General features: G+C 33.7%; 4 protein-coding genes and 1 pseudogene across 5 annotated transcripts; 2 read left to right on the forward strand and 3 right to left on the reverse strand.

The window, feature by feature from the left end:
• The first annotated feature begins 15,029 nt into the window (after positions 1-15,029).
• LOC120261084 (serine/threonine protein phosphatase 2A 55 kDa regulatory subunit B beta isoform-like) lies at positions 15,030-27,865 on the forward strand. Of its 2 annotated transcripts, none has more exons than XM_039268762.1 (14): positions 15,030-15,399; positions 18,517-18,620; positions 18,703-18,798; positions 18,889-19,008; positions 19,560-19,766; positions 20,322-20,413; positions 21,703-21,821; positions 23,990-24,113; positions 24,228-24,351; positions 26,443-26,511; positions 26,612-26,703; positions 26,812-26,889; positions 27,134-27,201; positions 27,276-27,865. In XM_039268762.1, exons 1-14 carry the CDS (start codon positions 15,276-15,278, stop codon positions 27,407-27,409), a joined length of 1,551 nt encoding a protein of 516 aa, XP_039124696.1. In that variant the 5' UTR covers positions 15,030-15,275; the 3' UTR covers positions 27,410-27,865. The 2 variants fall into 2 exon arrangements, with proteins under 2 accessions (XP_039124696.1, XP_039124697.1); XM_039268763.1 differs by having other exon boundaries at positions 19,560-19,763.
• A 26,777-nt stretch (positions 27,866-54,642) lies between these two features.
• On the forward strand, positions 54,643-57,274 carry LOC120260665 (peroxisomal membrane protein PMP22-like). The gene is given in 8 exon segments (XM_039268201.1): positions 54,643-54,786; positions 54,880-54,978; positions 55,848-55,883; positions 55,885-55,950; positions 56,309-56,384; positions 56,633-56,703; positions 56,782-56,867; positions 56,962-57,274. Coding segments are annotated over 8 exon segments (552 nt in total). The 5' UTR covers positions 54,643-54,714; the 3' UTR covers positions 57,008-57,274.
• Positions 57,275-60,328: 3,054 nt separating this feature from the next.
• LOC120260102 (probable F-box protein At4g22030) lies at positions 60,329-60,862 on the reverse strand. The gene has a single exon (XM_039267542.1). It carries the CDS (start codon positions 60,860-60,862, stop codon positions 60,329-60,331), a length of 534 nt encoding a protein of 177 aa, XP_039123476.1.
• A 6,007-nt stretch (positions 60,863-66,869) lies between these two features.
• Positions 66,870-67,505, reverse strand: LOC120262070 (abscisic acid receptor PYL2-like). The gene is given in 2 exon segments (XM_039270125.1): positions 66,870-67,168; positions 67,170-67,505. Coding segments are annotated over 2 exon segments (567 nt in total). The 5' UTR covers positions 67,485-67,505; the 3' UTR covers positions 66,870-66,916.
• A 667-nt stretch (positions 67,506-68,172) lies between these two features.
• On the reverse strand, positions 68,173-71,541 carry LOC120261906 (annotated as a pseudogene).
• Between the last annotated feature and the right edge of the window lie 548 nt (positions 71,542-72,089).

Below are 72,089 nucleotides of genomic sequence, written 5' to 3' on the forward strand. Positions count from 1 at the left end.
CTTCATCCTGTGATATTCATCTTTGACGTGCCAAGCAACACATGCATTAAAATTTTTGAGCAGATGGATGACATCGGGACAATCATAGTAAAGGCGAGCCGGGATCCCAACGATTTTCGGTGCAGAATTGAAAGACAAGATTGACAGCAGCGATTTCCGCCTCAAAGAGTGACCGAGCAGTGTCTCCCTTGGCACCAGCAAGTAAGATGCACTTCATATTAACAATGATGATGAATCTTACACCAGCAAGAACAGAATTTGAATCCCAAAAGGCATCAGTGTAAATTGTAATGAAATTGCTATAGTAACAACATTGAGATATAGAATTTCCAAACCATCAAAGGTATGGAAATTAAGCTAAAATTTACATCAAATTTCAAGGAACAACACTGGGCTTCTAGTTTGGCATGTACACATTAAAATTTGTGATGCCCAAGAGCAATACACCAAGTTCTACAAGCTCTCTAAAATACATTCCAAACATCTATATTAAAACCAATTCACCAACCACACACCAAGCTTGAATAAACCATTTGAAGCATCCAAAACTACCAAGCTATAGATCATTAGATTTAAACAACTAGAATAAAATATAGAGATGAAATGAAAGGAATTTGAGAGCTATATAAAACTCAACAATCAAGGAAAATGGAGGCATGAAGAACTCAAATAAATTTATAGGAATTTAAAGCAAAAAAAAAGTACTGAAGATTCACATACCTAAGCTTGGATGTAGAAGGGGAAAGAAGGATGAAGTGCTCATAGATCACACTCTTGGATGGGGGTGAAGAAAAGAGAAAAGAAAACAAATCAATAAATCAACAATAATCTCTATAGTAACCATGGGTGGCAATTATTCTTCAATAAAAGATAGGCTAAATTATGTCTATAGTAATTAGAGGTTTAAAAGGAATAGAAATACTAGGTATTACATTAGAAGACTCAATTCAACTTCCTTGCTTTCGATATCAAATTAGGGATCGCTTGCTCCATAATTTATATAGAAATGGAATTGTGATGCTTGGATCTTGGATAGAAACAAGTGATATTTTAGTAGGTAAATTAATGCCTCAAATAGCAACCTAAACATCGTATGCTCCAGATGATAGATTATCATTACAAGTCATACTCAGTATTTGGGTATCCACTGCAAAAGATGGAATTTACGAGCATTATGCAAAAGAGAAGGTACTTTTATAACAAAATCAAAAGGTGGGCTCATGTACATTTTTATGACAACATAGAGTAGAGATGGCAAATATTCCCAAACTTGACCTAACACGGTTCGCCTTGACTTGAATTTGACGAGGAAAGCCAACTTTGACTGGGAATCGAGTCAGGTTGAAGTAAAACTTGACTACTACAAAGTGGGGGTAAGGTGGGTATGGGGATCTTGATACCTAACTCCAACCCTACTCAAAAATGAAATTACAAACATGCCCTTATATATATATATACCCCATATAAATACCCATCATTTGAATTTTCTTTTAGTAGATTTGACATAGTTAACTTCATTTATGTACTTTTATAATAATGTTGTTTGTTAGGGTTGTAATTTTACAATGTTGTTATTTTGCTTTATTGGGAAAATATTATGTACTTGCTTTAAGTTATTTTTTTATAATAAATTATATTTTATATTTTTATTTGGGAGGCGGGTGCGGATCCCCATGGGTATCTGACTCTCTATGGTATAATACCCGAATTAGTCCCTCTACTTTTGAAAATGAGCCCACTTAGTCCCTCTACTCTTAGTCTCTTACCAACTAGCTCCTCTACTATTGAAAATACAAGGATTAGTTGGATCATTTTCAAGCGTAGAAGGACTAAGTGGGTCAATTTTCAAGCATAGAGGGACTAGTTTTCTGAGTAGAAGGACCAAAAGGGAAGAAAAGAGAAAAATAGATGGATCAATTCGGGTATTATACCGACTCCTTATTGGTTGGGTTCGGGTATGGGGTGGGAATTTTGAATACGTGGCAAGTATCAAGAGAAAGGGCGGGTGCAAGGTAGACAAAACCCACCCATGACTTGACCCAATGCCATCCCTAACATAGAGACACATAAGATACTTGAAAGCATCTTGTAACAAAGTAATGGTAATATAAGTTATCAAGTTTTTATAGAATTTTCAGCCCTATGTCTCATTATATAAAAATTTATAATACAATACCAATAATCTCTATACAAGGAAGTTACAGAAAAAAAAAACTTATGTTCCTCCATCTTCTACTCATAAACTTTTTTTTTTAATGTTGTAAAATTTAATTTAACAAATTTACTATAATTTAACAACTCCAATCCGAGGCCGGATTCATCATCTCCTAACACTACCCTCTCTTGTCATGGTCTCATTGACAAGTATCAAGGTGGTCTAGAGGCTTATTTGCTAGGGTTATGATTTCTAATTTCTATTTGGTCATTGATTTAGAGTTTGCTTATATATCATATAAATTGGTGGATCTGGTGACAATGCTATGAAAGTTGAGCTTGAAACAGGAATTGAGGAAAAGATTGAAGGATTGGTCCTTGAGGATGAAGGGCGTTGAAGAGAATAAAGATGAGTTACGTTGGTGCTTGGTGGTTAGATTGCTTATAGAGAAAATCATCAACTTTAATGCCATGCATAATACTCTTGCTGCATTATGGAGGCCATTGAATATGGTAAGTATCAAAGAGATTATTTCTCTATCCGGATCAAATATGCAATGCTATTTGCTCCAATTTTATCATGAAGTCAGCGTTCAAAGGATGCTTTATGGTGATCCTTGGATATTTGATAACAATCATCTTGTTCTAAAGAGGCTCCATGAGGAGGAATAACCTATTGAAGTTGACCTTAATACTAAATACTTTTGGTTACAAGTTTATAATTTCCTATGGGATATATGTTAGAAAATATTGCAAGGAAGATAGGGGGGTATGTGGGAGTGTTACAAGAAGCAAATACTAAGAACTTTAATGGTGAATGGTGAAAGTATATGAGAATTAAGGTGGGTATAGATATTAGGTTGCCTCTACAAAGCACCATGAAGATTAAAAACAAAGTTAGAGCCCGGTGGATGTGGAATTCAAGTATGAACGGGTGGGGAGTTTATGTTTCATTTGCGGTTTATTAGGCCATTCCGAATGGCCTTGTAATCAGCTCTTGCAACAATCTCCTTAAACCATAATTCGAAAGTATAATCATGAATTAAGAGCTCCAAACTGTAATTCACAACTTCCAATAGGAGAAAGATGGCTAGCTAAGAGATAACAAGAATGCGTCACTAGATGTGGAACATGGATGGCAAAGATCCAATTTTGATGATGTAGTGGGGACATGTAGAGCAAGTAACCTAAAGGCACATGAGTTAAAAGCCTTAAAAGGTAAATATGTGTCGGTGGAAGGCCAATAGATGGAAAATTTCACTTTGATTTTGAAGAATGATGTGGTACAAAGAGAAGGTATTGTTATTATATATCTTAAGTGAAGAAGAGTTGGGCTTGATGAGGAAGGACTTGGCTAATTCTGTGAAGAGAGGATCTTTGATGATATGGTTCAAGCTAAAAAATAGTTCAATGATGGGCTCTGGCTTCCAAGCATGTTGAGAATTATGAGTCTCTTATGTTGGAACTATTGCAAGCTTGGCAACCCACGCATTATATTGTTCAAGCCTTACAAGGGAATTGGTTAGATAAAATAGCCCAAATATGGTGATTCTTATTGAGACTTTGCCATGTAGGTCTCCACTAGAGTATGTAAAAAGACTACTGGGCTTTGACTATTGTTTGTTGTAGATTATAGGGGGCATAATGGGGGTCTCGCTTTTATGTGGCAAAAGAAAATGCAAAGGTAAACTTGTTGAGATATTCCTCTTATTTCATTGATGTTAGGATGAGCTCAAAGTGGAAGACTAATGATGGTTCACTAGCTACTATAGTAACTTAGACAAACACAGGGAATCTTGGGAGTGGATAAAGTATCTCTCTATAATATTGTCCTTGTTGTGGGTGTGCCGTGTGCATATATGGGGGCTTTAATGACATTTTGAATCACTGTAAGAAAATTGGTGGGGCAGTTTGGTTGAATTGGATGATCTGTGGTTTTAGGAAAAATTTTAAAGATGTGGGGTTGCTAGATTTTGGTTTTCTAGGGTATCAGTTTATATCGAAATGATGTAGAGACACCTCAGGTTGGATCCAATAAAATCTTGTTAGATCTTTTGTTTCACAGGAAGGCTACTAAAATACAGTCTTGCTACAACATGTAATGTTAAATGTTCTTACTCTGATTATATGCCATTATTGGTGGATGTGTACGACACTAGGATATGCGGGGGGAAAAAATCCCATTTAAAATTTGAAAAACTTATAAATTAGAGAAGCTGTAGTTGCTTCAAGTTGGAATAGGACTTATGTGAGAACTATTGGGGGCATAATCAAAAGTTGCAACAATATTTTGGCTGAGTGGGGAAAGTCGATCTAAAGCTTCAAATTTCCAACTCAAAATTCATGACAGTAAGAAGTTTATTGCCAAAATGAGAGCCATAAGGGATGCCATTGGTGTGTAAGAGTTTAAAGAAACAAAAATGAGTTGAATTTTGTGCTAGATCAACAAAGATGTTATTTCTAGCAAAAGGCAACACAATTCTGTTATAAAAAAGGGAATACTAATTCTTGTTTCTTCCATAAAGCAACTACTGTTAGGAAAAGGAAAAATGCCATTCAGAAGTTGAAGACAGAAAATGGTTCGTGGGTTAATTGGGAAAATAACATTATTGATCACATGCAAGAATATTTTTAGAACCTATTTACATCTTCAATGGTAGATGGTTCTCCTATTTACCACTTGGTTAAAAAAAAAGTTTCAGCTACTCAAAATAATTGCCTCATAGGGCTCCAAATTCTATAGATGAGGTTAAGGAAGTTGTTCTCAACATATATCTGGACAAAGCACCTGGTTTAGATAGTATGAGCCCTGCCTTTTAATCAATAATTCTGGACTATTGTTAAGAATGATGATGTTGTTGTTGCTTGTTCCCTATGCTTTGAAACATGTTCTTTCCTGGATTTTTATAAATGATACTACCATCACTCCTACTCCTAAAATTTAGGGCTCCCAGTTGATGTCAAACATGAGACCTATATCTTTTTGTAATGTTTTTTTTAACAAAATAGTTTCAAAATGCCTAGCTAATAGATTGAAGAGATTACTTCCCGATTTTCTAAGCATCAAAGTGCTTTTGTGCCCCATTGTTTCATCACTGACAACATCATGATTGCACTTGAATCCATACACTATCTGAAGAAAAAGAGTCAAGGTAAAGAGGGTTTTGCTGCTCTTAAGATTGACATGAGCAAAGCTTATGATTGTATTGTGTGAGATTTCTTAAAAAACATGTTGTTGGTTATGGGATTTTGTTCTAAATGGGTGGATCTAATTATGCTATGTGTGACAATGGTTCGTTATTTTATGCTTCATGACTCTAATGAGATTGGAACTATCAAGGGTTGAGACAATAAGACCCTTTGTCACCTTATTTGTTTATCATTTACGCTGAGGGATTAAGTTTGTTGCTCCAAGAAAAAGAAAAGACGGAATTGATTCATGGGTGTAGAGTGTGTCCTAGAGCACCCCAGTTTCACATTTATATTTTGTGGATGATTGTCTTATCTTTTTCAAGGTTTTGTTCATTGAAATCACTCATATTAAGGAGGCCTTGCATATCTATAAAAGAGCCTTGAGTAAGAGTATGAATTTCTTGAAATCGTCCATCTTTTTCAACCCTAATGTGCATCATGGTTGTCTAGAGTTGATCAAGCAGAATTTGGGTGTAGGAGATATGGATTGCAATAGGAAGTACTTGAGATTACCTTTCATAATAGGGAGAAACAAGAAGGATATTTTCTCTTCCATAAAGAATAAATTTGGAAGAGGATTTATGGGTGGAAGGGGCAAGATACATGCTCTTGATAGCGGGGCTAGAGGAAATGATTAAGACGGTCCTTCAAGCCTTACCAAATTACACTATGAATATTTTTCATATTCCTATCTCCTTGTGTAAAGAAATTGAAAATATGTTAAACGCATTTCGGTGGGGAAGTTGGGGAAGGAATGGATCTAGAGGAATTAACTGGAGGAGTTGGGATTATCTTTGTCTGCCTTTGTGGCATGGGGTTTAAAAGATTCATGACTTGAACTTAACCATGCTTAGTTGGCAAGGATGGAATATTTTGGAGAGACCAAATGCACTTGTCACTAGAGTTTTCAAGTCAGAATACTTTCCCAATTCAAGCTTTCTACAAACACATAGGAACAACTCGAGCTTTGTTTGAAGTTTTGAAGTAGTATCATGGCTGCCTAAGATATTATCCATTGTAGAACTCATTGGAGAATTGAAAAATGTGATAAGGTTCGGGTTTCAGAAGATCCTTGGTTGTTTTACAGTCTATATGGTAGAATCGAGACTACTCTCCCTGCCCACTTGCGAGATATTATGGTAGACTTCTAAATGAATATTGATGATCATGGCTGGGATGTGGATGTAATTGCTTATTTGTTCAACTTAGGACATCAGCAACTTATTCTAAGCATTCCAGCTTCTAATAAGGAGAGAGATGATGCATTAATATGGTAGCCATATTTTAAAGGTGTTTTCTCAATTAAAGTTGTTGTAGAAGTATGCAAACAGATCTTGAGTTGCAGAACATCTACTCTGAATTCCCTTGGAACTGAATCTGGAAGCTGAAAATTCCATGTAAATGTAAGGTGTTCCTTTGGAGGGCCTTTCAAATTCTTTTGCCCATTGTTGATAATCTCTGCATAAAAGGTGTTAAGGTTAGTGCTGTATGCTCGGTGTGTGGCAATGGTATAGAGTTTGTGTGGCACTTTTTAATATAGGTCAACTCTTAATACATATGGTTCTTTAATCATACATCTTACATTTATCTTATTCATCCGATGCTGAATAGAGTTGATATTTCCTTGTATGAGCTTTTTATAATGACATGTTGGAGCCTTTAGTGAACAAGAAATGTAGTGGTATGACATTCCAAAATTTTCAAATTCAAATAAGTGTTAAATAAAGTCAGTGGGATCTTATATCAATGGTAGAGGGTTCAACAGTGTTTGAACTTGAATGTGAGGGCTAAAGTGGTAGGAGTAGTTGCTACGTGGAATTATCCAAATACAGGCATTCTGAAGATTAATGTGGATGCAACACTATTTAATGACAAACAATGCACATGCATAGACTATAGTTGTTGTGATAAGAAATTCGAAAGGTAGATGTGTTGGTAAGGTGCCTACTCTTTTTCATTGTTTGATACAAGTGTGAGATGCTGAGCATTGAGTATTAAAGAGGCTTTATTGTGGCTAAAATCCAAAGGATGGCAAAAAGCAATTGTTTTTTAAAAAAGGAGCTCAAGAGCTATTTTATTAAAAATAAAGGAAAGAGTACAGACTCAAAAAACAACAAACTTACATCCAAAACACAAGAAAACAAAAGCAACAACAACTAGACAAAAGACCATCTTCACCAAACAAATCCAGAGAGGATAAATTCTTTCATGATCCATTTAGGAAGCTCGAAAACCTTGAAAGAATAGAGTGAGGAGATGGAGGTTGACAGCATGAAAGGTAAGCTTGAAGGCAGGAGATGCCCAGGTCTTTGGAATAACATGCATGCTAGGATGACCCAAACTGAAAATCAATTGAGAAATGCAAGTGTTCCAAGTATTCAAACGATTGCGACCAGCAGAATGCCCCAACATAATGAGTCTATATGATGCTGAATTATTGATGAAGATATGCTGAATCATAATCCCAACATCAAAAGCCTCTTAAAGAGCAATGTTGATAGCCATGAGTTCATATTTAGTCTCGCTATCAGCTTGAATTGGACAAGAATATGCCAATAAAAGCTTGTAATTAGAAGTAGCACAATAGAAACCAGCACCACCTACCTACGTAGCAGCATTCCAGAAACTGGAAACAAACAGGTAAGGGCCATCTGCAGAAGAAAAGTTGTTAAGAAGTAATCTTTTGCCAAACAGGTCTACATTAGCACAAGAGAAATCAAAAACATGAACATAGGCTCGACTGGCAATAACCTGGCAAGAAACAGCTAAATCTCGGAAAATTTTATCACACCTATTCTTCCAAATAAACCACGCATTGGCAGCAATAACATATTTACAATGAGAAGATAGAGCAGCATTAACAATCCAATCCCCATTACAAAAGCCATTAAGAGAAGACAAATCGAAACCCGTCTTTAATCTAATTTGATTCCAAATTGCATGAGCTTTACAACATGAATATAAAAGATGTTCAATAGTTTCCACTTCAAGATTACACATTGGACATAAAGAACGAGGATCCAAATCAATAGAGTAAAGGTAGTCAATAGTACTAATTCTCCCTTTGAAAGTAAGCCAAAATAAATACATGACTTTGGGGCAACTTTATGATCCCAAATTTTATTCCAACCAATCCAATTATCATTCCAGCAAGGGTGTTGATTTAGATGCTGATAAACCTTAGCAGAAAAGCTACAATTAAGAGACATGGAGGACCAGATCCAATGATTAACCTCTGACGTATCAATAACCCCCAACTTGGGAGTGAAGTGGTCCACATAATCTCCAAACAACATGCCCAATTTATGAAAGTCCCCAATTGCAATTGTTAATGAAATATGTAATGTTGATCCTATCCAGATCCATGTTAATATTAATGAAAGTAGGCTTGTGAGATAAAGGAATTTCAGAGCACCATGGATGAAATAAGAAGGAAGTTTGGTTCGGGGTTTAAAACATTAAGTCTCAAATTTGGGATTAAGTTTAGAAGCAGTGTAGCAAAGACCCCTGAAAAACCAGGAGCATCCAGCTGGAATAAAATCCCTCCACATGTTAATCAGACCATATTTGCTATGAAGAATATCAACCCAAAGGAAGTCCTCATTGTTAATATATTTGAAAATGTTCTTGCCCATAAGAGAATGCTTAGCAAGAAGGATGTTTCTGATAGCAAGACCCCCCTTAGATTTTTGGAATAGTAAGATCATTCTAGGAAACAACGTCGATGCCCTTTCCATTGCCACTTTTACTCCAAAAGAACCTCCTAACAATTCTATTGATTTCCTGGAGGACAGAATCATAAACAGGATAAACAGACAGATAATAAGTAGGGATAGACAACAACAAAAGAAGAATCAATGAGAACGAGCTTTCGCAGCAGGAGATAGCTTAGAGTGCACCCATCTGGAGCATCGAAATCTAATATTATCAATGATGGGATTGAAGGCAACTTTGGCTAATCTTTTAGGACAAATAAAAACTCCAAGATATTTAATGGGAAAGGAGGCAACTGACGGTATTAAGAATGGAACAGATGCTCTTAGCAATTCTCTTGTTAATCCAAGTAGGAAAATAAGTAGCAGATTTAGAAACATTAGGAATTTGCCCAGAAATTTTACCATATAAATCAAGGCAAAGACTAATGAATCTAGCAGCTTTCTTAGAGGCATGAGAAATGAGCACTAGATCATCAACAAACATGAAATGATTAAAATTATGTCTGAGCTGAGGATTAAATCCAGGGATCATGTTGTGTCTAAGAGCAAAAATTAAACATGGAAGTTAAATTTTGAGAAACCAGAATAAAGAGATAAGAGGAAATAGGATCGTCTTGATGAACTCCTCTAGCAGGTTTGATCCAGGAAGTGGGACGTCCATTGATAAAAAAAGAAAAAAAGGTAGAACAAAGACACGTCCTAATCCAAGAAATCCAAATAGAATGGAAATTCATTTTGGTGAGAGTGGCAAAAATTGCATTCCAGCTTATAGTGTCATACACTTTCTCGATATCGATCTTAATAAGCATCCTAGGGGGGTCTTTGCTATCATTTTCTAAAGAGTGGATAACCTCTTGAAGAGCAATAATATTATCGAACAGACAACGACCAGGAACAAAACCAACCTGTTCCCTCCCAATGAGTTTAGGAAAAACAATTTTAAGTCTATTAGCTAGAATTTTAGATATGATTTTAAAGCACACGTTACATAAAGAAATAGGCCTAAAATCAAAAATAAGTCTAGGATTATCTTTCTTAGGGATGAGGGTAATAAAAGTTTTGCCCCAGGATTCAGGAATAACAGAGTTAACAAAGAAATGGTTGATAGCTTCATAAAGACGATCACCAATATCATTCCAAAAAAACCTATAGAACTCAGTGTTAAAACCATCAGGACCAGGACTTTTACCCAAAGGGAGTTCAAAACAGAAAGCAGAACTTCCTCACGAGTAATGTTTCTGACCAGAAAATCACAATCAACAGAAGAGAGTTGAGGAAGATCATTAGGAAGAGTGTTTAAAAGATCAGCAAAAGACTCATCAGACGGGTTAGACCAAAGTTGAGAGTAAAAATTTAAAAAAGCATTCTTTATACCATCACGATCAGAAAATGAATTATTGTTTAAATCGCTGACCTAAGAGATGGAATTAAAATGCCTACGAATCCGGGTGATGTTGTGAAAGAGCTTGGAATTTCTGTCACCATCGTAGACCCATTGTATATGTGCACGATGAGCCCACTTGCTAGAATTTTGCCTATGAAGAGCAGCAAATTTAGCATACAATTCCTCTAGACGAGGCTGGGTATCTGCATCAAAGGTGTCAAAAATTTCCAAGGAAGCAATATTCTTTTTAGTATTAATAATGTCCAAATCAAGAGGGTTAAGACCATATCTACACCAGTTCCTAATACTATTACGAGTTTTAGAAATGAGATGAGTAAAAGCATGTATAGGATTACCATTAGGAGAGCTATCAAAGATTTTACGAACAACATTATGACATACAATATAGTCTAACAAAAAATTATTAAAATGAAAAAGATTGACTCTACGATTATAATTAAAAGAAATAACAAGATGAAGAGGCGCATGATTAGAAAAGATTCTGGATAAATGCTTAAGAGTATAGGAAGTACACTTAGAAGACCAATCCAAATTCACTAAGCACCTATCAAGTCGGGCCCATCGTCTAGCCGTGCCCACTTGATTGTTGCACCAAGTGAACCTAGGTCCAGAGAAATGCAAATCAAGAAGATTATTGTCTTCAATGAAACGTAAAAAATGATGAGCCTTACGAGCGTGATAAGAGAAAGAACCACCTTTATGTTCATCACGCGTAATGATAGAGTTAAAATCACCAATAATAAGCCAAGGAATATTAAAAGAAGAGATTCTAGAGAGCTCATGCCACAAAGAACATTGAGAATAAAAACGAGTAGAGTTATAAATAACACAAACAACCCAATTAATGTTAGAACCTGTAGAAACGACCATATGGAGAGCACGCCGAGAAATAGCTAAAGGAGAAACATGACCAATAGATTTTTGCCATGCGACCAATATCCCTCCCGAAAAACCATATGCAAGAATCACAGCCAAGCTCCAAGAGGTTGGTAGCCTGTTACAAAATCTATTGACATGGTCTTCATTAGCTCTAGTCTCAGTAAGATAAATCATTGTTAGATTATATTTACGAATAAATCTAAGAGCCTGAGAAGAGGTATCCCTCGCAGAGATGCCCCTACAATTCCAGCAAACAATGTTAAGACCAGTCATGAAGGCATTCATAAATGGAAATGAAAAATAAAAACACACAAGAGATAGAAGACAAAAGGCGAGAGCCAAGGAGAACCAAGCCTCAGAATTCCTTATCTCCATTATCAACTCTGCCCTTCTTGAGCGAAGCCAGAACATCGTGTGCTCATTTTCGAGTCAGAGTTTCTTACGAACTTCCGATTGAAACTGCACTAAAGTCATCACATCATCTGGTTCATCATCTTCATACATCTCTTCTTCATTGCCTTCAGGGGACACCTCGTCATCATCCAGAGTATAGTCAAGAGGGTCCCCATGTAAGGGCCTTGCCAATGCCATCGACGAGCATCAAGTGAGAGGAGTTTGGAATAACAGTCTCCTGGCTAGATTTCAAAGACAAGGAGGTATGGATAATGAGGAGGCGAAGAAGAACGGGTGAGATTGACCTGGTTGCCTCGAGAAGCCTAAAAAATTGTCAAATTAGTGTGGGGGAATAGTAACGGGCTGCTAATCAGAGCGTCTGTCAGAAGACAAATCTCGAGAAGCAGCAGAGATGGAGTCTAGAGAAATCTCTGGCAGGCAACTTTCAGCTAAAGTATTATCTTGCAGTGGAATGTCAGTAGGTGAAGTCAAATCAACTTTAATATTTTCTGAGCGTTAGGCAGGATGAGCGAGGAAGCCACCACGACCTCTCACTCGATACCCTCCACGTGTACCTTTACCAACAGTGTCATGGGGAGGTGGAACGTTGGGATTCCCATTGACTGCCTCATCCGAAGTCACGTGATTAGTACGAGCATAGCCACCTCGACCACGGGCTCGACTACGCCGGTGGGCAACCAACATCCATGGCCCGAAATCCAACTCCGATGAGGAATCTGAAGGCTCCATCGAGATATCAATATTAGAAGAATTAGGGCTAAGAATTGACCAATTCCGATGTCCGAGCAGCAGTAGCTGTACTAGAATCGGGTCCTACCGCCGGCCTCCGATGGGCTCAGAAGGGTGGCTGAACCCCATTGTTTCTAGTTTCCGCCACTCGAGGACACGAGTTTGTACCATGCCCGACCATTCCGCATGAATAGCAAAACGTAGGAAGCCTTTCATATAAAACTCGAACAAAGATACGATGCAAAGCATCTCCAATCCAGAAGCCATGACATAAAGGTTTAGATAAATCAACCTCTAAACAAACTCTTGCAAACTTAGAACGAGTCAAAGAAATAGTAAGATCATCCACTTTGAGCAAAGGACCAAGATGGGAGGTAATCGATTCAAGGGAATCACCATCCCAGAAATCCACCGGTAGATTGTGTAGCTGCACCCAAATGGCAGCTGTATTAAATTTGGCGAACGTTGGCTCGAAGAACGGCTTCCATGGGGATAATTGAAGAATAATTCCGTTGATGGACCACGACCCATCCTGAAGAAGTTTCTGCATAATCTCCTGAGATCCACATTGAATCAAAAGCAAACCATTAGGTAGATCGGAAATTAGAATCTCACCGAAGTTGGCCCATTTAAACAAAAGGAATTGCTTCACTTGCTCAAAAGACGGAGGTTTCCGAAAAAAATTTGCCATAAAGAGAGTGTTGGAACTTCATACGAGCTCTAGAAAGGGCTTCATCGTTAATCTTGATAAACTCCGATGAAAACTCCTTAATTTTGTGCAAGAGTTCAGGGTTGTGGAGAGGAGAGCTAGCAATGGTTCGGGTGGCCTGAGAAGCGTCTTGAGCCCGAGACTTGGGAGGAGGTTGCTGCAAAGAAGGGTTTTTTTGTCCCCCGCGTGCCATGGCAAGAGGGGGAAGATGGGAGAAAAATGGAGAAGAAAGTGAACAGTATAGAGTTTGGGGGATTGAAGGGTCTTCCTCCATCAGTGTTGAACAATAATGTTTGGTTTGTCACTTTCCCTTCATTTGATAATATGATTGTTGGATCTGCTCGATGTGTTTCTAGTTTATAATGTAGTAATATTGTTGTTGGTAAAAAGCAATTGTTGAATCTAATTGTACCTAGGTTGTTGAAGCCTTTAAAGGAAAACCATCCTGCAACCTCTTGTTTCCTTTGTTTAGTTGATGATTGTAATAAGATTTCTCAAGATCTAAAAAAATGTTTATATTTTCTTTGTTTATCGGTCCGTAAATAAGGTTGCACGTAGCCATGCTAGAACAACTTATTTTATGTTAGGTTGATAGGAATGGGATTCTGTTATAAAATGTAGGACCGAATATAGCATTACTGCAGCAAAATAAATGAAAAGAAATGCTGAAAAATAAAGAACACAAAGATGTTACGTGGAAAACCCCTAAATAATTAGGGGTAAAAACCACGAGCGAGGATAGAAGAATTTACTAAGTAGAAAAAAATTCAGGGAGTTACAAACTCTTACTAATAACGAGGAGAAAAAGCAGATTTCTCTCTCTTATACTAAGAGATTGGACTAACTCTCAAAATATTTTTTTTTCCACACTTTCCTTTTCTCTCTAATTTCCTCTCACTCTCACTTGTTGGTTGTGTGTAAGAATGAGAATAAGCTCACATATATATAGGCCAACTAAAACCACCATTTTCCTTAAACACATGGGTACTAATCCATGGATTAAGTTCATGGTTTAGGTTAATGGTTTAAGCCAGCCATTGTTTGGGTGATCCATGGATTAAGAGGAGTTGGATTTGGGCTAATGGATTATAATCCATTGGTTTGTTCCATTGGTTTTGGGCCAATGGGTTTATGCCAATAGATTCTACTCTTCAATTCCTTATTGATGAATTCTCATTAGACTCAAAGTTAATATCACTCTAGTTTTACAAAAAAAAAAAAAAACATAAATTATCCCATATAATACTCTGTTGAAGTTCAATGTTGAATCATTACTTTTGAGTGGATAACTTAAAAAAAATAAAATAATTGTCTTAGTTGTGTTGATCTCTTTGTATTCCATTAGTAAAGAATGGTTTTGGAGCTGAATAATAAATTAGATCTATCAAATGTGTATTTTTCTTTTGAAGAAGTGTTGTATTACATGGAAGAATAAAAAAGTTCCAAGATAAGCTGTTTTTGGGATAAAATTAATATTCAAGGTTTTACAAATTACAATTGTTCATAATGCAATATAAAAACAATTGATGACATCACAGATAAATGAAAACATCTTTATATACAAAGCAAAACCATCTACACAAAACATATGCAAAGTCCACCACATTAAAAAATTTATTTTTTTTTTAGCCAAAAAAAAAATACTATGCTCCAAGCCAAGAATTCCAATAATTGAATTATATTTAGATTAATATCACCTAAAATTACAAGAATATACTGATAAAATCCATCATTTTAACATGATGCTGGAGGGTACTTTCGTCTTTTCATAACAACATCCCTCCACAGTTTACTGTCGTTAAATATACACCCAAAAAAGTAACCCGGAATGAAGACACAGAGACATCCCTCCCCTTCGCTCGCTCTCGCTCGCTAGGGCGGTGGCTGAGATCGAAAAAGGCAGCATTTTTTCCTCGATTTCTCCGATCGATTGCCACCAAACCCTAGTTCTCTGATGCCTCAATCCATGGCAGACGGGCTTTGAATCATTCTGATTATGCTCGCTGTTAATCTCGCTGAGATCGAGGTACGGAATCGTTGATGCAGAGTTAGATTGGCGGCGATCCATAGCTGGAGGATGAACGGGAAGGAAGCGGAGGATGCCATGTCGTCGACGGCTCTATCCCCGCCGCCGCCACCGCTTGAGTGGAAGTTTTCTCAAGTGTTCGGCGAGCGGACGGCCGGAGAGGAAGTGCAAGAAGGTATGGATTCTTAAACTCATCGAGATCCCAGAGATTTAGCTCTTTTATACTTGGTTTTATACTTAGATCGTGCGTTATGAACGTTTGGTTTCTGATTGTGTGGTGGATTTCGTTGTTATAGTTGGGATTGTTGCATTGTTCTTCTGTTTGGTGGATTTCTGTAAAAATTTACTACTTTCTTAGATTCATCATGTTTAAGCTTGTTTTTCATCTCAAGAAAAGAACGGAACTTGGTTGGAGTTGGAGTGTGGCAGGATTCCTTAAAGAAGAAAGCGTGATTAATGCATAATCTATTTACATATAGGGAAGTTTAGAGGTTTATTCCAAATATTGTCGACTTTTAACTACATTTCTGGTTAACTTGTTTGTTGCATAGTTTCACCAATAAGTCCTATAGCTTGAGCAGAGTGGGCCTCGGATACTGATTTGAGAGCAAATTCTGGAGAGTTGGATGTGGTTGACAACTAATACCACTTGACTGTCAGTGAACTTCTTGCTGTCCATTTAGATCTCTTGCTGGCATGACATGCACCATATGCCCTGATTTTCAAAATAGTGACACATTCCTACCTTGAAAGGAGAATAGCTTTTGTCAAAGTCTGAAAATAAGGAGCAGCTTACTTGTTATTGGGATGACCTGTTCAATAATCCTCAATACATCTGGCTAGATAATGTAGACTCAAGAAAATTAGCACAATGGGACTTCCATTATTAAGTTCATGATTTGCATTTTCCTTTTGCTTGCTATTACAAAGGCTTTTTGGGATTGGCAACATTTGGTATTTATAGGGTTCTGCATAGTGATCCCAAGGGTTTGCAATTCAAATATAAGAATAGAAAGTGCCATTGAGGGCTTTCTAAGTATTCAATTGTCTCATGGATTGCCAAATTCACCATTTGGTTATGGCGTGCTCCACAGGCTTTCAAGATTAATTAGAATGGATGGATTACCTTTTTTGGGTTTTCACAAACTATTGCATTTTGTCTGGCAATTTTAAGGTTTTTCTTTATCTCTCTTGCTAGTCGACAAAGTGCTTAAAGCTGGAATATGAATATCTTCTATTTCAGTTCATGTTGAGTTGGTTTGTAGCACTTGTTTCTGTTCATTATTTTAGCACTTTCTTATGACCTTGTGATGTTTTATTTGTCGTAGTTGACATTATCTCAGCAATAGAGTTTGATAGTGGTCGACAAAGTGCTTAAAGCTGGAAGATATATCTTCTATTTCAGTTTATGCTGAGTTGGTTGGTGGCACTTGTTTCTATTCATTATTTTAGCACGACCTTGTGACATTTTATTTGTCGTAGTTGACATTATCTCAGCAACAGAGTATGATAGTGGTCGACAAAGTGCTTAAAATTGGAATATGAATATCTTCTATTTCGAGTTCATGCTTTGAGTTGGTTGGTGGCACTTGTTTTACGTTCATTATTTCAAAGACTTTCTAACGACCTTGTGATGTTTTTATTTGTCGTAGTTGACATTATCTCGAGCAATAGAGTTTGATAGTGGTCGACAAAGTGCTTAAAGCTGGAATATGAATATCTTCTATTTCAATTCATGTTGAGTTGGTTTGTGGGACTTGTTTCTGTTTATTATTTCAACACTTTCTGATGACCTTGTGATGTTTTATTTGTCGTAGTTGACATTATCTCAACAATAGAGTTTGATAGTGGTCGACAAAGTGCTTAAAGCTGGAAGATATATCTTCTATTTCAGTTTATGCTGAGTTGGTTGGTGGCACTTGTTTCTGTTCATTATTTTAGCACTTTTTGACGACCTTGTGACGTTTTATTTGTCGTAGTTGACATTATCTCAGCAACAGAGTATGATAGTGGTCGACAAAGTGCTTAAAATTGGAATATGAATATCTTCTATTTCAGTTCATGCTGAGTTGGTTGGTGGCACTTGTTTCTGTTCATTATTTCAGCACTTTCTAACGACCTTGTGATGTTTTATTTGTTGTAGTTGACATTATCTCAGCAATAGAGTTTGATAGTGGTCGACAAAGTGCTTAAAGCTGGAATATGAATATCTTCTATTTCAATTCATGTTGAGTTGGTTTGTGGGACTTGTTTCTGTTAATTATTTCAGCACTTTCTGATGACCTTGTGATGTTTCATTTGTCGTAGTTGACATTATCTCAGCAATAGAGTTTGATAGTTGTTGACAAAGTGCTTAAAGATGGAATATGAATATCTTCTATTTCAGTTCATGTTGAGTTGGTTTGTGGCACTTGTTTCTGTTCATTATTTTAGCACTTTTTGACGACCTTGTGACGTTTTATTTGTCGTAGTTGACATTATCTCAGCAAGCAGAGTATGATAGTGGTCGACAAAGTGCTTAAAATTGGAATATGAATATCTTCTATTTCAGTTCATGCTGAGTTGGTTGGTGGCACTTGTTTCTGTTCATTATTTCAGCACTTTCTAACGACCTTGTGATGTTTTATTTGTCGTAGTTGACATTATCTCAGCAATAGAGTTTGATAGTTGTCGACAAAGTGCTTAAAGCTGGAATATGAATATTTTCTATTTCAGTTCATGTTGAGTTGGTTTGTGGCACTTGTTTCTGTTCATTATTTCAGCACTTTCTGATAATCTTGTGACGTTTTATTTGTCGTAGTTGACATTATCTCAGCAATAGAGTATGATAGTTGTCGACAAAATGCTTAAAGCTGGAATATGAATATCTTCTATTTCAGTTCATGTTGAGTTGGTTTGTGGCACTTGTTTCTGTTCATTATTTCATCACTTTCTGATGACCTTGTGACGTTTTATTTGTCGTAGTTGACATTATCTCAGCAATAGAGTTTGATAGTAGTCGACAAAGTGCTTAAAGCTAGAATATGAATGTCTTCTATTTCAGTTCATGCTGAGTTAGTTTGTGGCACTTGTTTCTGTTTATTATTTCAGTACTTTCTGATGACCTTGTGACGTTTTATTTGTCGTAGTTGACATTATCTCAGCAATAGAGTTTGATAGTGGTCGACAAAGTGCTTAAAGCGTTAATATGAATATCTTCTATTTCAGTTCATGTTGAGTTGGTTGGTGGCACTTGTTTCTGTTCATTATTTCAGCATTTTCTGACGACCTTGTGATGTTTTATTTGTCGTAGTTGACATTATCTCAGCAATAGAGTTTGATAAATCTGGGGACCATCTGGCCACTGGTGATAGAGGAGGGCGTGTTGTTTTGTTCGAAAGGACAGACGTGAGAGATGTATGTGTTTTCCATAGTTTGCCATGACCATGTTTGTTCCGTTTCTGTAGTTGTCAGCATTTTTTTTTTTTTTGATGAGTAGCATGCACGACGAAGAGAGTTGGAGATGTTAGATAATCCAATCAGCAGGCATCCTGAGTTCCGTTACAAAACAGAATTTCAAAGCCATGAACCAGAGGTGATTTTGGAAAACTATTACATTTGATTGGTAAATTGGCATCTGCTTGTTCTGTCATATACATTACCAGCTTTGCCGTTTTCTTTTCAGTTTGACTATCTGAAAAGTTTGGAGATAGAGGAGAAGATTAACAAGATCCGTTGGTGCCAAACCACAAATGGTGGCCTTTTTCTCCTTTCTACTAATGATAAAACAATCAAATATTGGAGGGTAAGCCCATTTACTATCAAATTTCTTAAGTTCTACTATAGTTGTTGTTTGACTTCAGGATGATGCGGTTTGGATTTCATAAACCATTTTATGTTTCGGCTTGAACCATATAATAAAATGTGCTATTGAAGGTGTATCTCCACTTCAAAGATGAATCATTTACAATTTTTTTTTCACTTGCTTCTTTTGCAATTTTTTTGGCTTCAATTTATGCATCATTTACCTCTGTTTTTCTTTCACAAGCATTGCATAAGAGTTTATTTATTTTTGAAATTTTTATTTTGTAGTTATTGTGGATAATTGTCTATGATAAAATATATTGGATAAGTTCTTGTGGTTGTCTTACTTTATGATTGTTCTTTACAGATTTTATTTCATATCTTATATTACTTATAACTACATTCGTCACATGACTTGGAATGCTTATATGATAAAGCATAGAATTTGTGTTCTTGTTGACTCTCTGTCATGCCTCCATTTGTAGCTGCAATATTTTGTGATGTTGGATCTCAAGAGTTCTCTAGTGCTTGTCACAATTTATAATTGTACAGGTACAAGAAAAGAAGGTGAAAAGAATTTCTGAAATGAATTTGAGTTCCGCACAAGACGCAGGTGATGGTAGCTTTGCTAGCTCAAGTGCATCAAATCCAGCGGCTTATCTTCCAAATGGTGGATGCTCAGGAGGGGCTTATTCTTCTTTTAGCAATGATTTCACATTTCCTCCTGGAGGGTTCCCATCGCTGCGATTGCCCAAGGTAGTTGTACTCAAACTAGAACCTACTCCCTTTGTTTTGAATTAGGTGCCATTTAAAGGAAATTCCAAAATAGTTGTTGCTTTAGAGTTCCAAGATAAAGATTTATTTATTTTTTCCAACTTTACCCTTATTCAATTTAATAAGTTATATATATGAAGAAAGTAATAGTTATAGTCCCAAGAAAAAGATATGGTTCCAAGAGAGGAATAGTTTAGTAATTTGGTTGATTTTTATGTTAAATTTTAGAAAGTTTAATGCTATTTTTAATTCTTGTGCAACATCCATAAATGACATGTATTTTGGAATGGAGGGAGTAAATATTGAGTATTACTGTTCAAGCAACAATCATTACTTCCAATCAATATTTGAATAGAATATACTGTATACTGACATTCTACTCAGGAACCCACTGCAATGTATAGAGTAAGGATTGTTTTCTTTTTGATTGTCTTGTAACATCCTCTATGCAATTCCTTTATCCAAATCAGTTCAATGTGCTTATTAAGATTATTGTTAAATGCCCTAATAGTTTTTCCTTGTGTCTATGAAAATGTATAGGTTACAAGCCAGGAGACTAGCATTGTTGCAAGATGTCGGAGGATATTTGCTCATGCTCATGATTATCACATCAATTCTATTTCAACTAACAGGTTTATGTCTTCACCTCTACTTTTATCTAGTAATGCAATTCTTCACTTTTGATGTAGCAAAATAAGATAATTCAATCAGTAAAGTAAAATGACAGGTAAAAACATATTACTCTTAAGGACAGTATAAAAAAATTAAAAAAATAAAATAAAATAAAAGTGAGAAAAGAAGCCCTTAAGATGTCTTTTATCAGTAACCAATGGAGAATCATAATCTTGGGCAAGGTAATGAAAATCTGCTAAATGATAAGAAGGAATAGAAAAGAGGTTATTTGTAAAGAAGGAAGATTAAAAAATATTTTCAGGTGATAGATTTAAGCAAAAATAAGGAGAAAGAGTGGAGAGGTATTGAGAGTATTAAAACATGAATTCTACATGAAAATTTGCATGTCAAGTTTTGGGATATTGACATAGGCCAATCTATAGGCATTTGACATTGAATTTCTTGCATTGATAAATCTGTTTCGTCTAGGAAGAGATGTGGACTGTTGGATGGATAAACTCTCTTGAAATGAAAAAAAAACAACAGACCTGACAGTCGCTGGCCTCCCTAGTTAACCTTATTAGCTAACTTAAATACCTTCTCTTTCTAAGGCTTTGAAAATATATGACGTTTGCTTCTGGTTCCACTTATATTAACTTAGTTAACAACTTGCGTTTATTAATGTGCTAAACAGGCTTTTATGCGGATGGCATATTGTGTGTGTGGTTGTTTTCCCTTGAGTCAAGTGACTTACACAGGAATGTGGCAGTTCATTTGGCAAGTGGTGTAAAAATCTAGAAATTTCTTCTGATTGTATGTGACCAATTCTGCTCCATGTTTGACCTGATTTTACATGGAAAAGGTTTAGGGTGACTTGCATCAACCTGTTATTGATATGGATCTGTTAAGTCATCATTTGGTGTGATTCCTCAACAGATGAAACATTATCTCCAACCAAACTTTCGAATTTCTTTCCTGTTCCACAAGTGTTCTTTCTGGAGAAGTGCTTGTTTAATACTTTTGTAGGATGCAAGTTGTCATGCTTTTGTTTATATGGTACATGATAATTTATTTTCTATTCTTCCAATTATCCTGCAATTTAGTTGATTGTTTCTATTATGCTCTATGTTGAATTAGGGACTTATATACATATTTGATGGCTATATTAAACTACTATATTTATTTGAGGGACTCTTGGGAGCTTTTATTTAGGTGCCTTTATTGTGTTGATGTTTTGGGCAGGTTGACCTTTGCTAATTTCTCTTTCCGATCATGATTTGCAAATAACATTTCGGCATTTCCATTGCAGTGATGGTGAGACTTTCATCTCAGCTGATGATTTACGTATAAATCTTTGGAATTTGGATATTAGCAACCAAAGTTTTAACATTGTTGATGTCAAGCCTGCAAATATGGAGGATCTAACTGGTAAATAATCTCTCTGATGAACCTGAAGGTTGAAAGTTAAATTCAAGGTTCTATGTCCTTATCTTTATACCAGTCAAACTTCCTAATGCCCAAATATTTCTATGAGTGCTTATCTTTTTGTTGCTAGTCATAATAGAATTTTGTTGCTAAATAATAGAATTGAAGGTTGAAAGTTAAATTCAAGGTTCTATGTCCTTATCTTTTTACTATGAGTGCTTGATTAATTTTGGTGCATCATAAAATAAAGACATTTTGTTATTTGTTGTGGTTTTGCTATTTCTCTGAGAGTTGGTTGGGAAACTTGAGATTTAGTTCATAGCTTATAGTTGATACTTGATACTTGATACTTGATACTTGATGAAGTCTTTCATTGCAAGCAGGAAAGTTTTGTTGATTTATCTTTTCTGTTTCCTTGCACGCCATAATTAAAATAATTTAAATAAAACCATTCAGCAAAGGCTGTAACCTGTAAGCCCAGGGGGCCTATGCGTGATTTGACTAGTTTCTTTACTCGAACTAAGCTCCTCTATTTTATCTCTGAGATGAAAGTGAATTGAAATAGTTAGAAAATGAACTGGGATTTAAAAGAAAACAGGTTTAAATATATTTCTTTTTTCATTTCATTATGGTTTATTAGAAATTGTGGGGGCCATATGCATGATACTGAAATGTGGGAGTGGAATTTCAATTAAGCATTAGTCTAAATTTGTTCAATTAGAAATTAATGTAGAACGGTTAAAGTGAAGTAGCAATCTGAAAATGAGATGACTTTATTTGAACTTAATATATACCTTGGCATTTGGTGATGGTTCCAGGCTTTCAGTATAGTGAGTTTATCTAACTTAGTTGTTGCTTTGTTTTTAAATTTTAAATTCAATCCATGCCGTACATATTGTTTGGTTTGAAATATTCAAACAAGTTGAATTAACAATGTAGAATCTGATTCATTTTTTTTTTCAGGCTTAATATAATTTCGCATCGGTAGATAGAGATAGTGTGATTGGAATAATTTTGCAATAGTTCTATACCTGTGAAACAATGATTTGTTTGTTGATTGCCTGTGGTTTTATCACAAGGTTTTGTGTGGATACTCTTGTAATGACCAATGTGCTATGTCATTAAAGAAGAAAGTCAAACAGAAACAAATCTCTAGTTCAAGAAAAAGGCCCAAATTTACGTTCGTGTGGGTTTACGTGCAAGTGTGGTGCATATGCAACTACTCGCCGTTGAAGGAACACAATTATGTCTTGTGTAAATATGTATGAAGTATGCAGTTTGCATGAGTCTAGTGTAGTGGATGACAATCAACATGAGCTGGTAAACTGTGGACCTTCTTGTCTTTGAAAATATAATAAATGCATAATCTTTTGTTGGAAAGGACAACTTTCTAGCAATTCTTTAGGGGAACCTAGCGTGGCATATTTCTTGTTTGATTGTTTCCCTTAAGAAAAGTTATTAGAAGTTGCAAATCCTGAATATGGGCTGCTGGAAAGTACCTGTATTTCACACTGTTGGATCATTACCTTTGGAGCCATTCTTTATTCTTGTTAATGGCTTTTTTCTTCTTAGTATGGACATCTGGTATATAATCCTTTTATATGCTATCAGATCGAGTAAAATCAGGGCTTCTAAAATGGAACTTGTCTGTTAGGATAGCCTTAAACCTTTTCATGATGGACAGCAATTTGTGAGATAAATTTTGGCTTGTACATTAGGTTCTTGTTGTCATTTTGCCTTATCTTTGTAGGCAATTAATGTTTTTGAAGATTGCTTTTTGTCTCATTTAAGTTTCTTTAAATAAAAATGGTGGTTTACCAAATATTACTTACAGGATTTATTTAGCGTGTTTTTATCTGCTGTTTTCCATCTAGGTTCTAGTATTTTCTATTTTGTTGAGATGCATAGTGTCATCACATCTTGTACACAAGACATATGTTTTTTTATACAGGGGCACTTCGTTAGAGGGACAGTTGGTGAACTGTTCTGAGTACTTTGTAATTGGGATCCATTTTTTTTAAATACTTTCATTGTTTATGCTCATGTAAGCTTCCCTTCTGATATTTGCTTGGAGTTGAGCTGTCTGTTGGACTTCAGCTGGAAATTTTACAGTCAACTCTATGAATTATGTTTTCTGATTCATACGTACATTTGTGATTTTGTGCCTGCAGAGGTCATAACATCTGCTGAGTTCCACCCTGTGCATTGCAACACATTAGCATATAGTAGCTCAAGGGGATCCATTCGACTTATTGATCTGCGTCAGTCAGCTCTATGTGACAACCATTCACAATTGTGCGTTATTTTTCTAAATCTTATGGAATTTTATTTTCCTAGGCTCAAGCAGGATACCAAATAGGAAAATCTTGATGATGGAAATGCTCATAACTGACACATCTCCGCTTACAGGTTTCATGAACCTGAAACACCTGGCTCAAAATCCTTCTTCACAGAGATTATAGCCTCAATTTCTGATATCAAGTTTGCGAAGGATGGCAGGCACATCCTCAGCCGTGATTACATGACTCTTAAGGTTACATTATTTTTATCTTGATCTTTTAGCTTTTATTTATTTTGGTTAGTGACAAAGAGATATTTTTTGCATGACTCATATTGTGAGAAATTAATTGAATCTTTAATGGAATATCCGAATATCACTATAATATTGTTTGAGAAATTTGATTTCTGAACTACTTCAAAATATCGCTGCTTGCTAGATTAGAAAAATACATTCTTTTAAGGGCTTTGCTCTCTTTTTAATGTGTACATCTTTTTGTTGCCCCAAGTGGTACTGGTTTCTGTGTAACTTGAAATGTGAAGATGATGGTCTCATGAGTTTAGACTTCAGACGATACCAGTGGTGAGAATGTGACATTATGAATAAAATACATCTCTTATTTTTTCTTTTTCATAACTTGCATGATCGAGTACATAGAATTAGTTGGAGTGGATGGACAGGATCAGAAATAGTCAAAGAGAACTGAAGGCAGTATCCTAGTGGGAGTTGACAACAATAGTAGTTGCACATCTTCTTTTAGGCTATGTTTTACATCATTGATGTCAGACAACATATATGTAGATGGTGGGTGACTAGGAAAGTGGCATGTGAAAAACTATGCGCTCAAAAGTTTGAAAACTTAAGGATTTTAGTAGAACAATCTGATCATTAGTCCACTAAAAGACAGGGTTATTCGCTCGCTTAAGTGCCCAATCGGGGTGAGACGAGGCGCCATCAAAGAAGAGCTACCTAAGCGAGTGCTTCAGCTCAGGCGCAAGGCAAAAAAGCAAGAAAAGCATTGCCTTTGTTAGTTTCTAGTTTTTTACATTTTTAAAATGCTTTTTAGGGAACTATAATAAGTGCTTTTTAGGAAATATAAACAATATACCTGGAAAGTGTAACAATTAAGAAGATTGGTTTTTTATTTTTTCAAAACAAATTAATACAACTTTTGGGAATATGGAGACTTTTTAGGAGAGAATAAAACAAAGAAAGAAATAAAAAAAAAAGAGATGAAAAATACAAGAAACTTCATAAGAAAGCTAAAGGAAAAATTGAGATATTTTATGTGAAAGATAAGGAATTTTAGTTGGGAAGGAGTTTTAGAAGAATATTGAAGCAACATATTATGTTTATGTTTTTATTTTGGATCTTCAAATATTTTTAATTGATGATTATTATATTAATTTAAGTTCAATCTTATGCTTTCATTGTTGTTGTTGTTGTTGTTTTTTTTTCCTTTTAAATAGCGGTTCATGTCACTCAGGCGAGTGCCTAGGGTGGTGTTTAGCGCATCAGGCGATTTACATTCTCATCGCCTCAAGGGCGTCTAGCGCTTCTAATTACATTGCTAAAAAGTTTGATGATTATTACATAATTTGCCAACAAGATCTATTCAACCCATTATTATGGCCAAGCATTATATAATCAGATGGGTATAAATGAAAATTCTGAAATTCAGATGGTTGAGGTTCATTTATTCTTAATTATTATTTTTTATAATCAAATAAGAGTAAAGCATTGCCTTGTGTTGTTTCAGTTTGTACACCGCCTATTTTTTGTATGTATTAGTATAAAAAAGAAATGCAAGTTTATTGTACGGTCGAACCTGATAAATTTTTAGTCTAATCCAATCACCAAATGTCAGGGTCTCATTGCACAATTTGGCCAATTTTCATAATTAAAAAACAGTTTTGGTTGACTGGGCACTTTGGGCCTATTTAAAGTAAAGCTGTACCTAACCCACCATTGTGACCATTTGAGATTAAAACATGAACAGATTGAGTCAGGCAATGCCAAATAAGGGCCTAGTTGGGTACCTCCCCAAACTTCAGAAAAATATTTCCTCCAGGTATCTACCATGATAGTTCATGCCATAGGATGGCATGTTCTTATTGTTCCTGTTATCCTTGCTTGGTAGTCTTTATTTCTAGCTCAGCAATGTAATGTATAATTGGCAATAGTGAAACTTGTATACTCTTGCGACATGTAGGATGTCGTACTTGTCTTGTATTTGAGCTTAGAAGTTCAACTTGTTTTTGTGAAGAAAAATTTTATATCTTTTGAGCTGTATGCCATGTTTTACTTGCTCTTTAAAGCTTGCTTGTTCTATCCTCCGTGTATCAGTTATGGGATGTAAGCATGAACTCTGGTCCAGTTGCGACGTTTCAAGTCCATGAATATCTAAGGCCTAAGGTAAGTTCATCTTTGCTTTACAATAATTCATTCAAAATTAGCTTGGTACACTTTGTTTTGTCAGGGCTAGAATTTGTTTATGTCAGTTTCTTCTTTGCAGCTGTGTGATTTATACGAAAATGATTCAATCTTTGATAAATTTGAATGTTGTTTGAGTGGGGATGGATCCCGGGTAGCAACTGGTTCTTACAGGTATAACTTTTGGCATAGCCAATTATGTCTTACGAACTTGTTCAATCCTGAATTTACTTTTACACAAAGTTTATCTTATTAATTTTATGTTTGGTTGTGCAATTGCAGCAATCTTTTTCGTGTATTTGGCTGTGTTCCTGGAATCACTGAGGCAACAACTTTAGAGGCTAGTAAAAATCCAACGAGGTATGTCTATAGCAGTGACCATAATTTATTCACACCCTTTGTTCCAGTAAATGTAGAACATTACCTGATTATGAACTTTTATTCATGAAAATTACTATCCTCGGTTCATTGTTCTAGTGCATTTGACATTGTTGTGAGCCATTGGTCAGTTACGGAAAGTAAAAAGTTGGGTGACTTGTTAATACGAATGCTAAGCTTAACACCATTGGGAAATTATTGAAAATTGCTTTGTGTCATTGTGTAGGAGGCAAGTACAAAACCCAGCAAGGCCGGCAAGATCTTTGGGTGGTTTAACCCGTGTTGTGAGAAGAGGTATGTGGTTAGTTTTTCGGACTGTTCATTCTTATGGCTTGCATCTCACACCCTTGTGTGTGTGTCTCTCTCAGGAGCTGAAAATGCAGGCCTTGATGCTGCGAACAACTTCGATTTCACAACAAAGTTGCTACATTTGGCATGGCATCCTACTGAGAACTCAATCGCCTGTGCTGCTGCAAACAGCTTGTATATGTACTATGCTTAAGGAACAACCAGGAAGGCAAAAATTTCATGCTTTGAAAACCCACGTCATGGTTGTTCTTGCCCGTGCTGCTCTGCTGCTCTGAGTACCTGGCAGAATTCAGTGCAGTGGAGTCACTTTTGATCATCACAAAGAACCAGATTAAGCTGTCAAAATCCATGAGGAAGTTCTAAATGTCTTTAGTTCCCGGGTTTGGCAGCTCAATTTTGGTTTGATTACAAGAAGTTCGGCAGCTTTCTTGCAATGTTTCTCTTGTTTCGGTCCCGAAATGTGATTGATTGTTAACATTCATACAACAAGATCAGAAGATTGCTTGAAGGGTTTGTTGTCTGAGATAACAAAAATGGGATGATGTGCTGTATCTTCAACTTCAGGTGTCATCAGGGTTTCTTGTATCATCTGACTTGTAGAGTTTGTGTTGATGTTATTGCTATTGTTTTTATTATTTTTCTTCTTCAACCCCTTAATTCTCTATTATGTTGGTTGATTCCCTTTTTAATTATTTTAGTGTTTGAAAAATAGAACGAATTAGTGTTTGGCAAACATATTATACATTATTTAGGGTTGTGATTGTAGATTGAGGTCAATGGGGGAAAATAAAATAAAAGAAGATGAAAACTTGCTCTGCTATGTTACAGTAAAGTGTTTAGGTTTTCATATGTATGTCTCGCTTAGCTGTAATGCTATTTCTTTGATTTGGTGATTGCCCATGCTCATTAATATAATTCTGGGGGTGTTTTAGACCTTTTGGTTATCCCATCAATTTTTTTTGCACAAGATGCCAACGACCTTCGGGTCTATTGGTACACGGGTTACCGATAGAGCTCTCATTGAGTGGTGAAAGTTCGATTCTTGACTGAAGGCATATTTCTGGGAGTTATGAATAGTAGTTGTGTACGGGTGGTTTCTGCGCCCACGTGAGAGTGGTCCCATCCCCACTTGTTCCACCGAGGTTTATGTACGTCTCTTGGATCTCTAATGGGTTCGCCCCGCTCCTCTTACCCAATTCTTTTGCACAAGATTTAATTATTTAAATGAATATATATATACTATATATTAATTTTATCCCCTTAAAATCTTCCCATCCAAATTTTTCTTTAAGGACCATTTGCTCATTTCCGGTTGGTTGAGTAATTTTTCCCCTAATTTTTTTACATATATACCCTAAGCAAATGTTATTATTTGCATAAATGCTATCAAACTTTTTAAAATTGATTTATAGTAATTAATAGTCATTATTTTTGAAGTTAGTACTATATAATATTAATAATAAATATTAAGATTGTATAAATAAGTAATTATTCTATAATTTTTGTTAATATATCATATTAGGATAAATATAGGGTTACAATTGTTGAATCTGCTTAAATCACCTCTCATGTATATAATTTATTGCAAAGATTTGATGTGATCCTGCGAGTACACATCATGTGAATTTGCTTACATCTTGCATTTAGTGATTTTTTTTTGACTTTTTATGTACTTATATATGAAACAAAATAAAAAATTATTAATCTTATCCCCTAAAAAATTTTCCATGCAAGCTTTTCTTTAGAGGAACATTTGCCCATTTCCTATTGGTTGGGTAGCTTTTTTTCCTAATTTTTTTTACATATATACCCCAAGCATATCTTATTATTTGCATACATGCCATCAACCTTTTTAAAATTGGTTTATAGTAATTAATAGTCATTATTTTTTGAAGTTAGTACTATATAATATTAATAATAAATATTAAGATTGTATAAATAAGTAATTATTCTATAATTTTTGTTAATATATCATATTGGGATAAATATGGGCCACAATTGTTGAATTTATTGAAATCGCCACAATTATTGACTCTGTTGATTTGCTGACATCTTGACATTAAGTGATTTTTTTTTACTTTTTTATGTACTTATATAGGAAAAAAAATAAAATAAAAATAAAATAAAATAAAAAATTATTAATCTTATCCCCTAAAAAAAATCTTCCCATCCAAGCTTCTCTTTAGAGGAACATTTGGCCATTGCCTAATGGTTGGGTAATTTTTTCCCCAATTTTTTTACATATATACCCCAAGCATATCTTATTATTTGCATACATGCCATCAAACTTTTTAAAATTGGTTTATAATCATTAATAGTCATTATTTTTTTGAACTTAGCACTATATAATATTAATAATAAATATTAAGATTGTATAAATAAGTAATTATTCTATAATTTTTTGTTAATATGTCATATTGTGATAAATATGTGCTACAATTGTTGAATCTTTGTTGTATATAATTTGTTGCAAAGATTTGATGTGATCCTGCGAATCTGCACCTAGATCTGGGGATACCTTTCAACTTACTTAGGGTTCTTTTGGGATGAGGGATGGAAGCTTTAAGGCCCTATGTGAAGTAAAGGTTATGAGGTCGGAAGCTTAGGTTGAAGAGAGAGTAGAGAGAGATTTATGTGTAAGAACAAGGGAGAGAGCTTTTAGACTAAAAAGGACTTCTTTATTTCATGTGATGGGGAGTGGGGGTGTGTGTCGTGCCTCCATCTTACAAACCAAGGGGCCTTATGTAGGCTCCAAAGACTCTAAGTAACTTAACCTATGGTTAAGTAACTTGACCCATGGTCTACCATGGTTAAACACTATTTACAACAGTGACTTGACAAACCACTAACAAAACCATGAGCAAGCCCAATGTTTTACAATAGTAAAAGTACTGTCCACAGTACTGCTATAGTCACAAACCTATTTTACACACTAAAAAAAAAACTTCGACTCCTTTACATACTAAAAAAAACAAATACTGCTTCAGTCCTCCAAAGTAAATGTTGAAATTTGTGACAGTTAGGATCTTCTTAGCCTTCCATCATATTGGCTAGATTTTGTTCGGTAATTTCATCTAAGCCTTCTGAAGATCCTTCTATACTTGGTAGCATTAAGATATTAACAGGAATGCTTAACCTGGAATAATCTCCAAACGATATCCTCTTGTCCATGCATAGATCTTCTTCATGTGGAGTTCGGTAGCTGGCATTTGTGAAATTAGATTTGGGAATGAGCAGTATATGGGGAACATGTATTGGTCAACATATACCTTTAGGACTTTTGTTTCCAGCACCATTTGGCATCTCTGGTTATCAGTAATGGCGGGGCAAGTTCTTTTCCAATCAGTGGAGATTGCACATGCTCACCATAACTTCATTTGTCTTTTGATATCTCATGGAATGATCATGTCTTCTAGTCTGATAGGATTTATCCTTTCTTGTTTAGGCTTATGATGGCGTAGAAGAGTTATCTTGATATGATACCTTGCTTCATCAGGATAGCCTTCATCATAACAAGGAGGGATATCATTTAATTCTAAATTCACGTACCCATCTATATGAGGTCCAAGAGCTTTGAAGAATTTGTGGAGTAGATGAATCAGCTGCCAATAATCGTTCAAGAAATTTGCCTTCTCCGGACTTGCTAGCATAATTCGGGATAGGTATCCATATTTGAAAAGATTAATGGCTTTCATCTGGATGCCGTTAATTTCTTAATCTCTCCATTGGGACATGTCTAGTGAACATTTTAAGACATTGAATCCTTCTCCTGCATCTTTGTATGCTAACTCTCTGAACATATTTCTTGCTATTGCAAATCCTGCAGAAAAGATTTCTTCCTTTGCTAGTTGTCTTAACACTTCTTGCTCAGAGATGAATTGATCATATTGTGTTGCCATCACTTTCTTGAATATAATCTGTTTTACTTCTTCAATTGGTTCATGAAATAGTTCAAATTTCTCCATTCTTTGCTTTCTTTCTTGTATCATAATTTGCTTCATGTCTTCTGCTTATTTTGTAATTTCTTGGAGTTGATCTTGAATCTGGGTTTTTCTGATAATGGTAAATGTTGTGGATTTTGGGCTTTTTCATTTGTTTGGTGGAAGAATTTGGCTAGGGAATGAAATAGTGGGATGAGATTTTTTGGGTCATGTCTGTTGGCCCAAAGATTATCAATAATGACATGTTGTGAAAGGTTTAGATTTGCTTGGGTTCTGAATCTTAAAGTTGCGGTTAGAGGAAATATCGGAAGATTTAGTTGGGGTTCAAGAGAAGATTGTTGGTTATAGAAACTTTTACCTGTCATTTTTGCAAAAATAAACTTGTTAGTTTTTAATAAATATACTTACCTTTCATATATTGGGGTTTTTTTTGAAGATAGGCAGGTTTTCATCATAACAAGAGACACGTATGGACTTACTGGTTTTTGTAGCCACAACTCTTATTATTCAGATGAACAAACCTTTGTTTACTATTATACTACAAGGGACTTGGTTATATAGTTCCCACAATTAAAGAAAACGCGAATGAACCTGTTGGCTTTGTAGTCACAGTTTTCTCTAATGCGAATGGATGAACTATGGGGTAAGGCTCAAATTACATGTTTCCCAAAGAGATAAGAACACTGGGGATTCTGTTGGTTGTGAAGTTACAATTCCTAGATTTAAAGAAGGAGATGAATAAACCGGGTTAATTTTTTAGTTAGTCACCCAACTATGACTAATTATCACTTCGGTCACCCAACTTCAAAACGTATCAAAGTGGTCACCCAGCTAATAATGCCTTTCACTGGTCAGTCACCAGAGGAATTCCAGCAAATAAAATCATGCATGGCAGCTGGAATAGCTGAGTCATCAGCATTTAACCATGTCAGCAGCCTAACTTGGCTTGTCCACGTCAGAGAAGCATGCTGACTCGGCTTAAGACCCTTCACATCATCATCTTTCTTCTTCGTCTTCTTCCTCAATTCAGAAGGAGCAAGGTGACGATGTCTTGTGCGGATAGGGTAATAGGCCCTAAATAAACCTAATGTTGCCGATATTTAAGAAACATAAGGCGTAATTTCAGTTGCCCTAATCTTGTTGAAGCTTTAACAACCAACGCAAGAGATCTGCCCCAATTGAACAACCAAATCTTTTTCATTTTTTTTCCAACTTCGATTGTTAGTTGTTTGTAATATTTAAACCTTTTAAATGTTGAGTGAATGTTGAGTGTTGAATATTTGTTAGCGTTGCAGATCATCAAGCCAATTTTAGGTTGTTGATAATTGAAATAGTTTATCTCACTAATTTGATTAGGATTGTGTAAACATTATCTGCAAGAAAATGGCTTGTATTGATCATGGTTAATTGGAGATAGCTAGGAAAAAAAAACTTACACATATCGAATCTGCAAAAAAATGGCTGCTATTTTGATCAGTCACATAGATATCACAGAACAATTGACATTGATATAAAACAAAACTGTACTTATTGTATTTGGGTTGTAACATCATACAAAATAACTGGAAATAATATTGAGATCAACCATACCTAAAGAACTGCACTTTATTTACCCATATAATTGTAAATGTTTAAATCTTTGGATTTGTAAGATGTATGATGACTGTATTTACAATAAAGCATACACAAAATATTTCTGCAAATTGTTTCCAAAATAGCAGAATAAACCACAAAACAATTTCTCCAAAACTCATTCCAAAACAGCAGAACTACAGCAGAATGAACTACAAAGTATTGCATGACTATAATTCTAATCCATCAGAAACTTTTCAGATCCTTACTCTACTTGAAGTCCCTGGGGGAATCCAATTCTTTCTCCTTTCCCGAGCATCTGATTATTTAATTTTTTCCTCAATCTCCTTATGTCTTTTGGCAGTAACTAGAGCAGAATGTTTGCTTGATGCCTCCTTTGCAGGTTGGTCTATTGAAGGTTGCTTCAGCTGAGTAGCAGACTGGGTAGGTTTAGATGAGTAGCAGACCTGAGCAGGTTTTGTAGATTGTGCAACATTGCATTTGCCTCCTCTTATGTTCAATTTTCTTTTCACTGGCCCATCATTTAGTACAACCTATGATAAAATAAGTAAACAACCATTTAAAATACTACTAAAAAAAAACCTGGTTTGCCATTTAAAACTAACATGTGATAGTGGTTCCCCAGCATTCTGTGCTTGTAATATATTCCTTTCTTGTTGAATGCCTCCAGTTAAAGTGTCAACCTATTGTGCCACATAACACAAAAAAAATAAATATAAGTGTGACAGAATCCCTTTATATGTTAATATAATTGAAACTCACTAACCATTTCAAAGTGTTCCTGAAAAACATGGGGAGTCAATTGCATCCATTGGATCACATTCTGTTGCTTCATCTTGTACCTGATGTTGTTACTCAGTTGTATTTCCATCATTAACCTAGGAAGCATAGGTGGCATTTAATTGCAAGCACAACCAAATCAAGAACATGAGTTACAAATATATAAATGAGATTTATCTGGTTGCTTTTATGAAATCTTTTGTTGTGTCCTTTAGCACCACACACACTGCACTTCATTGACACTCCTTTCTTGGTCACCCTTCCATTTGTGAACCCCCTGATCTCCTCACCTACTTCCCTCCTTCTGAGTAAAGTTTTCCTTCCTCTCTTCTTATTCACTGGTTCAGGAGGTATCATTGGACCTTGGTCACTCTTTGGCCAACATTTCCTGTCTTGTGTGGGGTTCAATGTGTGTCTATATGTCTCTAGGAATGTTCTAACTTTGTAGCAATCATCTATATAATTTTCAGGGTTGTCTTTATTATAATAGATGACTGAAATGCCATGGGAGCATGGAATGCCTGTTAGTTGCCACTTCCTACATGTGCAACTACCCCCATCCTTGTCAACAATAAACTGGCCATCAGGCCCTAAAACTTGATACTGGTTCCCCCAGACCAAATAGTATTATACAACCAGCTCCTCTGCTTGCATTTTATCCAGCTTTATAGGGACTCTAGGACAGTGAATGGTTGTGCATTTTTTTTTCATATCATCCCTTTTTTTTTATCCTAACCATTAATATGGTCCTAATAATCTCATTCATTGTAACAATGCCTTTGACCCTAGCATCAAGAATCTGATTGTTGAAACATTCACAGAAGTTGTTGAGTAACATGTCACACTTGTATTTTGTTTGGAAATGAGCCCTACTTCAGTGATGGGGGTCTATTTTCTTCATATACTCACAAGCTCCTACTGACATATCATTCAATTGTTCCATGGCTTTGTCATATGCAGGTAGGTGGGCTACTTTGGCACAATTCCATAACTGGTCTTTCAAGGTTTTTCCTCTATAGTTTTTCTTGAAATTAGTGTTGATATGTCTGACACAATATCTGTGTTCACTGTGGGGAAACAACTCCTCTATTGCATGTATTAAACCCTAATTTTTTTTTAATTCATACACATAACCACCACCACAGGCAGAGGGCAAAATGCCATAAGGAAAACATAACACAAGACAATAAACTAAGTTAGTGGATAGTTCAAGTATATGTAAGGCATGGTGAGTAAGAACACTCTAATAGAACACTCTAATTGCCTGACTCCATTGCCATTTAATTTGAGATACACAAAACAACCAGAACATGCAAATAAATAACTAATTGAATGTCATTTGAATGCCCTACTGTCTTTTTCAAATAAAAACAGAACACCTGACTAGAATTACAAGTATATTGGCATTTAATATAAACTACAACACTGTAATATAAAATACATTGCCATTTAATTTAGAATAGAACTCTCTAATTGCAAGCACATGACAAGAACACACTGCCATTTGATATAAAATAGAACACTCTAATTGCCTAATCTCCATAAATATTTAATTTGAGATACACAAAACAACCAGAACATGCAAATAAATAACTAATTGAATGTCATTTGAATGGCCTACTGTCTTTTTCAAATAAAACAGAACACCTGACTAGAATTACAAGCACATTTGCATTTATTATAAACTACAACACTGTAATATAAAATACATTTCCATTTAATTTAGAACAGAACACTCTAATTGCAAGCACATGACAAGAACACACTGCTATTTGATATAAAATAGAACACTCTAATTTCCTGATCTCCATAAATATTTAATTTGAGATACACAAAACAAACAAACAGAACACTATAAATACACTGTATTGAAACAGAACTACTGTCTTTTTCAAATATAAAACAGAACACTATAAAACAGCACATGTATTGAACTACTGCATTTGAAAAAAATGTATAACAAGACAAAAATTAAAATGGTTACCTTTTGTCTATCACTTATAAAAACCCAATGATTGCTATTTATAATCCTCAAATCTTCTGCTAAGAGCTCTAAAAACCATTTCCAGTTGTCGTTATTCTCCTTACCAACTGTGGCCCAAGCAATATGATAGATGCAATCATTGGCATCTATCCCTACTGCTGTGAGTAGTTGTCCTCCATAAAGCCCCTTCAAGAAGCATCCATCTACTTACACAAGTTGCCTGCACCCTGCCAGAAAACCCTCCCTCAAAGGAGCTAAGCATACATACATGCATTGAAAGATACCTTGATCACATCTGAATTTAATTGTTGACCTAGGATGTGTCCTCATAAGTTCCAATCTATATTCATACAAGCTCTTCATTTGAGTTTCCTCATCACCATCTATCAACCTAGTTCACATAAATGAGAAATTAATAAAGATGCATTGCATATGAGAACTAAATTAAAATATTTCAACTACTGATGTATTAAACACCTAAGTGCTATAGCTTTGGCTCTATATGCCTTTAATCTATTAATCTCAACCTCTTCATTAGTCTTCACAGCTTGCACTATACCACATATCCTCCATGCAGGGTCAGCTCTAAATTGTTCCAAATAATTTCTTGCTATCCAGTCTGCGTTTACATGCTTATTATGGTGGTCCTTTGCACATGCATGCTCCAGTTTCCCTGATTTTATTTGGATTGTGCTCCCATCTTTTACCATTGGTGAGGCCCATAGGTAAAATGGGCATCTCCTCTTACATATAGCTTTACATCTTTTCTATGAATTTGGCTTGAAAGTCATTACATACCTATTCTTTATTCCATAGTTCTTGTCTACCTCTTTAAATTGTTTGAAGCTTCTAAACTTCATACCTATCTTGAATTGAGGATTCTTCATATCACAATCTTCATTAAATTCTGAGTATCTAGCCTTGTTTGATACCAATTCATCTTCATCTGTTGATGAACAGGAATTTAGCTCGTCAGACTCTGCATAATCTGACTCAATATGAGAACCATCTGCATTTTTTGGAGGTTCTGTATCAACACCATCCTGATGTTTAGCTATTTCAATGTCCTCTATCGGTTCTTCTTCTGATTCATCACTAAGATTATAATCAGAATCTTCTAATTCACTATCTTCTTCATTCCTTTTCCTTTTATGACCACCATTAATCAATGTGCCTTCCAAATCAAACTCTGTTTCTTCTACATCCTCTTCTTCTTCCTCTTCCTCTTCCTCTTCCTCTTTCATTGACTACAGGCTCTTCACTAGGCTGCCTTGTTACATTGTCCCCAACTTTGGAATAACTAGTCCTAACAGCTTCTTGTTCAGCACCATTATCAACCTTAAAGCATACATGCACTTCTTTACTAGGGCCTGCTGACATAGCCATTGATAGTGCATCTAAGTCATTTTGAATTTCTCTCAACTCCTCATTTCCATTGTTTACATCTAGCCACCATATTGTACAATCCTATACATCAAACTTGAGACTTCTAGCCATTGACAGCAACTCAATTTTGAAAATCTGGTCTCCACAACAGTAACCACATGGCTAATTAACTTCTCTATACCACCTGCATATACTGCATCTTAATTGTAAATAACTCAGCAGCAGGTACTGAAACATAAACCAAAGTTTATAGTTACTGCTCTGTCATGTCAAGTGTTTAAAATTTATGTAACAATCAAATAGAACACTTCTTTCTCTTACACAATCACATTGTTAACAATCTCAAGAAAACAAAGATTGTTGTAATTAAATATTCCACAACTATACAAATCCTAGGACAATAAACAAACCTGATTTAAAAATACCAACAACTTATAAACATTGGGTGAAGTGATGGAGAAATTCCATTTAACAGTTACAATAAAGAAAACTGTTGATTCAAGTAGAAAAATATGTAAACCACAACAAACTCTACCCATATGAATAAAATTGGCACATAGACAAACTCCTCAAATGAATATGAAGTCATGAAACACTAAATGTCATAAATTAGTCACATATAACAAACTCCTCTATAAATATGTAGTACAATTAAATCTTCTTACTTCTAACTCAATCATTACTATAAACATCAACTAATCAGCCATACAAAATTTTAAGCACAAGTTAAACTAACAATGAATGGAAACAACAAATGGTTTATGTAATAAATTAGATAACAATTTGAACACAAAAAATGGACACAATAAATTAGATAAAAAAGATTTATTCCACCTGGGACCACAACAACTGGAAAAAACCCCTTTATCAGCACATGCTCAAAATGGGACCAAGCTAAAAAAACCACGGCAAAACTATGGGAAGGTGAACATATTATATATATAAGTGGTGGTCCAACAACGATAATACTTTCAGGTACATGACATTCCATCAAAACCCTATCTTGTACTACCGCACAATGTGACATCCCTTCCATCAAACTATGAACCCTAAGTTCCAATTGAAAGTGCAATACAATGTGAGAAAACTAAGAAGGTAAGAGACATAATGGGGGTGCATTGTTAGGGTTAGGGTTAGGGTTAGGGTTTGCTCACAATAGTCCAGAGGCTTCTGTCCTATTTGTTGTATCTCCCAATTGATGGACATCGTTGGCTGCTATACTGTGCTTGATTCCTCTCGAGTCTCGCCCACAAAATCAAAACTTTTCTTCTACCGATCACCCATTCAGATTCACAATGGCTTGAAGAATTGGGAAAGATGGAGCTCTCTATTTATCTCTTGATCTCTGGAAATAAGAACGAAGAAGAAAGATGATGATGTGGAGGGTCTTAAGCCGAGTCAGCAAGCTTCTCTGACGTGGACAAGCCAAGTTAGACTACTGACATGGTTAAATGCTATTGACTCAGCTATTCCGGTTGCCACGCATGATTTTATTTGCTGGAATTCCTCTGGTGACTGACCAGTGAAAGACATATTAGCTGGGTGACCACTTTGATACATTTTGAAGTTGGGTGACCGAAGTGATAATTAGTCATAGTTGGGTGACTAACTGAAAAATTAACCCAAAGGTTATTGATTCTTGTTGTTTTAAATAGTTATCAATTTCTAATTGTTTTATGATATCTTGGATTCTTTTTATTTCTTTTCCATTTTTGTAATCTTCTTTAACATTGTTAATTTCTTCTCTTTAATTTCATTAATCTCTCCATTAAGTCTTATTTTTCTTTTTGTAATGAGATCTATAGTGTTTTGTAGAGAATTTACGATTTTGCTCCTAGAATGAGATATTGGATACTTTAGTATTATTTTATCTTTAAACTCTTTTAATTATTTAATCATTGTTTCTAATTCAATAGGATTCACTTTATTTATTTTTCTAATTCTTTTTCTAGCCATTAGTTTTAGGCTTCTAGGGATGATGATTTAGGGTATTTTCTTCTTCTTCTTCTTCTTCTTCTTCTTCTTCTTCTTCTTGTATTATGATAATTTTCTGTTTATCCTTTTGATGGGTAGTTATTATTAAGTTATTGCTATCATTTTGTTCTTGAATTATTAGGCTTTTTCTTTTATCTTTTGTTTATTTTTAAATTTAGTGATTTTTTTAACTTTTTACGTACTTATACAGGAAACAAAATAAAAAAAAATATCAATCTTATCCCCTAAAAAATCTTCCCATCCAAAGGAACATTTGCCCATTTCCTATTGGTTGGGTATTTTTTCCCCCCCAATTTTAATATATATATAAATACCCCAAGCATATCTTACTATTTGCATGCATGCCAACAAACTTTGAAAAATTGGTTTATGGTAATTAATAGGCATTATTTTTTCGAACTTAGTACTATATAATATCAATAATAAATATTAAGATTGTATAAATAAGTAATTATTCTATAATTTTTGTTAATATGTCATATTGGGATAAATATGTGCTGTATTGTTGAAGCTGAAATTGCCACAATTATTGACGTTGCTGTATATAATTTGTTGCAAAGATTTGATATGATCATGCTAATCTCCTGGCATCTTGACATTCAGTGATTTTTTTTCTTCTACTTTTTATGTACTTATAGCAACAAAATAAAAATTATCCTTTATTGCTTATAAAAGTATGTGATCCATACACATTTTACACCAAAATTAAGATTGTCTTAAGCTTGACAGATTGACGCTATCCGAAATCAGGTAAATTTTATACTTACGATCTTTTTATTTGATAATATTAATAAATAAAATTTTTTATATTCATTTCATTATGTTTGTAAAAAAACAGTGATGATCAACTAAAATTAGCAATAATAACTAAATAGGATCATATTAACAGCCTATAATGTTTACTTTCACCAATAATATGAAATTTATTTATTAAGACTTGGGCATGCTTTAACACCAAAAATTGTTGAAGAAATGTAAATGCAAAGGAGAACATTGGTACATATAAACCTCGGTGGTTTATTATTATTATTATTATTATTATTATAATAATAATTATTATTATTATTATTATTATTATTATTATGGGAACATGTATAATTTTATAGTTGAAAATAACAAAAAGTGATTTCGCCATGCATAATCAAATAATAATATTTAACTGCCAAAGATACAAATTAACATAATAATATCATTTGCAAATTGTTTTTATATTAATTGTTAAAATATGAGCTCAAAAATAAAATAAAATAAAATAACAAAAAAAACCCTCCCTGCTAACCATAATTATGTCTATTGGGTCTAATTATTGTTTGAGCTAAAAGGTTTAATTGATAAAATCTTCAATGTGAAAAATGTCTATATTCAAGTATGGCTTAAGAGATTGCAATATTTATAGTTTTTAAATTGAAATTCTTATTACATAAAACATATAAAATATAAATGATAATCATGAGAAACATGATCAGTGTGATTCATATTCAGTAAATAAATTAATGCTTGAACTGCAAGGACATTTTCGCAATAGAAAATTAATAAGTTTCAACTTTCAAGGACAATAATTTCTTAAAATTAACTTTCACTAGCACTTTGCATAAAGTCATCTTAATAATTACATTGGAAGAAGTTGTGAAAACTTCATAGATAATTCTCTAATTAATACTCCCTACATTGAGTCTAAAATACAAGGATTTAAACAAGATATATTTTACTTCGATGTTTAATTGGGAAAAATTTAGTTTGTTTTCAAATTTAAATTATGTATTTTTTTAATAGAAATTTTCATATCTCTTTCATAGGTAATAACCAGTTGATATAATTTTTGAAAAATATATATATACATACTCTTAAAGTTATCCCTTAAAAATCTTCCCTTCCAAGTTGATTTCTAAGAGGACATTTGGACATCCCGTATTGGTTGAGTGTTTTATCTTTTTAATGAGTTTGATAAAACCAAAACATCACAACCCCCTCTATCATTAATACCTCCCCTGACCCACTTTAACATCCTTCCTGATTCCCCATTGGTAGTCAACAGGCCAATGAGAAGCCGACAATGATATTATATTAGGAACACCTGCGAGGAAGCATACCCGGGCATTACTTCGCATTAATTTGTCCTACCGGATCATTTTAGGTTTTGCAATGAAAGTAACACCAAACCATAACAATCATCTGTTCAATCACAGCCATCCACTTTGCGATTCCATGATTGGCCTGCTAAAGTGTCACTGCACTTGTTTCTCTACTACTGCGGATTAGTGTCCCATCAATTCGAGAGCCCTTTATCAGTGTTTTTTTTGTAACCCTAACCCTAGCCCTCAATGCCGCCTCCGCCTCCGCCCCCTACGCTCTCAAGCGTGCCGCCGATCCCGCCGCTTACCACTGAGCCGTTGTCCTTTGTCCCCCTCTTTTTTTTGTTTTATAAATCCTAACCCTAGCTCTCAATGTTTGTAGTCCAGATGATGGTTTTCTCCGATGATGTTTGGAGCCCTCGACCTTCCACGCCGTCCAGTCCTTTTGATCAGCGCCGGAGTTGGAGGACTAGGACTTATCGGTTGGTCCAACACCAATCTTGGCTCTAACTCTCCTCTGCTTCACTTTGGTGACCTCGGCGGCCATTTTCTCTTCTTTGGTACCAATCTTCTTCTCCTTCTCATCAGCGTTGCGCTTCTTGCTTTTCTTCTACTCATCAGCGTAGGCCTTCTTGCCTTTGCTGGAGTAGAATCTCAGGTTTTGGGATGGTTCCAAGTGACGGTGAGGAGGCTGATCATATACACTCCTCTCTGTCCTCTATCTCTCGATTTGTGTGCGTCGTGTTCCTATCTTTGTTTTATGTTCTTCTATGAAGCTCTCTATAGAGATCCTGAATTGATTGATGATTCTATGTTTTACCATTAGCTTCTCAAAGAATTCTTGGAATCATGTGATCCTACATCTTCATTCATCCCATGAAATCTCGGCAAATTTTTTTAATAGTTCTCTCAATATGCATACTCAGAGTTGAGGTGAGCCACTCATTTTTTGCACTTTTGCTCCATCTTGAAATTATATTCTTTCCAACCTTTTATTCCTATAATCAGATTGCCATGAAGTGCAATATCTTCATCAAGATTTGTCAATGCAGGATGATAACAGAGCATTCGATAGGCTTACCAAATCAAAAGAAGCAGCATTACTCGAATCAGAAAGAACTGCGCAAATAGCACTGACAAAGGCTTCTATGTTAGATGATCTACAAAATAAGAACCAAGAATTAATGAAGCAGATTGAAATTTGCCAGGTAAAAAAACAGAACTTGGTTATGGACCATTCCAGCTTCTTAGGATGTTTATTTTTCCCCCATGTTAAAGGTATTGTGTTTTTAAATGATGCACACTGTTAGGAAATAGGCTTAGTTACTTCATACCAGTTCATCAACCACTTCCAAATAAGGTTTTTCCCCTCTTTTTTATGGATTTATAGATTGTGATATTCTATAGAAGACTAGGTGAGCCTGAATAGCAAGAAAACTGTTTGTATTTTGTGTATATTAAAATCATTATGCTTTGTTGAAGATAAGAATGAATTAGTTGTCAAGATGAATGTCTTTGTATGTTGTATATGTTAAAGTGCTTATGAGGTTTTATATTGTGTTTGGATGGGCTTTTTAAATAAGCTCAAGCTGTGAAATAAGCCCAAATACAACTATTATTTTATAAGCTGTCAAAGACCAGCTTGTGGAAATAAGTTATTTTTGATAAGCTATTTGGTTAACTGCATTTACTTAAATGCCCTCAGTCAATCCAAAAAATTACATGCTTTTGTATTATCCTAACTTCCTATCATCCCCATCTCAAAACAACCGATCCATCGCTATCTTCACTCTGATCTGCCAATCCTCGCCATCTCATCTCCTCTGTCGATCCTCGCCATCTCATCTCCTCTGTCGCTGTCTTATCAATTTGGAATGAATCATGTTTCTTTGGAAATGTATGGTATTGAACTTTCTTTGTAGGTCTAGGGTTTTGAGATTTCTTGAAGGATTAGGTTTTAATCCATTATGCTCTTTGATCGGTTTTGCTTTCTGTGCATTCTCTCTCTCTCTCTCTCTCTCTCTCTCTCTCTCTCATGTTTCTTGGAATGAATCAGTTCTGTGGTTTGGCTTCTTTTATGGTTTTGAAGCCAAACTCTTCCTATAACTAATTACCTTGGTTTCCTTCTCTTCACTACCTACTCTTCATGCAAAAATTATTTAATAGTATGATGAGATCTGAAGTTTTATAATGGATCATGGGAAAATACAAGTGAAGAAAGGAAATCAAAAGGAACTCACATTATATTATGTTTTGATTATCATATTTGATGTAAAAAAGATGTTTTGTTGTTATATTTATATATTTAGAGTTGCAGAATACAAGCATTCATCTTTTTACCTTGTTTTACTGAAACTTTCAGGATACGACCAAGTGGCCATTGATTGATCCCCTTCCATCTTATGGAAGAGGCCGGGAGTTACCAGGCTGAAGATATAAGAGTTTCATTCATGGCAATGGACTTCATGATGTTATTATAATAGGTGTGTTTTCATGTAGTTTGCTATATTGTCAAATTGTGAGTATAATATACAACACCAAAATGGCATGCAGATTTGTACATCTGATTTGTGCATTCCTAGAGGAAATCTGAAATGTTAAACTATATATCATTTTGATTCCTTTGCACATGGTGAGGTTGCATATTTTATTTCTATAGCTCTGGATATATTATTCTGCTAATTCCTTACAATATCAAGCACATGGAATAGAATTCTTGTTCAATTATATTTTCATTAGCACAAAAGACTGTAATCAAGGTCTTCTCTTTCCTGTTATTTTGCATGTGGCATGTGCAGCATCTTGTTCAAATTTCTTAGCCATATTGCAGCATGATTTATCACATAAGATATATCTGCATTGCATTACTTCTTGTCTTCCAAGGAAGCACGATCAACTGTTAGTCTTACAAAACATGATTTCTGCTTGAATGAGGTTGTCTGTTTACCGGAGAAAGTTGATATTTTTGATAGCTTAGGAGTAAGCTTCTTAGAATGAATAAATGAAATTGAAAGAATGCACTACCTTTTATTAAAAGCTGATTGGTTGTGTATTGGTGAATGATGTTTGGTGGTCTTTCATTCATGCTGTCTGTGTTTTGCAGGAGAGAATGGAACCATTGATGGTCAAGGTGATGTTTGGTAAAATATGTGGAGGCAAAGAATATTTATTATCATAATGTAATAAAAATAAAAATAGTTCAATATGTTCCTCCATTGTTCCTCCATTGTACTAGAAATTAACAATATTGTTCCTCCATTGTAGAAAATATTAGTTCAATATTTATTATCATAATGTAATAAAAATAATAATAACGTCAACAATAGCAACAATAATAAGAATAAGAAGAAGAACAACAACAAAAACAACAACAACAACAACAATAATAATAACACATTTAATTATAATAATAACAATAGTGACAAATATTATTTATTTATTAAGTAAGACATGTGAGTAATGTATAATTATTGAGTTATTATCATGATTCAGTAAAAGGGCATTTCAGTAATTTATTGCTGTAAAAGTACTTTTCAAATAAACATCCAAATATTTTCACAACTACAAAAATGCTTCTAAAACTAATGCATCCAAACAAAAAAAAATATACATAAGCACTTAATTTATTCTAAAAGTACTTTTTCCAAAAGTGCTTCTACAAAATTAAAAAAAGCACTTTTTTTAAAAGCCAATCCAAACAACACGTGTACAGATATGATGATAAACTCAGTAGACTCCCAATGGACTCTATACCGTGTTGTGATATGGAGGTCAGTAATCATATATATATATATATATATATATATATATATATATTTTTTGTTTAGTTTGCTTCCCGTAATCTCCTGTGTTTTCACTTATGAATATATATCACCCTCACTTAGGTTTGTTTCTTTTTCTTTTAATTTATTTCTTTTTGTAAAGTATGAAGCTGAATTACACGAACCGGATAGAATCAACATGTTAGCAAGGTAGAACTCTTTTGATAAAAAATCGTATCTTTGTAAATCCAAATCTTTGTTTAGATTTGGCTTGGATTTGGCTTTTGATTTTCCAAATATATGTATATATATATATACATATATAGTATAACCAAAGTATATCTAATGGGACCATTACATGCACTTATGCACAGGGGGATGACCTCATTTGGAGTTATGAAGCTGAATGACACGAACTGGATAGAATCGACACGTTAGTAGGGTAGTACTCTTTTGATAAGAATCAGTTATCTTTGAAAGTAAAGTCCTTTTTGATTTATTGAATTGAATTGATATTAAGTTCATTTCTCATGTGAATTTATTTTACAGAGCCCCACTTTTGGATTAAATCGCCTCAATTGTTGACATGTGTATAATTTGTTGCAAATGTGATCATGGAAATCTTCTGATATTCTAACATTTCATTGAAACTGTTTTGACTTTTTGTGTACGTATACAGGAAGTAAAATAAAAACAACTATCATCCATTGCTTATAAAAGTATGTCACTGTATTGTAATAAAGTGAACTTTTACATTTGATCCATACACATTTTACACTAAGGGCCCGTTTGGTAAGATGTAAAGTTGTTACTTCCCTGCAAAGTAAGAGGGGTGAATCTATTTCAAGCGTTTGGATCTTAAAAATAATATGGTCTCCTTGTAATCACTTTCCACTTGACTAGGGAAAGTGATTCACAGGGGGGGGGGTGGTGTGAAAGTGTTTACACCGTTGGATGAGAAAGTTTGATAATTACCAAACTACCTTTTATTACATAAAACTCTTTCTCGTTTGTTTTGTCTTTGAAAAAACCCTAACGCTATCATATTTCCAATTCGACGGAGAGTTGTCGCTTCTTCGAATAGGAGAAATCCTGGTAATATTTTTCTCAAGTTTGTTAGATTATTTTGTGTTAAATTTTTGTTAAATTTTTTTCTTTGGTGTAAAAATTCATATTTTTAAAATGGATCAAAGATAAATAAATTTCATATTTGTTTGGATAAAAATTTTTTTATTGGAGAATTTTTTTGTTTTGATTAAATCAAATCTATGTTGAAATAATAATCCAACATGATAAGATAAGAACTTGAGACATATATATTTTACTTGTCCACGATTGTTTTTTTTTAATTCCCACGAAAAATTGTTCTGTATTTGTAGTGAATCAAAGTTTTTAAAATATATGAGATATATAAATAAATATTAAGTAGAAGCATTCAAATCAAAATATTAATTCCTTAGTTTAACAATATTATTTCTTGTCTCTTTTATCATGTTTTGCATAACAATATTTTTATTTTTATTTTTATTCAAATCAAAATATTTTTATTTTTATTTCTTGTCTCTTTTATGGGTTTGTGATTTGGACATATTTTATGTTTTGGATAATTAAAACAATATGTCTAGACTTTGTCGTTTGTTTGAGTTTGGATTATGAATTTATGGTAATACTTTGAGCTATTTATTAATGTGTGATTGTTCATATGGAATGTGTCATGAATATTTGTTGGATAATATCAATCAAGGCAATAGATGTAAGAATTGAAACAAATAAAATTGTATGATGGACAATTAGGAACACATGGTGGTTTAAATCTATATTTTTTTTAGTGTACTAAAAAAACATAAAAACCCCATTTGATTTTTTTTTTAATTTATGAAAAATAGGTTAATTATTATTTGGAATAAGTTAATAATATTATTAGAGTTGAATAAAAACCCAAATTTAGTAACTATAACAACTAAGGGCAAAAATGAGAATAAACCTAATTTTACATTGAAAACAAGTTCATACCAAACGTGGGAATTAAGTTTGCATGCAAAGTAATTACAATTTTGATTGGGATAACCAAACGTTAGATAAGAGTTTTTAGGTAGAGATTGCATGCAAAGTCTTTTCCTGCAAAGACTTTACATGCAATTACTTTCCCTGCAAAATGGCAAACGGGCCCTAAGATTGTTTGAAGCTTGACGGATTAGGCTATCCAAAATTAGGTAAATATTATAGTTATGATCTTTTTTATTTGATAATGTTAATAACTAACATCCTTGATATTCATTTTATGATAATTTAAAAAAAAAAAAAAACCAGTTGACTATTTAGGATCATATTAACATGTTTAATTTCACCTCACGTTTTAACCAAAAAAGAAGAATTTGTTTGTTGAATCATCCCCGGTTTATTATTATTATTATTATTATTATTATTATTATTATTATTATTATTATTATTATTATTATTATTATTATTATTATACAACCAGTTGAGATTTATTTTTTTCAATGAATATATTTTTTTAAGAGAACTATTATAAATTTTTTTTAATAGAAGCTAATATAATGTAATATAATATAATGGTTATAGAGACTTGATGATAAAAAAAACCCAAAAAAAAAATTGTTTGTTGAAGCAACCTTGGTGGATTATTATTATTATTATTATTATTATTATTATTATACAACTGGTTGAGATATATTTTTTTTTTCAAAAAATATATTTTTTTAAGATAATGTAATATAATATAATGGTTATAGAGATATAATGATAAAAAAACCTTTTGTATAGAAGTTAAGATAATGTTATTTGTTGCTCATCATAATTCATAATTCAAATTCATGAAAATAACCATTTTACTTCTTGCAAAATTTAGCATTCTTTTGTTGAATTGTTTGTACATGTGTTAGACTTAAAAGTTTTGTGTTTTTGTTAATCTTCTTGTTAATTCATGAACCAAATTCAAAAAATGAATTTGTTAAGCAAAAATTACATCCTCCAAAAATAAGAATAATATTGAGTTTCCCATTACATATGAAAATAAATAATTTGCAATCCATTATTATCAAAATAAATGCAAAAGATATTTATACACCTTTCATATATATCAGATAAATTGTGAAAATAATTAATACATGTTTTAATATATTTTGTCATAATATTTATGCTTTACATAAAACAAGTAAAAAGATATTTATACCCATTTTGAATAGATCAGATAAATTGTGAAAATGATTAATACATGTTTTAATATATATATAAAGTAGGCTATATATATATAAACTTTGACAAAGTAGATTTTACTCCTATAAAAGTAATTGGGATGATATGGAGTTAGCCCATAAAAGGCTATTTTATCCACTAAATAACTCATAAAACTTAGCCTATTTAAAAATTATATATTCCCTCTGTGTTTTTAAGGTCAATTTATTAATTGAAACTTTTATTTGTTTTTAATAAGTCATTAAAGGTGGAAAAAATGGAAGATGTTGAGCCTTGTTGATGTACAATTTAAGGTAATACTTAAATAGCTTTTGGAAAAATTAATATTACCACCTGCAATTTATGAATGCGGAAAACATGAACCAAATCATAAACCATGATTTGTATGTAAAATCACATTTGAAGATACTTCTGGATTTCATGAACAAGCTTGGATCAAAAGGATCTACCAAAAAAACAGTTGAAAATAATGCTGCCTTACCTGCTATAAAGCACCTTAAAAAGTATTTAAAATAATATTATTAAATATGTGAATGAGAGAACTGTTTGAGGTTAAAGATGAATTACAAGAATTAAATGATGCTAACGAAATATTATCAGAAAGTGATGCACTGCTTTTTAATGAGGTGGAAGAGCTACAGGCCAGGATTAGATTGAATGAAGCAGACCAATATGAATGTAATCAAAATTTATTTATGACTTGACAGAAAAGAAGACTTGCTTCAATATATGGTTGCTTTCTTGGTTGTTGGAAAAAGGAAACAATTGGCTTAGTTATTAAAATTATGTGATGTGTTTAATGTTTAATATTGTTGTACTTATGACGTGGTTGCTGAACAATATTAAAAGTGTGTATTTCTCAGTAAGTACTTCATCATTATACATATCCTTAGTTTTGTTCCATGCCATGAATTTAGGATATTCTAATAATGCTTGGCACAATCACATATATGCAAGTGCGCATAGATACACACACGCTTGGCTTCCATGATAAACTCGCATTCCACCAACGCTATTCTACTTAATATATATAATTAATTTGTGAAAGAGAGATTTGATAATGTTTATTTATCAATGAATTACATAGAGGTCCTATTTTATACATTGGTAAAATGATCTATATATATATATATATTAATCCTAATTTACAAAAATTTTAAATATTTACCATAATATAAAATATACAATAACATAATTAGAGCAACTAATCTAAGAAATAAAATATTTAAGAATAATTTGAGCATCATTCTAACCTAATATATCCATTAAAATACTTATTTTATTTATTTTTAAAAAAGGGGACAAGCCACTAATTGAACCGTTTATCTCCAATTAAGGAGTAAAATTAAATACCAACTTTTTATAATAAAGTGGTTCTAAAGTATTTATTATAGATTATAAACTTCTACTTTTCCAACCCATTCAAATTGATTGATCCATTTCTTATTTAAGCTTTGAATTCAAATCATTGTAGTAAGTTATTTAAAGTATTTTATGGTGTACTATCATAATTGTCATAACCCATAGCTGCAGTTTGATAGTCTCTGAAGAAAAAAAAAGAAGGAATTAAAGTTGTGTTAAGGACCATAAATGGGCAAGCTAAGATTTTCTCCCTATCTTTTTCATATAATATAACTGGTTATAGAGATATGATAATATAATTTGTATTTGATACAATTTTTTAAAAATATATCTATTTTTTAATATAATTTTTATAAGTTTTTAATAGAAGTTAAGATAATGTAATATAATAAAGATAATATAATATAACCCTTTATAGAAAGATGATAATCTAATATTGGAGATATATAACGGTTATAGAGGATGATGAAAAAAAATAATTTTTTTTAGAGGTTTAGATAATGTTATTTGTAGCTTATTATAATTCAAATTCATAAAAATATTATAAAACACAAATTTATATCCGTTTAACCACTTTTATCAATATATATATATATATATATATAAGAATGGAATTACAGAGATTGACCGGTTGGCGACTAGACCGTCGGTGGACTGGTGGCCGGTCGTCGGAGACTGGCCGGACCGCTAGCGTGTTACCAGAGGCCAGCCGAACCACCGGTGGCCGGTCATCGGAGGCCGGCCAGACCACCAATGGATCACCGGCGTGTCACCAGAGGCCAGTGGACCAGTGACCGTCATCGGAGGCCTGCCGGAACACCGGTGGATCATTGGCGTGTCACCAGAGACCGGTGGATCGGTGGCCAGACTGGTGGCCAGTGGATCGGTGGTCAGACCGCCGGCAGGACCGGTGGCTGGGTGGCTGGATCAAAAAAGAAAGAGACTTTTTACAATGAAAAAATATTCCACTAAGAGTGGAATATTTTGTTATGCCATAATTTTATACTCTAAAATAAGCACTCAAACAACTATTATGGCATAATTCTCAGAAAATATTAAATTATGACATATTGTACAGATTATACGATAATTCTATCCTATCCAAACAGGGCCAAGCATAATCATCTTCATCTAATCTAAAAGAGCATTCTTTAGCTACATTATGCCCATCTTTGAAAAATCCATCTAAATAAATAAAACTACTGCATATTGATAGGAATGGGGGTGGGGCGGGGAAATCCCGTTCCCAGGGGCCCCGCCTCACGGGCGGGATTCCTCGAAACATCCCCTGCGAGGGGAGGCGGGGAAAAAATTCCTCCCCGCCTAGCGGAGCGGGGGCGGGAATGGTCTCCCCGCCCCACGGGGATCCCCACCCCGCTCTCCGCGGGAATTCCCCAAAAGAATATATTATATATTTTTAATATATTTATTAAAGATTATTTCAACATTAACATAATATTATATATATATATAATCAATAAATATTTATTTGTTAATATTTTTAGTTATTATTATGGAACTCACAATTATTTCATACAACTTATTAACTATTTAAATTTATATATTTCATTAAAACATTTTTATTTAATAAAATCTTAAATTATTTTAATAAAATTATTATATAATATATCTACAAAATTAAAATTCAAACTTCTAATTTTCAAATTTCTAATATTCATAAAAACTAATTATTTATTTAATTTAAATGAATTGGATAATTAGGTAATTGTAATTTGTCTAGATTTTTTTTATTCAAATATTCATGTGTTGCTACATATAAGCATTATATTTTTTTATTCAAATATCCATTTGTCTAGATTTTTTCATCATACATTATATTTTTTATTTTCAATTGTATATTGCATCTTTAGCATGTGTAACATAAATGCATTAGAAATATTATAATTATTTATAGAAAATTTTTATATTAATGTTTTGGGCGGGGCGGGGATCCCCGCTGGGGAATGAGCGGGGGAGGATTTTTTCCCGCGGGGAATTTTAACCGGGGAATCCCCGCCCCGTGGAGAGCGGGGATGGGGACGGCGATCCCATTCCCCGCCCCGCTCCACCCCCATTCCTACATATTGAGTATATATGAACTATAAAATTTTATTTTTTTAAATAAAAGAAGTAAACCATTAATCTAACTTTTTCTAAAGAAATATTTCATCATAAAAATTAGGTACTTTTAACTTTTAATAGCACACTACCTCTAATAAAATCTGGACAACCACCTTTTATATTTTTAATATTATATACAATTACAATAAATTTTTATCTCAACTTTAAAATTGTTGATCATTCTACACTAAAGAAAGTTATAAATATTTTTTTATTATCTTTTCATCATTATATGTGAATATAATTTTAAAAATTCCGTAAGAAACCAAAACCTTGTAAAAATTTGAAAAATATGTATACATTGAAAGTTTGCGTAAATAAATAAAACTGCTATATATTAAATATATATTTTTAAAAAATGTAATTTGTTAAAAAAAAAATAAGTAGACAATAAATCCATCTTTTTCTGAAGAAATATTTAATCAGAAAACATATTTCAGTAATATATTTCACAATTCTTGACATCTTGCAAATATATTTCCCATACTCAAAATGATTTAAAAAAAGACATAATTAATTTTTTTTTCAAAATTTATACTAACTTTATAATATTTGTTTTTGGATATATTCAACCGCAGGGTTAGCGCAGGTCTTTAACCTAGTCTATATATTAATCTTATCCCCTTAAAATCTTCCCATCCAAGGTTTTCTTTAGAGAAACATTTGCCCATTTTCTATTGGTTGGGTAATTCCCCAATTTTTTTACAAATATACCCCAACCAAATCTTATTATTTGCATGCATGCCATCAAATTTTTTAAAATTGGTTTATAGTAATTAATAGTCATTATTTTTTAAACTTTGTACTAAATGATATTAATAATAAATGTTAATATTGTATAAATAAGTAATTATTATATAATTTTTGTTAATATGTCATATAGTTATATATTATTAAGAGTATATACATCTGGTTTACTAACCATAAGTAACAAAACAAGTGTCGTAATACGACGAGGTTTAAGCATAGAAAATACTATGCAAAAATATTTAATAATATAACTGGATTGAGCTAATTTGCGAATAAGATATTGAAAAATTATTGTAAAAGACTTAATTTCGTAATCTACATATAATATAAACATATAAACATATGGAGGAAAAAAAATCCATAATTCCTGCAACGTTGATGCAGGCATGCATACTAGTATTTAATTAATTTTAAGGAATGTTGATAATTTTATTATATTAAGAAGCACTTCTCTAGATAATTACTTTTAAAATTTTAATTATTTAATCTTCATTATTATTAATTAATTAATGTTTAGCGATATCGGGTTTTTTTTTTGAACCGACAAGATTCTTTGCAACTCCATTGTTCGTCCATAAATAACAATATTTCATTGGCATTAATTTATTTCTGAAATAAAAGCCAATATACAAGTTTGGTAATAAAAAGTCAGTGAGGAGTCAAAATGTTAGGTTCCAATATTTCCTAACTCAATGTTTGAGAATTGTGATTTATCCACATTACAAAAAATAAAATTATAATTATTTTTAACAAAATCTCAATAAATCATGAGTCAGAGATGTACATAATAAGTATGAAGATACTATTTTAATACTCATGTACTCTCATCTTGTGAGAGATAAAGTTCTAAATTAGTGCTAATAAATTAAAAAGTTGTTGCCAAAATCATAAAACTCTTAATCAATAATAATAAAGAATTAAGAGCTTTATAACATTTTTGAATATAAATCTTTCAACATTCACATATATAATCTTTGGTTTAATTGTTGTACAGGTCCCTGTAATTGTGTACTTTCTGTCTTTTTAGTCCTTATAATATTTTTAGGTATAATTAAGTTCTCATATTTAGTCGAGTTGGGTCATTATAGTCCGCGGTGTAGATGGGCAAGTGTAAATCGCAAGGACTTAATTGTACCTAAAAATATTGCTGTGTACTAAAATGAACCAACTCGGCCAAATATGAGGACTTAATTGTACCTAAAAATATTAGAAAAACTAAAAAGGCAAAAAAAATACATAATTATAGGGACCTGTACAATAATTAAACCTATAATTTTTTGAAATCATATAAAAGTCTTGGATGAATATTGTACATGTGAATTTTAAAGCCAACAAAGAATTAAATGATCTTGTATTTTTTTTTTTTAATTAAATATGGACAAATCACATGGCCTTCATTTTTCATTATCACTCGATGTTAAAAGAAAATAAGAAATAGCCTATCATTCAACAACTAATAGATGAGAGATAATTCAATGGGTAAGGAGTGTTTGGTTGTCAGGAGTGGAATATGAGTAAGATGATGGAGAGTGAAATAGGAGTAAGAATGAAAAATGTGTTTGGTTGATAAGGATTGGAGAGTATAATTTATTAAGAATAGAAAAAGTAAAAAAAAAAATAAATATGATAAAATGACACTTATCCTTTTATGCAAATGAATATTATATAAATTGAAAAAAATTAATTAATTATTATAAATAAATATTTAACTTTAAATAGCTTACCGAATCTCAAAATTTTTTTAATGTCATTAATTAGTAATTAATTAACTAAAATAAATAACTAATTACATGTTTAAAGATATTTTAAATAAATAATTAATGATATTTTGTTAATATCATTAATTATTAATTAATTAACTATAATAAATAACTAATTAATTATTTAAATAAATATTTAACTTTAATTATTAGTTATTATTAGTTCATTTTAATTATTAATTATTATTTTTAAAATTATTTATTTATTTATTATTAAAATTAAATTATTATTTTAATTATTAAAAAAAAATTGGTCAATTTTTCCCTAAATAGTGAGAGAGGAGTGAGCAATTCCTCCTATTTTGAGAGGATTGCTCACTCCCCATGCACTCCCCATCTACTCCTCTCTCAATCCCACTTATGGCCATCCAAACAAAGGTTTGGATTTACTCCCCTCCCACTCTCACTCTCACTCTCACTCTATGTATGTCATTTAAACAACTCTTTAATGGATTGATGAGGTGGCATGGACATCAAACTTTAAGATAGTCTAACGGTTAAAGATGCCCTAGGACTAGGAACTACATTAATTATACAAGATTGTTTTAAATATATATATATATATATATATTTCAATAACCAAATTTTCACATAATACCTGCAATTGTAAAAGAAGGTTATTAGTGAAAAAGTCGGTGCAAATTTACAATTTCTAACAAAACGCGGGAGTTATTTGCAAAAACAATATATATCATAAAAAAAAAAGGTCCATTAGATATTTTTAAAACTATAGGACGCATCGCATCTCTCCCGGAACTGCGCCGGCGACGGAGGAGGATGAGCTCGGTGGCGAAGAAAGGATGGAATCTCTATATGATTCAGCTCCAGCATCATCCTCTTCGAACTAAGGTGCTTGCTTTTGATTGGTTTTTTGCTTAAAGATCCATCTTTTCATGAATTTTTTTATGGTTTTTGGGTTGATTTTAATGGTTTGGAGAGCAGGCGATCACTGCAGGGGTTTTGTCAGGAATCAGTGACTCAGTGGCGCAGAAGATGTCTGGGATTCAGAGGCTTCAGCTAAGGCGGCTTGTTCTTAAAGTGGTTTGTTCTTCAGTGATTCTCAGTCATTATTAGTTCTGATTTGAGTTCTTAGATTTCTAACTTTGAAAATTGTTTTTTTTTAAAAAAAATTTTTTTTGCATTTCCTATGATTTTTAGTTGTAGATGTGGAGTTATTTACTTTAAAGTGATATTTGCATTGGCATATGATTTTTAGATGATGTGAATGAATGGAATGTTGTGTAATTGTTTGCTCTGAGATGGTTTTATTTTTTAACAAAAGAATATTATTTGAAGGAAATGAAGTGGAGTTTATTTTGATTGCAGCTTGTTGGAATGGAAATTATTGAGGATTTATATAAAATTAAATGAGTGTGAATAAATTGTTTTGAGACATTTGGCATTGATCTGTTAGCTCTGTTAGATCCAGAATGAATGGTTATGGGTTTCAGTCAAATGGAATGCTGTTTTAAAATCACTGTGGCTTCCTAAAATTTTCATTTACACTTGAAATTGTGAGTTTCTTCTATTTAGTGTCTGCCTTTGTCACTTCTTTCTTGTTCGTATGACTACAAGTGGAGATCAGAATGATTCCATATAATTCTTAATGTCATGTTCCTTATAGTTACTGGAATAAGAAAATCGGTGTTGTGAATTGACTTCTTTGTTCTAAATTGCATTGAGTCATTTGATTCAGAGGCATGTGTTCTTTTTTCTACATGGAATGTTTACTTTACTAATGAACTTGTGATTTTCAGACTGTTTTCTCATGCTGAATATGTAATGTTTATGCATATAATTTCCTCATATGTTGTCTCATATATATAAACAAATGTGTATTAGTGATTTTAGGTAAACATCAATAGTGAAACAGTAATGCATGTTGGCATAATTTTTCTGATCATTTCCAGCTCTTTGGAGTTGCATATCTTGGACCTTTTGGCCATTTTTCTACATAAGTTGTTGGATTCCATCTTCAAAGGGAAGAGAGATAGTAAGACAGTAGCTAAGAAGGTATGCATCTTTTTTATTTCTGATATAAACACTATATGAAGTATAACTAAAATGTCCACCAAAGATTAAAATAATATGGTTTAGTAAACGGCAAGATCTAGAATTGTCTTGAAAGAGGTAGAAAAAGATATCAATGGACACTATGTCTGCTTTTTATTATTAAGAAGTTATCAAATGATTTCCGGTCATCTATTAAAAAAAGTGAATGGCTAATCCAAGAGGCTACAACCAGTCCAGAATAAGAGATATCTGACAATGGTTGCTGCTTCCTATAATCAGTAACCTCCGGTAAAATTATAGAATGTGTGGTTTATAGTTCTTAGATTTTCTGAACCTATTTCAGTAATATTGTTTTTAGGTATTACTGGAGCAGTTGACATCTTCTCCTTGGAACAATATGCTCTTCTTTTTATACTATGGGCTGATTGTTGAAAGTAAGTTCTTAAACTGGATGGTTTTTTTTTTAAATATGAAAATTTCTCTGCATTGGATTATAAACCTAGCGACAAATGATCATGAAATTTCCAGTGCTGTAAATTGTACGTGGTACTCAGTGTATAACTCTGGTTTAGCACTTTTGGTATCATCTTGTCTTAGTAATTTCAAGATGAGCTTTTTTTTTCTCATTCAGACATGTAAGCTATGTTTCTCCATATTTCTTATGCAAATTGTTATGATGCAGAGCGGCCTTGGCCACAGGTGAAGAATAAAATTGTTAAGGAATACCCATCTGTGCAGATGACATCATGGATGGTAAGGGCATTCTTCATCTGACTGATTGATGATGTTATTTTTCTGAGTAAGCTTATAAATTGACAAAAACTTGTGCAGTTTTGGCCCGTAGTGGGTTGGATAAATCACCGATATTTGCCACTGCAGTTTCGCGTTATATTCCATAGCCTTGTTGCATTTTGCTGGTATCATTATAATCATACTAAAATTTTATCACATCGATTTTGCATATACTTGTTTCTGCACATGGTTTTTTGTAATGGTTTTTTTTTAATGCAGGGGGCTGTTTCTAAACCTCCGAGCAAGGAGTATGACTTTGCAATAGGGAGTCTGTCATCAACCTTTTGTGGAAAAAATATTTTCAAGTCACCTGATGCTACCAGATCTTCTTGTTTGCCCTGTATTATATGCATATATCATTGAAGTGCTCCAACTTTGTTAACTTCATTTTAAGTACAATTGTATAACTGCCTCTTGTTCTTAAGAAGTTATGTATGATCATCAAGTTCCTTTGTAATTTTATTGGATCCTCAAACTGGATCACAAGCTATTCTCCTAATATATCCATGATATGGTCATGAAGGTTTTACTACTAGCATGTGATCAATATTTTATCACTAATTTTTGCCATTCCTGATCTTTTCACTCAAGTTAAGTTTGTTCCTCCTGATCTTTTCACTCAAGTTTAGTTTGTTCTCCTGCAGGTTAAGGTTGCTATTAATTCCAACTATAGGTATTAATGATGCATTTGCAAACCTTCCTACATCTCAAGGCTTTGATGACAAGTTACATTATGATGCATGTTTATTTACTTCCATTTGTTATCAAGTCAACCCTTCTAGTTCTTGGTATAAGGTTTTGATATTTAAATTTCCCGTCTTATTTTCTATTGATTATTGCTGCTGTGTCCCATTCCATAGAATGAACACCTGCAACAACTAGAATCAATAATTTAGAATTCTGCTAATCATACATGTAACAGATGAAAATTATAGTAATCTTTCTCAGATTCTTCTGTACAGACGCACTGAAATAATAGAAGATTCAACTTATGGAGGAGAGTCCATGGTCATCTCACCTGCCTAATTACTTCTTAAGTTTGGTGAGTATCATACATCACTCATACAGTGCTAGTTATGGTTATTCAATATGTACAAAAATGCTATATTCCATTCCTTATTTCAGAAGTTTCACATGTGAAGAATGGGAAGCACACCTCACCATTTCAGCTCCTTGAAAGTCTATTTTATCATTTTTCTGGCTCTGTTTTTTATATAATCTAGATCCATGGACCATGGACCATACAATATACTGTTAATTGACCAGCCAGCTCATTGCCCCATATAATATATATACTTGAATCCAAAGTCACTATATTTTGAATTTCATGCCTTCCTTGCACATGCTTGCTTACTTTTTTAATATATGTTTTGGATTTCCATGGTTCTATTGCTTGTGCCTCACGTGGCCTGTAGTTTTTATTTTATGGTGCACATTATACATGATGCTATTTTGACAGAACTTGATATATAGGTGAATAGAAAATTATGAAACAGCAAAGAATTCTCTAGATTAATTAATCATGATGAGCAAGATGACTTGATAGGTGAATATAAAAGATTATCAATCCCCATAATAGCACATGCTGCGTTGTTCAGGCTTATTATTATAATTTTCTAATGTTTAATTGATGAGACTACTTTTTTCTGATATCTATGTCTACATCTGTTCTTTTTATATTTGAGTTTGTATGTTTCATAATTCTTTTGTTTCTTTCATAAAAATACTTTGTGTTTGCTTTTAACTAAATAATCACTTATTTCAGATGTCCTTTTTATAATTAATGACTTGCAATCTATGCAGTTAATTATCAACAAAAGCAGCTCTCCAACTCTATATATATTGCATGATTAGCAGAAATGAATGTAAATTTGCTTGTGAATCTATTTTTAAGAATGATTGATTCCAAAATTATATTTTCTCGGACAAAATCACCAAACTCATTTGGTCTTAAATGTTTCAATGGCATGTCTGTTGTTCTCTTATCCTGTGAATGTATGTTTATAAAATACTGATGTGGTCCAACATGATGATCTTTTTCTCTGAAGAGAATAAAATAAATTATGCACAACAACCATCTCACACCTATTTAGATACATGAACTCTTAAACTGTACATCAAAGCATGCTATTTTTATTAGTATTTCTGTTGTAATTATTTCAAGGACAAAACATAAACAAAAGATGTTGTTTGGCTTTCATTGGTTAATTGTTTTGTATCAGGCAGTGAATATATTGATGAAATTTTTTCTGAATCAAAGAATATATGTTCTGATAAAAATTTGTGTTACTATTACTAAAATTTTACTGCATATCTTATCTGAATTTCTGATTGTATCTGGTAGAATTCAAGAAATCAACTCTATACCTCTTTTTATTTTTGTGATTTCCTGTTGGAACTGTTCTAGCTTTCTGCTTTCTCAGGAGAAGATGAGAAACTTGTGATCAATAATTGTTTGAAGATTGATTGAAACCAAGGATTGTCAGTTTTCTCAGGATTCACCAGAGATTGTGTTTGTGGAATCTAATTCACATAGGTACAAGGTACATCTATTGTATAATATACCTCTCAATTTATGTTTTCTTTTACTCATGTCCATGATTATTGTCCTCTCTCTATTTTCTTTTTCCTTTTCTGGGTACACTTGACATTCCATTAGTTTCAATGTTTCACATAAACTACTTGTGAAATATTTAGGATTTCTTTTGATAGATATACCTTCAAAAGTGAGTACTTTTCTTTTGCACATATGCCCCTGTAAAATTTTAATTACTTGAAAACACCTACTTTTGCATGGTTTTGTCAAGGTGAATAATTTACAAAATAAAGGTCAAATCATGACAAGTTTTCAGATAATATTGTTCTAATCTTGGTTAATCTTAACAAAATCTCCACAAATATTTATTTATTTTCTATTCATGCAAGCACCTGAAACCTATTCCGCATGCACATAAAACACTGTAATAATTAAGAATAAAAAAAGAAAACTCATCCTCTTGTCTCACTAAAGCACTGATACAACCATCATCCTTCTTCTCTTCAACTCACAAACTTCAAAACTATTTTTTAAACAAAAAGGAAGATCATATCCTAATAACAAATCAAAACAACTTCCCTGCAAACACTTCAATCTTTTCATCATCTTCACAAGAAGAAGAAGCATAGCTTGCAAAGTCTTTGAACTCTGAAACACTCCTTCCAAGACACAAAGCTATCTTCAACTTAAACATCTCCTCATCATCCTCCCTCTTCTTCTCCTCCAAACTAAACTCAATCTCTTCTACTAACCTTCTATAATAACCAGCACAATTCCTCATTAACTCAAACAACATCCCAACTTGCCAACCATGCTGCATGCTATTCACCACCACACCTATCACACCTCCAACCATTGCCATGAACTCCGGCACTCCCCGGAGCTCCGGCCATCAATAAAAAAACAGCCCCAACCGCCCCCATCCCTGCGATAATCGGGTCCCAACACCGACAAAACCTTATTAATCCTTAAAAAAACAACTCACCACAATCTAAATACTGCTTCTCATCCTTCATTTTTAATACCTTCAGTACTCCCTTCATCTCTTCATCAACTTCTTTTCTCACTTGAACTTCTTCCTTCCTCTTCTTCATCTCCGGCCACCATATCGTAGGCTTCACCGTCTTGGGGAACTTCTCGAGCATCCCAGGAAGCAAAGGGAAGAGGATAAGCTTTGTCAAGAGCCAGAACTCTCTCCATTGCCATCTCTACGTCCATAATACTAGGAGTTTCAAGCTCTAGAGTACTATATATAGACTTCTCTAACTGCTTAAACAGTCTAGTGGCATTCCTTTGCTCTTCTGCAAGTTGTGAAGGTTGTATCTTATTAACAAGAATTATGAATGCAGTGACTGTTGCATAGAGGAAAACAGACGAGAACTTGAAAGCTAAAAAGGTCATGAGGAAGGCCGGATGATGAGGAGCAGTGGAGTTTGCCATGCAAGCCATGAAGGAAGCTGAGAAGTTAATGGAGTTGATGGAGTGGAAGAGGAGGTGGTGCCAGTCGTTGCGTTGAGCTCCAATGATGCTGTGCATTTCTGCTCTATCTGATGCAGCCTCTGCAATGGTGTGTAGTTGCTTCATGATGGAGTGGGAAGTGGTTGTACCTGTAGGTTTTGGTTGGTCTTTTAGGGTTAGGTCTTGAAAGGTGGTGAGGGATATGGATGATGGTGGTTTAAGGTTTTTTAGAGGTTTCCGGTGGTGGTGGTGGTGGTGGTGGTGGTGGTGGTGGCCGGAAGAAGAAGGTGGTGATGAATGTAGAAGGCTGTGGACTTGCATTATACTGTTGTTGTTTTTGATGGAGATATGAAGTAGTTGTTGTATAGATTGAGGTTGTAAAGGTAGTAAAGGTGGTGGTTTTGGTCTGTGTATTTATGGAGATGATTTTGGAGGTTGGTTGACCGTTTACTTTGACTTTGACTTGGTTGGTGTGGGGGTCTTTTTTTTTTAACCCGGATTGAATTAATTATTAAAAGGAAAAACACGGCATAGAATAAGATTATAAATGGTTTGGTTTGGTTTTGGTTTTTTGTTAATATGAGATGATGTTTTGTTATGTTTGTAAATGAAATTATTTTTTTTATTTTTTATTTAAATGGTTTGGTGTGGTTTGGTTTTATTATTATTATTATTATTATTATTATTTTCATAATAGACGACAAGCGCCATTTTTTATGAATATAAACAGTACAGTATGAGAATAGTATAAAAATCTCGGATGAGCGAATGTATGAGCAGATCTTGTTGGGGAGAGTTTGATCATGATCCTCCACTTCTGACTTTTGATGTAAATCCAATTTGACATCTATCTAATGGTTGACTGGTTTTATTATTATTATTATTATTATTATTATTATTATTATTATTATTATTATTATTATTATTATTATTATTATTATTATGGCACATAAAATCACACTGAATATCAATAAAGGGCATATTTTAAAACCAAATTATGAAAATTTCTTATTTGATTCGGTTCGTGGATTTTATAAATTGGTCGAATATTAATATATAAAATCATTGAATTACAAATATGAAATGTATTTTAGTCCTATAACTCTCTATTTATTTCAAGAGATAAAATAGGGCAAACTTGATATTTGAGTATGAGTGTAAATAGTAAATCTTAATTTATGAAAATATGAGCACTTTTTACCTGATTAAAAAATTTAATATTTGAAAAGAATAAAATGTTTTTTTTTGTAAAATTCTAAAACTAAAATTAAATTTAATAATTCACTTATTTTATTCTTCGATCTTCAATCTTTATTGATATAAAAGATATGAAACACAATAGTCTAAGTAGACACAAAAAAACCGATATTGATTTTTCAGAAGAGGTAACACAATAGTCTAGTAGTTAGATACAATAAAGCCATATTAAATTCTCAAAATTTAACCACTAAACCTCCAAATATACAAAATTATTTGCTTCAAATTCAACTAAACCTCCAAAAATTACAAAATTATCTACTTATCTCTATTTATTATTATTATTATTTTTTTTGGTAATAAATCATAGTTCAAGCATTTATGGGAAAGAAAGAATTACTAAAATTCTTTAAAACTTAATTAATTATTTACACACACCCTTTATGTGAAGAAGACTAAAGAGTGTTGGAGTTCAAATTAATAAACACCACCTCTAGATCTACAAAAGGCTTCCTTCTTTTTTTGAGTTTGTGTGTTTTGATGCATTATAATGAAAAAGAGTTGATAAATCAACGATTTATTGAAGGAAAAGATAAAGTGACAAATAGTTAGAGTCTCTCTTGCGAAGTGAGGAGCAGTGCGACTAAAAAGCAGGGGCGGTAAATAAAGAGTCTAAGCGGGAGGAAGATATCGTCAGGCATCTCGAGGCACTGTCCATGTAGAAGGAGAACTACTCACAGGGCGCATTGTGGTCGAGCCGCTAGTAGGATTAGAGGTTCTAGCGCTATAGAGTTGAGTGGCGCTTGATTTTTCGTGATGCTTCATTGAGATTTTTATACCTATCAACGGTGTAGAGCCAAGAGAGAAGCATATTAGCGATTGTATAAATAATATTGAGATGCGAAGATGCGATCAAATGAAATATCACGATTGTTTCTTTTGAGCGGGACGTTCCACAATATTGCACGGGAAGTGAGATCCCAGAGGATTCGGTGTTGAGGGGCTAAGGATGGTATCCAATTGGTCCATGATGAAAGGGAATTATACGTGGAAAGTGTAATTCTAAAAATTTGAGAAAAATGCCCGAGATGCGTTTGGAGAAAACACGAGTCAATGAAAAGATGTTGAAGATTCTCGAGGCACGCTGTGGCAAAAGGACATGAGTATCGATGGAGTTTTTGAAAGTTGTAACCTTTCTTGAAAAAGATTTGCTAGAGTGAGGATTTTGTCCTCCCGTGCAAAGCGTGAGAAAAAGAGTGATTTTTGCTAGGGCATCGATTTTTCGAGAAAGGGGGTAAAAGCGAGGCTGCGTATTCCACCATCAATGAGAAAATTATAAAAAGGATTTGTTGTGAACTTGCCACTTTTTCAAGGGTCCAAGTGTGGATATCATCATGAATATGAGAACGATCGGGGATTATTTCAAGAAAAGCGATTAACATATCGAGGGGGTGGAAGTGGAGAATAGAAGCTCGGGGATTGTTTAGAGCGGGAGAATTGCACGATGGTAATCAAGGGGCAGATACAATCATGGAAGATCGGACAACAATCTTTAAGTAGGATTCCAGCGTGCCAGCGATCGGGACCAAAGTGAAGTGTTAGAACCACTCGATAGTTTTTCATGATACATGACCGGAATGGGAGTAAAGTGGAGGTCACTCCTGCCCAAAAAAAGGATTTATTTCTGGGAGGGATGTGAGAAAGAATTCCATTAGTGTCATTTATAGAATAATTGGCATGGATCAATTTTGACCTAATTTGTTTGGGTTGTAGGATAATTTCACCACCACTTTCCTAGTAAAAGCGTTGTTGAAGGTCCGAAGGTTAAGGATTCCCCGACCTCCCATTTCCCTTGATGCAGTGATTACATTCCGGGGCTATCAATCGACTCCTTTGGATCCCGGATCGGGGCCTTTCAAAAGAAAAATCTCTCCGAATTTTGTCAATTTCTTTAATAACCCAAGCGGGTAGCTTGAAGGCCGACATCGATAAGCGAGGAGCGATTGGATGGGGCGAGTTAATGAGCATTAAGCGTCCAGAAGTGATAAAGTAATTTTACTTTCCAGAAGTAAAGTCTAGAGCGAACCATGTCAATGAGTTTTGCCCAGTCATTTCGTTTGGGTCTACGACCAGAAAGAGGAACTCCTAAGTAGGTAATTGGGAGACAACTGGGAGCAACTTAGGATTCTAGGCGAGGGGTGATGAGGTTGGAAGCCGTAGTTAGAGAGTGCAGGCAGCTTTTTCGAATAATTAATGGTTAAGCTGGATGACCCCTCATAAAAGATCGAGGATTAGTTTGATGATATGAAGATCTTCTTGTCCTCCAGTGGAAAAAATAAGAAGGTCGTCAGCATATTGGAAGTGACAAGTGTTGTCGGTATGATTCAAGGGGACACTCACGAAGACTTTAGATTTAAGAGCGTGGAAGAACATGGCGCTCAAAACGTCAGCGGCAAGGGCGAAGAGCAATGGGGAAAGAGGATCGCCTTGCCTCAGGCCTCTTTTACACCGGATGTAGCCCTGAGTCGTTCCATTGATAATAAATTGAGCTTTGGAAGTACTAAGAATGGAGTGAACCCAGGAGATCCATTTAGGTCCAAAGCCTCTAGCTGCAAGGATTTCGAGCAGAAAATTCCAGTCAAGAGAGTTGAAAGCTTTTGCGAAATCCACTTTAAAGATGTAACCAAGACGTTTTCGTTTTTGTAAATGATGCATTATAATCTTGACTCTTGAATGTAGCTCTTAAATATTAAAAATTAATACATCTTTTATTGAGTTATTATTTTCATTTGAATGGACACGCCTTCTCAAATATATATCACCTTTGCTTTCAAATGTCTCTTCAAAATGAACACTTTTTTTTTTTAAATATCCAATATTTCTTATTGTTGAGCAAACCATTAGTGAAATGGTTATAAATAGTTAATCATTTTTATAAGTATTAGATGGATATTTGTATTTTTAATTTACATTTAGATATTATTCACATAATTTAGAAAGCAGAATGCATGAAATCTCATGAAGATAAAATAACTTATTAGTAAAATTTATATAAATAATCATATGATTTAATTTTATTTTATTTAATTTAATTTAATTTATAAAACTAATAGTTAGCTACACTTATGGATGGCTAGGTCACATGTCTCTCAAGTTCATGTTCACATGTTTCCTCCTTTTCTATGTTTTGTGGCACCCGTTTTTCCATTTTCCATAGTGATTTAAAAAAAAAAAAAATTAAACAAGCAATGCCCATGGTCACCAAAAAATAAATAAATAATAAATAATAATAATAATAATAATAATAATAATAATAATAATAATAATAATCATCTATGTGTCGTTATTTACATAATAGTATATCTTACTGAACTTAATCCTAGTTAAGTTATTTTGTAATTAAGTGAAACCCTCAAATGAATTTCCATAAAACTACTAATAAAGTTTTTTTCTTTTTTTCTAAAAAAACAAAATAATGGGAAGATTCCTTTAATCATCTAAAAGTATTATTATATTTCCATTTGACTAAATATGATGAAAAATGAGTGTCATCAAATAAATATGATGAAAAAAATGAGTGTGGACTATTATGTTTATAGTTTCCAAATTATTGAGTACCATTTTTTATGATTAAACTAATCATTATGTGTATTCTTAAGTTAAATTAAGTGCATTTAACTCTGTCTTATGTGTGTAGAAGATAATTTAATAGGTACTGTGTATATAAATGGCTCCATCTTGATTCAAATTTATAATTATTATTTTTTAGAAATTTAATTTTTTAATAAAATCTTAATGGTGTTTGGTTGTGAATGATTGATTGGAATGAAGAGTGATTATAAGATTTGAATACTTGTTGACTTTAAAAGCTAAGCCATTCTCAATTTATAATGTGATATGACGAGGCTAATATGAAATGAAACATTATCAATTCAAGTTGTATAACTCCAATCATTGATAACAATTTATTAGTTCAATAAAAAAAAAATCAGATAACACAATTTATTTGTATATGTTCATTCTGGTATTTCAACTCAATTTTATCATCTAATATAATTGCTCTAGTTATATTACATTTTTTATTTAATTAACAGTTTACAATTTAAATCCCTTCACTTTACATTTTTTTTATTCAAAAAAAAAAAAAATTAAACCACCACCTAAATTTCCACTAACCATAAGACTTTTGTGGAAGGGATGAACACTTTGTAAGATTGAAATGTTAGAGTTTGCCAAATAATAATAATAATAATAATAATAATAATAATAATATATATTATTATTATTATTATTATTATTATTATTATTAAATAAATAAATAAATAAATAAATAATATATGGAAGAACTGTAATAAAGCATCCTTGTTCCTTTGTCTTTTTTTTTTTCCTTATTTTGGTAATTAAAAAAATATATAACACCAACCAACTGTTTATGAAGATGACCAATACTTAATTAATATACATGACTATGACCTTCACATTCATTTCAAACTTTGCATACCCAATTAACTCACAACAACCTTCACACTTCCATTTATTTATTTGTCATCTCTATTTTTATCACATATACCCTCTCTTTAATTCAACATTTATTTTATCAATATTTAATTTAAAAAAATTCACATTACATATTTTCCTTACCAAAATATCATTGTTATTTTATTTCTTAGCAACAACATATAGATAACATGAAGTTTATTATATAAATATTAATAAAAATAGATGCTAATTAATTCACACCAAAACACCTAACAAAGTTAATTACATAAAACTTCATATCTATATATATATATATATATATATTAAAAAAAAAAACTCTAAAGAAAACCTACAACTTGTTGTCTCATCTTCCCTCACAATGATCACAAAAAGCTTTGTTAAAAACACACACACACACACACAACAAAAGTAAATAAAAAAATTTAAGACACTCATGCATCATCATCATCATCTCAACATCATCCAACCACCATCTTCATGCATTCACGTGCAAGAACCAGCAACTGCAGTCATGGCAACCACGGCGAGCTTCTGCAAGTTAAGCCTGACGACGGTGTCGGCGAACATCTTGGTGTCCTCCTCCGTGTTCCCTTCCGGCACATCAACAACATAAGATTCAATAACAACAGTAAAACAAGAACCATTATCATCTTCAAACTCATGAGCTGAAGTCACCGAGCGATAATTCTTAAGCCTATGTTCACCACCAGTGACTCTAAAACTCATGACGTGATTTTTCATCATCAAGAATCTCAAGACGTTCAGTGCTTGTGGAAGCAGGGAGGCCGGAGATGACAGAGACTTCACGAACACTGCCGACGGTGGAGCCGTCACCGTGGATGAGGTTGCAGCTCTTGATGAAGTGTTTATAGCGTTGTGGGTTGTGGAAGGCACGGAGAATGGGCCAGACGTTGTGGAGAGGTGCGTTTATGCGTTGCTTTATTAGGGATGTGCAGGTGCCTGGTGTTTCTGGGAATTGGTGGTGCATTTGGATCACTGGATCAAGCTTCATGTGCTCTTCTGATACTATTTGTGAATCCATGGCTTCCATGATGATGATGGACTGATTGGTTTCTTTGTGTGTTTGTGTGTGTGTGTGTGTGAATATATATATATATATATATATGAACATTATTAGAGGAGGAGAAAGAAGAGGATGGGGTTAATTAAAAGAGGGGAGGTGATGGTGGTGCAACTTGTGGTTTTTGTGGTTCAATGGAGTGGGAGAGTTGCTTGTTTTGTCTTTTCCTTTATATAAAAAAATATATAAGGATTTATTTAGTCTAGGGAAAAATATATATATATATATATATGAACAATAACATTGCTAACAATGTTATGTGTAATAAGGGCAAATATATATGAGTTGTGTGTGTAATTTTTTGACAGGTTGGTGAGTTTTGTTGTCTATCTTTGAAAAGGGAGGCAAGACTAATGTTTGGCGATCGGAAGAAAGCAATAAAATTGTGTATTTAAATATGATCAAGAAGATAAAAATTTATAATATCGACCCATCAATCACATCTGCACTTTATCTACGCGTATTAGAAGTCTTGAATTAAAAAATAATAATAATATATAATTCAATATGTTGTGCAGTCTACACTCATTCAGATGGTTGCTTCTTCTTGTTACTCATGTTTTTGCACTCTTGATGACTTCCCTGACTGCGTTAACATCACACTATGTTATTTTCTTGAACAAGATTGTTATATCAACAACAACAACAACAACAACAACAACAATAATAATAAGCAAACACTAGACTTATCTAAAAATTTAAAGCTCCAAGTCTAACCGCTGTCTGAAATCCAACAGGATTCAAGTATACAAAATAGAGTAATTAAGTTAAAAACTTGCCCTTCTTGACATGTAAAACATCACTGCTTTATCGAGTGCATGATCAAAACCCTAGTCGACAAAATTAGCACATGTTCATAAGACAGACGGTTCTTCTACTTCACACTAAGTGTCGGAAACTGAGTCGAATCTTTGATTGCAAGAGCAGCTCGAGTGCCTGCATAGGCACCATCAGAACCACCTTTGAATGGCCCCTGATCAGCTAGCTAGCGTGGCCTCTGCCCCGACCACAGCCTCCGGATCTGGAAGACCTCAGTGGCTCATCAGTTGGTATAACAAACCCATTGTTTGTTCCCGCCTAATGAACAATGTAGAAATACCTCAACACAGAAACTGGGAAGAAAAACATAGATGGAATTGTAAGTAATTAATTCATCAGGTTTTGGACATCATACCTTCTTGATCCTTTCTTCTCTATAGGAGTTTTCTTTTCCTTTTTCAGCATCCTTGTTAGTTCCCTATCAAGATAGGTTTGCCACATGTTGTTTAGGAGAAACTTGGCAGCATTCCATATGAGTATATGAGACAAAACTTACCAATTGAATAAAGATATCATCTCCTTTCTTAATTGAAAGCTGCTTCATAGATTCAAAATCCTTGTCGAAATCAACCTTCCGCTCTTCAGGCTTCATGGCAAGTAGAACTTTTCGTTTCTCCTCCCTTATTTTCTCAAATTCTTCTAGAGTCATCTCCTATACAAACCAATTCATAAAGAATAAGAAAAATGAGAGAAAGAATTGATTCTGAATTAGAAAAAATGAATGAAATTAATGGGGAAAGCAATCCCTATGGGGATGTTCCTGCAAACAGATGAAAAGAAAATATTGTCGTGGTTCAGTTTCAGTCTCACAAGGAAATGAAGTCACAAAGATGGGTGAGATATCTGATGTGCAAACCATTAAAAATTGAAGTAAACAAAGAAAACAAAACAGAGCATTACAAGCAAATTAGCAATGTGGTTATAAAGCAGCATAGGAACTAAAATGAAGGCATGGTCGAAGGGGTTTAAACCTTTAGAAAAAGATCAAAATGAAGAAAAATAGTATGCACACTGAAGCAATAAGGGTTAGAAATTATGCAGCGCAGCAAAAATAACAACAAACATAAAATGTCAGGATAGAAGCAACAAATACCAAAACTCAAAGGATGTATGGCAGAATTGGTGCATGATATATTAACATGCCAAAACCTTGATAATGCCACCTGAAACTATATGTAGGCCAGGTGAAATGGAGGTCTTGCATATACTAAATTGGTTTTAACCCTTTGGATTAGCCATGAAAAACTGGGGGATCTACTGGTCTCAAATGGATTACAAAACTATCCAAACCATGCTTAATGCTGGTTGTATACGAAAAATAAGATATGGACTTAGTGCTTTAATATATGCCTGCAATGGCACGAAGTGATATAAACAAGAAATAGAAAAAGTCACATGATTCTCTCAAAGACAATATGGAAAAAGCCTCAACATGACTTCTACACTCAAGAGTCAATTTTTGAAGGCATCATTGCAATGGGCATAACAAAGTTGTAGTGCCAATAGAGAAAACAGATCCAAGGATTTATTATACAGATTAATTCAGTTGATAAATATATTAAATACACTATAGTACATTTAAATCATGTGGTCACCAAAGTTAACAATGTTTCACTCGATTGTTCTAGTACTACTGGAACAACTTCATTGGCCCAAAGCCTAACTTTTGAAACTAACAAGATTTATCTAACTCTAGATGACCCAATTTGGATTATAGACAATTAACACTGCAGTAAATACATATTTCCCAAGGACAACATTTACAATTATACAGATATGCAAATTGTGCAATTCCTAGCTCATGATGACACTAAATCCTTTGCTGATGGATAGGTCAAACATTACTGCATAAGCGGCTGAAAGATTTAAATTCCTATTATAATTTCACAAGACAAGCGGATAAAGCAAAGACAAATATCCAACCAATGAAGTTCACAAATGACTTACTCACGTAAAGTTAGAATCATTGGATGAGAAAAGCAAAATGCATACACATAAAAAAATGTCAAAAACAACGCAAAACAATATTCATAAACAAACCAAAGAAAGCGAAGAACACTCTATCCATAGCAGTACAGATAACATTATCCGACATAAGGTTCAAATTACGCAGCACAAATACTTGCCAATGGTAATATAAACATCCCTTAGTTAATGTTTGCCGCAGAAATCCACAAACCATCCTTAAAGCATCATGCAGGGAATAAAAAAAAAGGTCACCAAAGGAAGAATCATCACCTTGTTCTCCTCTCCCTTTTTGATCCACCTCATTTGCAGCCCCTTCCTTATTTTCCCTTATTGGCATCCAAAGATTGTTCACCATCTTGCTCAAGCTGCTTCAGAGAGCTAACAAAGTTCCCTTCATTTGCATTTCCCTCAGTCCCCCTATTTAATCAAACAGTAAGCCAAATTTCACACAAAAACAATGACATTTAAAGAGAAACCTCTAGAACAAAAAATCTATACTAACTGTGCAATCACATCATCAGTAGGGGTTTCCCAGTTCCCACGCCCAGCCCTTTCCCTCTTCATCTCATTGCCTCGTCCAGTCCCACTCCGACGCTCATACAATCTCCTGACCGGCCGTTCATAATCTCCCCCTACCTCTCCATTCACAAGCCCACCACGTCGTATACCATGAAACGGATGCCGTGGCCCTCCATCGCCACTACCACCACGACGTTCCCTATCAAAAACCTTCTCAGCATCCTCATCATCACCACCGAACCCAGTAACACTCCCATTCCCAAAATCTCGCCTTTGATCATTCCGGAAACCTCTACCACGCCCAGCACCACCTCGCGCTGACCCGCTGCTACTCTTCGCCTCCCTCACTGTAAATCCAATCAAAACATCAACAAAAAACCAAAAAAATCAGACAACCATAGAAGCGACAAAAACTCCACTCACCGGCCTGCGCCGGAGGAACGGGCTTGGAAGGGATCTTGGCGGCAGCGGAAGAGCGAAGGAGGGCTTCTTGGAAGCAGCTTGATGCTGATGAACGACGATCAAATGCGAAGGATCATCATTGTCGTCGCCACCGAGGATGTCGAAGGGGTTACTGCTTGCCATCTCAACAAAAACAGAGGCCAAAGCTTGGAAGAATGGATCACAAGAAGAATGATTTCATCGAGATCTCCATGAAACTATGAGTCGGAGCTAGGGTTTTGGGAGCCGCCGGAGAAGACAACCGATGAGCGAGAGGGAGCTCAAGTGATCTTTTGGTCTGAGCCCCTCGAATTTACTAATTTATAGGATTTACATACTTTCAGAAACACCCCTGAATTTTACTCTAATTATAGTTATTTTTTTTTAAGGAAATATTTAGGTAATTAAAATTTTTATGAAAAATAATTAATGGCCTATTAGGCTTGCATTTTTTTTAGCTATTATTAGCAAATAAAATAAGTATTATTTTACTAGCGCTGATTGATCTAAATGTAGAGCCTTAAATCGTTTAGGTAAATAGTTTCAAATTTGATAATTTTTGTATATTTAAAGACTATGCTATAAGAGACTTCATTTTAGTTTAAACGGCCGGTCCATCAAACTTTAATATAAACTAGTGTTATGCCTGTGCTATGCATGGGAGAAATAAACTCAATTGTTGATGTTAATAACAGTGTTTGCACCAATGACATAATTATTCTTGAAACTTAATTTATTCAAGCTTTGTAAAACAATAAACTTAATCTAAATTTTAAAAATGTGTTTATTGGTTTTTCCAATATTGACCTGATTCTCCAATTCATTTTA

This window comes from Dioscorea cayenensis, chromosome 5 (genome assembly GCF_009730915.1).
Source record: "Dioscorea cayenensis subsp. rotundata cultivar TDr96_F1 chromosome 5, TDr96_F1_v2_PseudoChromosome.rev07_lg8_w22 25.fasta, whole genome shotgun sequence".
NCBI lineage: Eukaryota > Viridiplantae > Streptophyta > Magnoliopsida > Dioscoreales > Dioscoreaceae > Dioscorea > Dioscorea cayenensis.

Bases quoted from the DNA above. Each gene is read 5' to 3' on its own strand.
- LOC120260102 (XM_039267542.1), bottom strand. From the start codon at position 60,862: ATGAAGCAACTACACACCATTGCAGAGGCTGCATCAGATAGAGCAGAA.
- LOC120261084 (XM_039268762.1), top strand. From the start codon at position 15,276: ATGAACGGGAAGGAAGCGGAGGATGCCATGTCGTCGACGGCTCTATCC. The intron at 18,621-18,702 runs GTATGTGTTTTC...TTTGATGAGTAG, and splicing joins AAAGGACAGACGTGAGAGAT to CATGCACGACGAAGAGAGTT. The intron at 21,822-23,989 runs GTAAATAATCTC...TTGTGCCTGCAG, and splicing joins AAATATGGAGGATCTAACTG to AGGTCATAACATCTGCTGAG.